The sequence below is a fragment of the Ranitomeya imitator genome, chromosome 1 (assembly GCF_032444005.1).
Source record: "Ranitomeya imitator isolate aRanImi1 chromosome 1, aRanImi1.pri, whole genome shotgun sequence".
NCBI classification, from domain to species: domain Eukaryota; kingdom Metazoa; phylum Chordata; class Amphibia; order Anura; family Dendrobatidae; genus Ranitomeya; species Ranitomeya imitator.
In genome coordinates this window covers 645,623,027-645,695,115 of record NC_091282.1, presented here as the reverse complement: position 1 = coordinate 645,695,115, position 72,089 = coordinate 645,623,027, and the positions used below count along the sequence as shown (strand labels likewise).

General features: G+C 46.5%; 2 protein-coding genes across 3 annotated transcripts in view; both read left to right on the top strand.

Annotated features, from left to right (window-relative positions):
- Window positions 1–36,022: 36,022 nt before the first annotated feature.
- Window positions 36,023–56,898, top strand: HDGF (heparin binding growth factor). The gene is made up of 7 exons (XM_069728110.1): window positions 36,023–36,416; window positions 51,810–51,883; window positions 51,963–52,101; window positions 52,191–52,250; window positions 53,605–53,808; window positions 53,963–54,162; window positions 55,856–56,898. The coding sequence occupies exons 1-7, from the start codon at window positions 36,330–36,332 to the stop codon at window positions 55,857–55,859; spliced, it is 768 nt and encodes a 255-aa protein (XP_069584211.1). The 5' UTR covers window positions 36,023–36,329; the 3' UTR covers window positions 55,860–56,898.
- An 11,595-nt stretch (window positions 56,899–68,493) lies between these two features.
- MRPL24 (mitochondrial ribosomal protein L24) overlaps window positions 68,494–72,089 on the top strand; it is a 7,340-nt gene continuing 3,744 nt past the window's right edge. The window contains exon 1 of one of the 2 annotated variants that reach the window (XM_069728090.1): window positions 68,494–68,628. The gene's annotated coding sequence lies outside the window, so the exon portion shown is untranslated. Of the gene's footprint in view, window positions 68,698–72,089 lie in introns of both variants that reach the window. The other variant, XM_069728098.1, reaches the window with a different exon arrangement.

Below are 72,089 nucleotides of genomic sequence, written 5' to 3'. Positions count from 1 at the left end.
CCAAGAAGCTTACGGCAGGTAACACATTTGTAGATGACACTACTGATGAGTCTTTTTGCACCGATAATCCACACGCCAGCAGATCTGATGGCTCCTTCTGTAAATAGTCTTCCTTGGTGCTTGACCAGATTGTGGTAATGTTGTACGATTAGGTAGGCAACATGACATTTTCCGGGAAGTATAAGAGGGAATTTCTCCACAAACTCCATCTCAGCTTCTTTGAGTCGGCCTCCTACTCTCAGTAGGCCGCTGTTGTCGGTGAATGGGTCGAGTTTTCTCAATACGCTGCTCGCTGGTATTGGAGCTTTGTTAATAAGACATTGGATTTCTGCAAAGTAGGTTTCTCTTTGAACAGTGAGGATGATGTGATTTCTAGAGAACTCTAAGTCAGAGGTAACGTAGGTATTTTTACAAAGATGCCAACCTTTACATTTTTCTGTGCCACAAGTTCTGGCAGCCATGAATGAGCGAGCTATATGTGTCAGGCAGGTAATGGCTCGAGTAAGTGACTTCCAACTTGAGAATCTGTCGAACCTGCAAGATCCAAGCTGGATAACAGAGGTCATTGTATGTAGTGTAGACACCTGAGGGCGGATTTCAGCATCTGAGTCCTCTCCTACAAGTTCGAAGGTGTCTGGAAAATATTCCTCAATGTACAATAGTTTTGGTCCAGAGAGCCACGTTGTGCTTCCTAGTCGACTTGCGTCAACTGCTCTAGTTGCATGATCTGCGGGATTCTGGTCTGTGGGTATGTAATGCCACTGCTGTGGGTGAACTGATCTCCTGATTCGTAGCACTCTGTTATTGACATAAACGTAGAATCGCCTGGTTTCGTTGTGGATATATCCCAGGACTACTTTGCTGTCTGAGTAGAACTTGGCCTGTGTCAGGTCGATATCCATTTCGGATGCGATGAACTCCGCTAACTCAACGGCTAAGACTGCGGCACAAAGCTCTAACCTGGGTATAGTGTGCTCTGGTTGTGGTGCGAGTTTGGCCTTTCCCATGACGAAACCAATGTGGCACTGACATTTAGAGTCTACAGTTTTGAGGTAGGCAACAGCGGCAATTGCTTTGACAGAAGCATCTGCAAATACGTACAGTCTTTGGCTCTGTATCTCAGTAGATGGCACAGGGGTGTATGGTCTTGGCACATGCAGGTTGGAGAGTGCCGCTAATGAGTTCTTCCACTCTTCCCACTGGATCCTCTTATCAGGTGACAGAGGTGCATCCCAGTCCGTGTGCGGTTCCACCATTACTCCAAAGCAACATGCCCGCTGCCTTGGGGTCATCCTTGATTCTGACCTTTCATTCACCCCCTACATCCGATCACTGGCTCGCTCTTCTTACCTGCATCTCAAAAACATTTCTAGAATTCGCCCTTTTCTTAATTTCGACTCTGCAAAAACTCTGACTGTTTCACTTATTCATTCTCGTCTGGACTATTGTAACTCTCTACTAATCGGTCTCCCTCTTGCAAAACTCTCCCCGCTCCAATCTGTCCTGAATGCTGCAGCAAGGATCATATTCCTCACCAACCGTTACACCGATGCCTCTACCCTGTGCCAGTCATTACACTGGCTACCCATCCACTCCAGAATCCAGTACAAAACTACTACCCTCATCCACAAAGCACTCCATGGCTCAGCACCACCCTACATCTCCTCCCTGGTATCAGTCTACCACCCTACCCGTGCCCTCCGCTCTGCTAATGACCTCAGGTTAGCATCCTCAATAATCAGAACCTCCCACTCCCGTCTCCAAGACTTTACACGTGCTGCGCCGATTCTTTGGAATGCACTACCTAGGTTAATACGATTAATCCCCAAAGTTTTAAGCGTGCCCTAAAAACTCATTTGTTCAGACTGGCCTACCGCCTCAATGCATTAACCTAACGATCCCTGTGTGGCCTATTTATAATAAAAAAAAAAAAAAAAGGTTCCTCGCATCATGTTCTCATACACTTTATGCAGTATTAGCCCTCTGTGTCTGTACTGCTACATACTTAGGCAGGTAACTGGTTCATGCAGCTTTACATGAACACCTGAGCCTTACACTATAGCTGGTCCGAATAACTAAAGCAATTGTTACCATCCACCTCTCGTGTCTCCCCTTTTCCCCATAGTTTGTAAGCTTGCGAGCAGGGCCCTCACTCCTCCTGGTATCTGTTTTGAACTGTATTTCTGTTATGCTGTAATGTCTATTGTCTGTACAAGTCCCCTCTATAATTTGTAAAGCGCTGCGGAATATGTTGGCGCTATATAAATAAAATTATTATTATTATTATTATTATCCCAGTCAGATGTTTCCCTAGTTAAGGCTCTTAGTAGGGCCTTGCCTTGTATAGTAACAGGAGCTGCGAAACCCAAGGGATCGTACAGACTGTTGATGGTAGACAGGACGCCTCTACGTGTGAAAGGCCTTTCTTCCTGACTGACCTGAAAGGTGAAAGTGTCTGACTGTAGATTCCAGAGAAGCCCGAGGCTGCGTTGCATCGGTGCGGGGTCTGACCCCAGGTCCAGGTCTCTGAGACCATTACATAGGTCCTGAGAAGGGAACGCTTCCATGAGTTCTTGGCTGTTTGAGGCTATTTTATGAAGCCTAAGGTTCGAGCAGGCAAGCATGTCCTGAGCTCTCCTGAGAAGACTGATGGCAGTCTCATTTGAAGGCATGGCTTTTAGACAGTCGTCGACATAAAAGTCCTTTTCTATGAATTGTCTGACATCTGCTCCGTATTCTGCTTCTCCTTCCTAAGCCGACCTTTTGAGTCCGTAAATGGCGACTGCAGGTGAAGGACTGTTGCCAAAGATGTGCACTCTCATGCGATACTCTGTGACTTCTTTAGTAGGATCATTGTCTCTGTGCCAGAAGAATCTTAGGAAGTTCCTGTCTCTCTCTCTCACAAGGAAACAATGGAACATTTGCTGGATGTCAGCGATGAAGGCAATGGAATCCTTACAGAAGCGCATAAGTACACCCAGTAGTTTGTTATTGAGGTCTGGTCCTGTCAGCAGAACGTCATTCAGGGAGACATCATTAAATTTAGCAGTGGAATCAAACACGACTCTGATCTGGCCTGGTTTCTTAGGGTGGTATACTCCGAACATGGGTAGGAACCAGCATTCTTCAGAGTCTTTGAGAGTGGGAGCTAGTTCTGCGTGACGGTTTTCAAAAATCTTTGACATGAAGGAGAAAAAGTGATCTTTCATCTCTGGTTTCTTTTGCAGATTACGAATGAGAGAGGAGAAACGTTGTAATGCCTGATTTCTGTTGTTCGGTAGACGTGGTCTGTGGGTTTTGAAGGGAAGAGGTGCGACCCAGCTGTTAGTTTCATCTTTAACGAGTCCCTTGTCCATTACCTCTAAGAACAACTTGTCCTCTACCGACATTGCCACTTGGTTGTGTCGGGGTCGTCACGACAATACCCTTCATCCACCAGTCATTCCAAATCAGATTAGGAGCATGTTGGTACCGGATAAGAATGAGTCAGACACAATGCTGGTTCAAACTCATTGCACGCTCGTGTGTAACGTCACAGCAACTGAACTGTTTATTTCATATACATAACATTATATAGTCCATTGGGGGAAGGTATGCAGAGGGCGGGGTTAGGCGGGGTTTAAGCAATGTATCTAGTATTCAGTCCCTCTGATTGGCTATGACATCATCTGATGAATCTTCCTTTGTCCACATCTTGTTAAGTTTCCATTTCTCCAGAAACAATACTTTAGCTTCAGAAACGAAAGTAGATTCTTGGCAAGTACAAAAACTAAGGCAAAAGTGAATACTGGCAGCCATCTTAAATACAGTTAAATTTGCATTTAGCAAGCAAAGGGGAAAAACTTATTGTTTCACAGCATAAGAATATATAAAAGTACAAAAGAGTATAAAAACGTATATTTTTACCTTGACAGTTGTCCTGCTTAGTTCTCTGGAAGACTGTGCACCCTAACTGATCCTCATAGCTTCCCGACACTATACTGCTGTCGTGAGTAAAGTCTATTAAATGGTTGGGCAGTTGGATGCTGTGTGGCAGTTCCCTGACATGGAACTCATTGTTACAAGGTTGAAACAGAGATGGACGTCCTTTCTCCAATGTATTTGTCAGCATGCTTGTCACAGAAGATGGGGTGTGCATGCGTCCCAAGCATACGTTGCCAATTATGACCCATCCTAGGTCTAGCCTTTGGGCATAGGGAGCATTGTGGAGTCCATTGATATGACGTCTCACTTTATGAACCTGCAGGATATCTCTCCCCAACAGCAGAATTATCTGGGCCTGATGGTCGAGTTCTGGTATAAGGTGTGCTATTCGTTTTAAGTGAGCGTGATGGATTGCTACATCTGGTGTAGGGATTTCAGATCTATTGTCTGGGATCTGGTTACATTCGATGATCGTAGGTAGTGGTAGGCAGAATTGTCCGTCTAAAGACTCGATCTGGTAGTCAGTAGCTTTCCTGCCTGCTGTTGTCACAGTACCTGCACACGTCTTTAAGGAGTAGGGAGTGCTTGGCCTTTTGATGTTGAATAGGTCAAAGAACGTTGATCTAGCCAAGGATCGATTACTTTGATCATCCAAGATAGCATACAGTCTTACAGCTTGGTCTCTATGGCCCTTCGGGTATACTTTGACGAGGCATATTTTTGAACAGGACCTACTGTCTATTGTCCCTTTGCAGACCTCGGTGCATTGTGAAGTGATCTCTGGCGTAGCTATATCAGTGTTCCTTTCCTCCCCGCCATGCTCACTGTCAGCAGGCGTGTTTTGTGTACTCTATGGAGCTGGGCCAGGGTGTAGAGCGGTGTTATGATCTGTGGTGCCACATTCTGTGCATTTTACACTGACCTTGCAATCCTTGGCGAGATGAGCTGTGGATGAGCAGCACTTGTAGCAGATACCGTTTTCTTTCAGGAAGCTCCTGCGATCTGGCATAGATTTTCCTCTGAAGGCTCTGCATTTCAGGAGAGGATGAGGCTTCTGATGAAGTGGGCACTGCTTGTCAGGGTCCTGCACCTTTGTCTCTGATTGGGAGCAGCCAGCAGACCTGTAATTAGAACCTGAAGAAGAAACATAAGTCTTGTGTACTGCCACAGATGTTCTGCGTGGATTTGCAGGTGGTGACGGTGTGGCATATGGTATTGCAAAGTCAAAGCTGGGATCGTTTCTAATTCTCGCTTGTTGGTGTATGAAGTCTACAAAAACGGAGAAGGGAGGGAATGGAACGCTGTGTTTGTATTTGTACGTGGAACCATGTGTGAGCCACCTCTCCTGTAGATTGTAGGGCAACTTCTGGACTATAGGGTTAACACCTCTGGCTGTGTCGAGAAATGCAAGTCCCTGTAGGTTGTCCTCGTATTTGGCAACTTGGACTTCCTTTAGCAAGTCGCTTAGCTCTCTAAGTTTCTGGAGACCTTTGTTAGATATTTTAGGAAAGTCATCGATTCTTTTGAACAAGGCTCTTTCTATTACTTCTGCTGAGCCGTAACACTCATCCAGCCTTTTCCAGATCTCTTTGAGGCTAGTCTCAGGGCGGTTTATATTAATGTCTCTGATCCTTACTGCGTGTTTGACTGACTCTTCTCCCAGGTATTTGACTAACAGGTCTATCTCTTCCCTGTGTTGCAGCCCCAAGTCTCTAATGACATTTTGGAAGGAAGCTTTCCAAGCTCTGTAACCTTCAGCTGGGTCAGTGAATTTCATGAGTCCCTTGGCAACCAGTTCACATCGTGTGAAGAACTTGGCAAATTCTGTCGTGAACCGGTTGTCAGCAGAGTATACTGGTGATGGGTCGCCCTGATAGTGATGTGAGGTGCGTTCGTACCTGTTAGTGTCCTCATGGTGGCGCCAGCCGGTGTCGTATTGCTTCGGCCTGATGTACGGTGCGTCAGCAGGGTGATCCACGTTGGTTACCTGATGAGGGGCAAGGTAGTCATTAGCAGAGTTGTTTTGCCTCACATTTTCGAGTTTGTTTCTGTCCTGAGCCTCGTGACGACTCTCGCTCACTTCGCTGGAGGTGTCGTATTCTGGTTTTGGTACTGGTTCAGGGTTATAGTTTGGATCAGGAAGGTCATTAACATACTGAGATGTGCGTTGTGATGAGTCTTGCAGTGGAAACTCCAGACTCGACGTACTGCTTTGGCTATGCAGCTTGGGATTTTGCGCGGCTTCTAGTGATTCTGCTTCAGCGAGGGCTGCGGCAGCTTCCCTTTTTGCTGCTAGGCTTTCTAAGGCGGCATCCACACGTGCCTTCTCTAACTGCGACCTTCTCTCTTGATCGGCTCTCTCATCATCTATGCGTGCTTTTACTAACTGCAACCTTCTCTCTTGATTGGCTCTCTCTAAGCGCGACCTTCTCTCTTCATCATCTAGGCGTGCTTTTTCTAATTTAAGTTGCATCTCTTGGTCAGCAAAGCTCGCTCGTATTTTGGCAGCTTCAGCATTTGCGCGGGCAATGGCGACAGCGCTGCTGATGGATGTTGTCTTTGAGGAGACGGAAGTAACAGATCTTGTCCTATGCGATTTGTGAGACATGGTGTCTTGGGAAAGTGCTTGGCTGTGCAGAGATTGCTGTAGCTGTATTTAGTCTCTGAGTAGCCGGTGACTTGAATCCCACTAGTTGGATGGCTGCCGTTTCACTGTTCTGTCCTCACTAGCTGAGGCAGGCTCATACGTAGCTATACAGTCAGCTAAACCGCTATACCGGGGTCCAATAAGGAGACTGTGGTTGAGTCTGTGCTTTATTAAACGTAGTGGTATATTGATGCGGTGAAACTGTGAACAATTATATACATAGAATCAGTGCATGGCATAGAACAGATACATAATACACATGATATACATTATGCATAACATTTAGAAAGCTAGTGACTAAACTGGGAGTACAACTGGCTAGGCTAGGCTAATATGGAGCAGAAATATCTATAGGAAGAATAAAGACATACCGGCAATGCAATCGCAAGGGGGATGAAGTGAAGTGTCTTTCCTTGAAGGCAGACTGAGGAAAGTGAAAGGAAAAAATGGAGGGAAATGGAGGCTGAGCTACCATAATGCATTGCAAAGGAGGAGGAGAATCAGACATGGATAATACAAAAACAAGATTGAACTGTCAACATAACTCTGACCGCTAGAGGGAGCCAAAGCACTAAAAACAAATAAAGATATGAACATTCATAGTGAGAAACCTGCAATTACGCAAACAGATAATCAGGGTAACAATATTAGATGGCGGAGACAGAACAGGTGATCTATTCCTGGGAACCTGGTCACAAGTGTCTCAAGAGGAAAATAATATATATTCATTAGTAGAGCGGCCGTGGCCAATCAACAAGCCAGCAATTATGATATTAACCTGAGGGGCCGGTCTAGAAACCTGACCTCAGACCAAAGTTATAAATTTAGGCTACAGACAGAGAATTGTGTTCACATGTGAGGGCAGCCTAATAAGCTGATGTGTTCCACCAACTCCATTCACCCCCCCTCCCCCCACCCTCAGGGAGCAGAAAGCAAACTACCAGTTAGATTATTTCTGTAAGTTTTTCTCCTGTTTATTTTGACACTGTTTTGCATAAGTTGTATGTCTTTTTATTATCATATTTTTATTATTATTATTATTATTATTATACATTTTTATAGCGCCATTTATTCCATGGCGCTTTACATGTGAATACGGGGCAAATATAGACAATTACATTAAACATGAGCAGATAACAAGGCACACGAGTACATAAGGAGGGAGGACCCTGCCCGCGAGGGCTCACAGTCTGCAGGGGGTGGGTGAGGATACACTAGGAGAGGGAAGAGCTGGCTGTGCGGCTGTTCAGTAGGTTGAGGATCACTGCAGGCTGTAGGCTTGTCGGAAGAGATGAGTCTTCAGGTTCTTTTTGAAGGTTTCTATGGTAGGCGCAAGTCTGATGTGTTGGGGTAGAGAGTTCCAGAGTATGGGGGAAGCACGGGAGAAGTCTTGGATGCGGTTATGGGAAGAAGAGATGAGAGGGGAGTAGAGAAGGAGGTCTTGCGAGGATCGGAGGTCGCGTGTAGGTAGGTACCGGGAGACCATGTCACAGATGTATGGAGGAGACAGGTTGTGGATGGCTTTGTATGTCACTGTGAGGGTTTTGAACTGGAGTCTCTGGGCGATAGGAAGCCAGTGAAGGGCTTGACACAGGGGAGAGGCTGGGGAATAGCGGGGGGACAGGTGGATTAGTCGGGCAGCAGAGTGTAGGATGGATTGGAGTGGTGCCAGAGTGCTAGAGGGGAGTCCAGAGAGTAGGAGGTTGCAGTAGTCGAGGCGGGAGATGATAAGGGCATGCACTAGCGTTTTTGCAGTGTTGCGGTCAAGGAAAGCACGGATCCGGGAAATATTTTTGAGTTTGAGACGACAGGAGGAGGCAAGGGCTTGGATATGTGGCTTGAAAGAGAGGGCAGAGTCGAGGATCACCCCGAGGCACCGGGCGTGTGGGACTGGGGATAGTGAGCAGCCATTGACATTGATGGATAGATGTGGTGGAGGGGTAGAGTGAGATGGGGGAAAGATGATGAATTCTGTTTTGTCCATGTTCAGTTGTAGAAAGCGAGCAGAAAAGAAGGCTGAAATGGCAGACAGACAGTGCGGGATTTTGGTAAGCAAGGAGGAGAGGTCAGGTCCGGAGAGGTAGATCTGCGTGTCGTCGGCGTAGAGATGGTACTGCATACCGTGGGATTCTATGAGCTGTCCCAGGCCGAAAGTGTAGATGGAGAAGAGTAGGGGTCCTAGAACAGAGCCTTGAGGAACACCGACTGACAAGGGGCGAAGTGAGGAGGTGGTGTGGGGGAGGGAGACACTGAATGTTCGGTCTGTCAGATATGACGAGATCCAGGAAAGGGCCAAGTCTGTGATGCCAAGGGATGAGAGGATTTGTAGCAAAAGGGAGTGGTCAACAGTGTCAAAGGCAGAAGACAAGTCCAGGAGAAGGAGGACAGAGTAGTGTCGCTTGCTCCTGGCAGTTAGTAGGTCATTGGTGACTTTAGTTAGGGCAGTTTCAGTTGAGTGATGGGAACGGAAGCCTGATTGTAACCGATCAAAGAGGGAGCAGGAGGAGAAGTGGGAGGACAGTTCAAGATGGACGTGTTGCTCCAGCAATTTGGAGGCATAAGGGAGAAGAGATATTGGGCGATAGCTAGACACAGAGGATGGGTCGAGGGAGGGCTTTTTGAGGATGGGTGTGATCTTGGCATGCTTGAAGGATGAGGGAAGGACACCTGTTGTGAGTGAGAGGTTGAAGAGGTGCGTTAGGGTTGGGATGAAGACCGTGGAAAGGTTAGGGATGAGGTGGGATGGGAGCGGGTCAAGCCTGCAGGTGGTGAGGTGTGATCTTGACAGGAGGGTGGAGAGCTGATCTTCTGTCATGGTGGAGAAGCTGGTTTTGGAGGAGCAGGGTTGAGCAGCCAAGAGGGGCAGTGGGCGCTGTGGGCCAAAGCTTTCTCTGATCGTATTGATCTTCTGTTTAAAGAAAGAGGCGAAGTCATCAGCAGAAATGAGGGGGGAGGGAGGAGGTGCGGGGGGACGGAGTAGAGAATTGAAAGTGTTGAAAAGCTGTTTAGAGTTGTGAGACAGGGAGGATATGAGGGATGAGAAGTAAGTTTGTTTTGCGGCAATGAGCGCAGACTTGAAGCTGGCGAGGGACTGCTTGTATGCAGTGAAGTGGTCGGCAGAGTGGGATCGCTTCCATCTCCGCTCAGCAATCCTGGAAGCCCATCTCAATTCTTTGGTCAGGCTGGTCAGCCAGGGCTGCCTGTTAATTGTACGAGTTTTACTATGCATGAGTGGGGCGGCCGAATCGAGTGTTGTTGTTATTGTGGTGTTATAAAAAGTGGCAGCAGCATCTGTGTCATGAAGGGAGGCTATGTCTGTGAGAGGGAGAAGGGACTCAGAGAGTGATTGTAAGTTGAGATGTTTGAGATTTCTGCGAGGGTGAGTGAGTTTGTGGAGTGGGGGTTGCACACTAGGAGAGGAGAGGGACGAGAATGTCAGTAGGTTGTGGTCAGACAGGGGGAGGGGTGTGTTAGTGAGATTAGTAAGGGAGCAGAGGCGGGTAAAGATGAGGTCCAGCGTGTGGCCATCTTTGTGAGTGGCCTCAGAGGACCATTGAGTGAGGCCAAAGGAGGCAGTCAGTGATAAAAGTTTAGAGGTAGCTGAGGTGAAAGTGTCAATGGGGACATTGAAATCACTCATGATGATAGTGGGGATGTCAACAGAGAGGAAATGAAGTAGCCAGGTGGTGAAGTGGTCGAGAAAGGTGGAGATGGCTAGTTCTGGGGGGCGGTAGATGACAGCCAGCTGGAGGTTGGAGGGGGAATAGATGCGGACAGAGTGCACCTCAAACGAGGGAAGATTAGCGGAGGGTGGTAACGGGATTGGAGTGAAGGAGCAGGTGTCGGACAGGAGCAAGCCAACTCCTCCACCGCGTTTGTTGCTGGGGCGAGGGGTGTGAGAGAGGTGGAATCCACCATAGGAGAGCGCAGCTGGAGAGGCCGAGTCAGAGGGGGTGAGCCAGGTTTCAGTGAGGCCGAGGAAGGAGAGTTTGTTGGTGATGACGAGGTCATGGATAAATGTCAGTTTGTTGCAGATGGAGCGTGCGTTCCATAGTGCTCCAAGTAGAGGGAGCTGGGGAGTGGGGGCTGGATGAATGGGTATGAGGTTGTCGTGGTTGGGAAAACATGCGGAGGATCGTGGCAGGGGGTTAGAAACGAGTGTGGGGATGAATTGAGGAGGGCCGGGATTTGGGGATATGTCACCAGCAATGAGGAGTAACAGACAGATCATTAGAAGGTGGGAGCAGGATAGGACATGATGCGGCTGTGTGTGTCTGGAGAAAAAGGATTGTATGTGGAGGAACAGTTCTGAGGAGAAGGTGAGATGGCTGGGGAGTATGGAGGAAGAAATGACTAGTTCCTTACTAGGAGGAGGGATTGCAGGAGATTGTAAGAAGGAAAGTAGTATGGGGGTGAAAGAGAAAAGAAACCGAAACATTGTAGTGGTTAGTAGTCTGTTACCTTCCAGTCAATTCCAGTCCAATTCAGTCTAATTCAGAATCATAATTAAAAAGATGTAATTTAAAAGATGGAAGTTAAAAGAAGATTTGCAGCAGACTGAGTCTATAGCAGACTCCTGCATGTGAATATATCCCCAGTTAAGGGCAATCAGGTGTGAATGAGGGGGTGGCTGGGTATGGGAGACCAGATGTAGAGAGTTAAGCAAAGGTCATAAAGTGAGGGAGGGGTAAGACTGACCACTCAAAGAGATGCCAGGATCACACAATGGGATACATGAAAACAGGTCATGGAAACAAGCTCATAGGTGAGAAAGCATACTAAAAGGATTATATGTGCTGCACCAAGACACTCAGATCCAGGGGAAGCATAGAAAAGCCAGTGCAGTATACAGAGACATTCAGAAGCCAGGGAGAGCTGGGTAAAGTCAGTGCATACCATGGAAAATCAATGCAGTATACAGAGACATTCAGAAGCCAGGGAGAGCTGGGTAAAGTCAGTGCATACCATGGAAAATCAATGCAGTATACAGAGACATTCAGAAGCCAGGGAGAGCTGGGTAAAGTCAGTGCATACCATGGAAAATCAATGCAGTATACAGAGACATTCAGAAGCCAGGGAGAGCTGGGTAAAGTCAGTGCATACCATGGAAAATCAATGCAGTATACAGAGACATTCAGAAGCCAGGGAGAGCTGGGTAAAGTCAGTGCATACCATGGAAAATTAATGCAGTATACAGAGACATTCAGAAGCCAGGGAGAGCTGGGTAAAGTCAGTGCATACCATGGAAAATCAATGCAGTATACAGAGACATTCAGAAGCCAGGGAGAGCTGGGTAAAGTCAGTGCATACCATGGAAAATCAATGCAGTATACAGAGACATTCAGAAGCCAGGGAGAGCTGGGTAAAGTCAGTGCATACCATGGAAAATCAATGCAGTATACAGAGACATTCAGAAGCCAGGGAGAGCTGGGTAAAGTCAGTGCATACCATGGAAAATCAATGCAGTATACAGAGACATTCAGAAGCCAGGGAGAGCTGGGTAAAGTCAGTGCATACCATGGAAAATCAATGCAGTATACAGAGACATTCAGAAGCCAGGGAGAGCTGGGTAAAGTCAGTGCATACCATGGAAAATCAATGCAGTATACAGAGATATTCAGAAGCCAGGGAGAGCTGGGTAAAGTCAGTGCATACCATGGAAAATCAATGCAGTATACAGAGACATTCAGAAGCCAGGGAGAGCTGGGTAAAGTCAGTGCATACCATGGAAAATCAATGCAGTATACAGAGACATTCAGAAGCCAGGGAGAGCTGGGTAAAGTCAGTGCATACCTGTGGGAAGAGGAGAACAGCTCGATTAGATGGTGCAGATGATGATAATATTGTAGTAGTGATGAGTAGCCAAATGCATTCTAGAATTCAGTCTAATTCAGAATCATAATTAAAAAGATGTAATTTAAAAGATGGAAGTTAAAAGAAGATTTGCAGCAGACTGAGTCTATAGCAGACTCCTGTAAGCATTGAACCTTTTGTTATTAAAGTATAAAACTTTAACAAGTTGAACCTTGAATGTTCTAAAAGAATCCATAGCCTAAGGTGTGTGAGCCTTATGAGTGATACACATATTTTTATTAGTATTATTATTAGTCCGGGACTCACCGCCCGTGTATTCGGTGAGTGGTGGCAGCGCGTTTGAGCGGGTGTGTGGCCTGGGTCGGGGTGTGATTTATGCTCCCATTACAGCATAGGACAGAAGTTGAATGCTGGACTGAGAGTGGGGAGATAGATTAACCCTTGCAGGCACAACCCCAAGTCACGTGTGAGAGCAGGAATGTGACGAATTAGTGACACCACGGAGTAGGGATCCGTGACAACTGGTGGCAGAGCGGTGGGATAGAATTATTTCTATTAGAGCATTAGTGCATGGTTTAAGCAATTATTTCCTGTACTAAAGAATTGGTATCGAGGAATGCACCAGTTCTTCAGGGTTCAACTCAGTGCTTACTTAGACATATTTGCAAACAGTTTCCCCTTCCCAGTTTTTCTTTTCTTTCTTTTATTTGGCAAAGGCTGTTCATCGATATGGCAGTCCGGTACCAGAAGCTGAGCAAAGAGGCTCTGACCGGCCTCTGTGAGCAGAGAGGAATAGAGACAGCCGACAGATCCAGGGAGCTGCTGGTACGCGCCCTTGTCGAGCAGGACATAGAGCAAAGTGCTGGAACATCTGGGCAAGGAGAGAGCCCACCTCAAAGAGACCCAGCAATGCCAGCTCTTACACCGAAGATGCCTGATGGAAGTATCAGCAATGCCAGTGCTGAAGAGCCTATGGACTGTACTTTGCAAATGGACTTACAACGGCTGGGAGCAAGTGATCCCAATCTGCGCATGCAGCTGACTCTACAGTACCGACAGGCTGAGAGAGAGGCTGCAGAACGCCAGGCTGCTGCTGCAGAACGCCGGGACCGGGCTGAGAGAGAGGCTGCAGAATGCCGGGACCGACAGGTTGAGAGAGAGGCTGCAGAAACCCGGGAGGACAGAGCGTTCCTGTTATGAAAGGCAATTCAGTACTACAATGGACATAGCGGTCAGAGCACATACAGTGATCTGACAATAACCCAAAATCATAGAACGAGCTCTGAGACGTGGGAACTCTGCAGACCGCAATCCCTAATCCTCTCCAAACAACACTAGAGGCAGCCGTGGATTGCGCCTAACTCTGCCTATGCAACTCGGCACAACCTGAGAAACTAACTAGCCTGAAGACAGAAAATAAGCCTACCTTGCCTCAGAGAAATACCCCAAAGGAAAAGGCAGCCCCCCACATATAATGACTGTGAGTTAAGATGAAAAGACAAACGTAGAGATGAAATAGATTCAGCAAAGTGAGGCCCGACTTTCTTAACAGATCGAGGATAGAAAAGGTAACTTTGCGGTCTACACAAAACCCTAAAGAAAACCACGCAAAGGGGGCAAAAAGACCCTCCGTACCGAACTAACGGCACGGAGGTACACCCTTTGCGTCCCAGAGCTTCCAGCAACAAATTAGACAAGCTGGACAGAAAAAATAGCAAACAAATAGCAAAGAAGAACTTAGCTATGCAGAGCAGCAGGCCACAGGAATGATCCAGGGAAAAGCAAGTCCAACACTGGAACATTGACAGGAAGCCAGGATCAAAGCATTAGGTGGAGTTAAGTAGAGAAGCACCTAACGACCTCACCAGATCACCTGAGGGAGGAAACTCAGAAGCCACAGTACCACTTCCCTCCACCAACAGAAGCTCACAGAGAGAATCAGCCGAAGTACCACTTGTGACCACAGGAGGGAGCTCTGCCACAGAATTCACAACAGTTCCAGCTTCAGATGGCTCAAATAGAGCGGGGTATCAGTCCTCAGATAACCCCCTCCCAGGACATAAATCCAAGGAGCCCACGTCTTGAAAACTTCCCTGTGATGGAGAAGGATACGGACTTAGACACTTTCCTGCGGGGATTTGAAAAAACCTGCAGACAGTACCATCTACCCCATGAGCAGTGGGCACAGTATCTAACCCCAGGGTTGAGAGGCAAAGCCCTGGAAGTTTTTGCTGGCCTCCCACCAGAGATAGATGCGAACTATGAGGCCATAAAAGAGGCCCTGATCAGGAAATACAACCTGACACCAGAAGTGTATCATAGAAAGTTCCGGAACCTACAACGTGGATCAACTGACAGCTATGCGGATGTTGTGAGCACCTTGAGGACCACGTTCCACCAATGGATTAGGGGACTTTCTGTTAACAGTTTTGAAGACTTAACGGATCTTATGGTCAAGGATCAATTTCTTCACATGTGCCCCACGGATGTACGACAATTTGTGTGTGATCGGGAGCCACAAACTGCGGATCAGGCTGCAAGGATTGCGGACTGCTATGTGGCTAACAGGATGCCTGAGGTGCGGAAGCCATCGAGATTCAGCTGGAGGGGAGGTAAGTCAAACAGGGACCCTTCTCCCTCTGCCGGCCGATCACCAGTGCTGTCCAAGCCCACCTTCTATGGGGCCCCGGGGAATAGACATTCTCTAGGCGATGCACGCCGGTGCTTCTCCTGCAACAAAGTGGGACATGTTAGCGCTGTGTGCCCTGATAGGGAGAAACACCCAACTACCACCACAAAACCGTCTGTGTCCCCACCGTCTGTCCTCTTTGTAGCCGGCTCTGATGCGAGGGCACCATTGGTCTCAGAGACACTGGGGTAGAGGTGACCCTGGTGCGTCCAGCCATGATAACCCCTGCTGATTGATATCATACCAGGAAAGACTATGTCTATAACCGGGATTGGAGGGGTCAGCCCTGCCGTGCCCATGGCCCGTGTGTACCTGGACTGGGGAGCAGGGAAGGGACTGAGGGAAGTGGGAGTTTCAGAGGCTATTGCCACCAATGTGTTGCTAGGCACGGACCTGGGGAGGATGGTGTCCCACTATGTTCCTCCCTTGCAAGTAAATGATGCAGAGAAGGTGGAAGAAAGAGACCCACCTGAGATCCCGTGCGAGGAGGGAAAATGTCCCAATGCACAGGACTGTAATTATGTGGCAGCTGTGACCCGGAGTCAGGCTGCGGCTCAGACTCAGGCCCAGAGATTAGAGGATGAGTCTCAGACAGAACTGCCAGGACAGGAGGCCCATACTGTGGTCCCGGAGCCTCCATACATGGCAGACCCACCAAGGTCCCTGATAACAGACACTGAAAACTCAGCTTCAGACCAGGGCCTGGCAGTCATACTAGGCCAGGGCCTGCAGGCTGACCATCAGAGCTTCCAGGAGGCCCTGCAGACAGATGTCAGTCTGGAGGAGCTCAGATGTCTTGCAGACCGACCCCTGCTGCTTCTGACAAAGAGAGAGTATACTGGGACCAGGGCAGACTGTATACAGAGACTATCCCCACGGATACTACAGAATCTTGGGACTATGAATGGCGGCTGATCGTCCCTTATCCATTTATGGAACAATTATTGAGAATTGCCCATGAAATTTCTTTGGCTGGACACCTTGGAATACAAAAGACTAAAGCTCGCCTGACACATACCTTCTATTGGCCCAAGATGGGGACAGATATTGCCAATTACTGCCGATCATGTGTAGTTTGTCAGAAAGTTGGGAAGTCTGGGAATATACAGAAAGCTCCATTGATACCACTGCCTGTGATCGATGAACCTTTCCAGCGAGTGGCTGTGGATATCATAGGGCCACTTGCAATCCCTAGCAGCTCTGGCAAAAAGTACATCCTCACAGTGGTGGACTATGCTATACGATACCCGGAAGCTGTGGCACTGTCCTCCATCCGAGCAGACAAAGTGGCGGATGCTTTACTGACTGTGTTCTCTCATGTGGGTTTCCCCAGGGAAATGTTGACCAATCAGGGAACCCAGTTCATGTCTGATCTGATGGAAAGCCTCTGTGAAAGAATACAAGTACAGCATTTTGTGGCCAGCGCCTATCATCCCCAAACCAACGGACTCTGTGAGCGTTTTAATGGAACATTAAAGCAAATGCTCAAAATCCTGGTGGAGATTGAAGGGAGAGACTGGGAGCGGTACCTCCCCCATCTGTTTGCCTACAGAGAGGTACCCCAGGCGTCTACTGGAATCTCCCCCTTTGAACTGGTTTATGGGAGGAGGGTCAGGGGGCCACTTGATTTGATTAAGGACTGTTGGGAGGATGCCGCAGAACTACTGGAGTCTCAGTGGTCGAATATGTACTGCGGCTCAGAGAGAGAATGCAAAAACTGAGCAACCTGGCCCATGAGAACGTGACCCAGGCCCAAATCAACCAGAAGGTCTGGTACGACCGTAATGCCAGATTGAGGGCCTACGAGGAAGGGCAGAAGGTTTGGGTGTTGGTCCCTATGTTACAGAATAAATTGCAGGCCGCATGGGAGGGACCATATACTGTACATAAGCGGCTGAATGATGTTAATTATGTGGTGACACTAGATGAGCATGCAAAGCGTCAGTAAGTGTTTCATGTAAATATGTTGAAGGCACATCATGCCAGGGAGGCCTGTGTCTTACCTGTCTGTAGCCTGCCTGAAGAGGGGGAGGCTGATCTGTTACTGGATGTGGGGGCCGGGACTCAGTATGTGGAGTCCCTGGAGTCAGCAGAATTTAACCCTGAACTATCCCACAGTCAGAGGTCTGAGCTGATGGGGGCGCTCAGCGAGTTCACCGAATTCTTCACAGGGGAACCTGGGAGGAAACACTTAGCAGTTCACCATGTGGACACTGGTACTAATCCCACAGTACGGCAGTCTGCATACCATGTGTCAGCAGAGGTGAAGGCACACATGAGAGAACAGGTAGAGGAGATGCTGAAACTCAAGGTGATACAAAAATCCCAGAGTGCCTGGGCCTCGCCTGTGGTTCTTGTCCCAAAAAAGGACCGTACTACCCGGTTCTGTGTAGACTACAGAAAATTAAATGTACTGACTACATGTGAGGTCTACCCCATGCCAAGGATAGATGAGATGTTAGAGCAGCTAGCTAAAGCATCGTACCTTACCATCATAGACCTGAGTAGGGGATACTGGCAGATACCCCTGACCAGAGAAGCTCAGGAGACGTCTGCCTTTATAACGCCATTCGGGCTGTTTGAGTTTCTGGTGATGCCCTTTGGTATGAAGAATGCCCCTGCGACCTTCCAGAGGTTGGTCAATCACTTATTGGAAGGGTGTGATGGTTTTGCCGTCGCTTATGTTGATGATATAGCCATCTTTAGTGATTCTTGGGAGGAACACCTCGTACATCTTTCGCAGGTGTTGCAAAAGCTTCAAGGGAACCTGTCACCCCGTTTTTTGAGATTGAGCTATAAATACTGTTAAATAGGGCCTGCGCTGTGCGTTACTATAGTGTATGTACTGTACCCTGATTCCCCATGTATGCTGAGAAATACATTACCAAAGTCGCCGTTTGCTCGGCTTTGGGAAAATGGCCACCGCGATCTCTAATGCGCACGCGCGGCATCCCGCGGCCATTTTCCTGAAGCCCCGTGCAGCAGAGCACTCCATCTGCGCACGCGCGGCCCCAGGAAGATGGCCGCCCCCACCGATGCAAGGGATTACAGCGCAGATCGCGCGCTGTGTCTTCACGTGGGCGCAGGGAAGTCGGAACTCTGGACATGCGCACACCACTACGCCACCAACGGAAAGCTGGGGAAGAAAAGAGCGCTGTGAACACGCCCACCTGACCAGACCAGCCTGATTGACAGGCGAAAACGGCGACTTTGGTAATGTATTTCTCAGCATACATGGGGAATCGGGGTACACTACATACACTATAGTAACGCACAGCGCAGGCCCTATTTAACAGTATTTATAGCTCAATCTCAAAAAACGGGGTGACAGGTTCCCTTTAAAACTGCAGGTCTTACTGTTAAGCCAGGGAAGTGTCAGGTAGTCATGCGGGAAGTACAATACCTGGGACACCGGGTGGGGGGAGGACTGCTAAAAGCTGAGCCAGGGAAGGTAGAAGCCATTACAGCCTGGGCCACCCCATGAACCAAGAAGCAGGTACTGTCCTTCCTGGGTACGGCTGGCTACTATAGGAGATTTGTACCAAACTACAGTGCTCTGGCCAAACCGTTAACTGATCTGACCAGGAAGAGACTTCCTAAAATTGTCTCCTGGAGTCCTCAGTGTGAGTAATAATTTTCTGCCCTAAAGTCGGCATTGGTTAGTTCACCCGTCCTGCAGGCCCCAGATTTCACTCGCCGGTTTGTAGTGCAGACAGATGCCAGCACCTATGGGCTACGTGCAGTTCTCAGCCAGGTGAACCAACAAGGACAGGGACACCCAATTCTGTACCTAAGCAGGAAACTCCTGCCCAGAGAAGTGGCTTATGCCACCATTGAAAAAGAATGTTTGGCAATCGTGTGGGCTCTGCAGAAACTGCAACCATACCTCTATGGGCGCAACTTCACCGTATTCACAGATCATAACCCATTGAGTTGGCTTAACAGAGTAGTTGGGGACAATGGGAAATTTCTTGGAGTTTGATACTTCAGCAATATGATTTCACAATTAAGCATAAGAAGGGAGTTGATCATGGCAATGCGGATGGCCTGTCTCGCCAAGATGGTGCAGAACCAGATACAGTATGTGCTCAGGAGCTGACCTGTATGTCAACCGCCATGCACATTCGTAAGGAGGGAGGTGTGGAGAAATATGTGTATATATACATCTATATGTGTGTAGTGACATATGTCTAGGGTTTTATGTATGACTAGTGATAATGTAGCACCTGTCCTGAAGGCAAGTCGCACCTAGGTGTTAATAGGTACTTCCTTGGGACTAGTAGAAATTGTCTCTCCATATCACACCAGGAGGTCTAGCTAGAGCCAAGAAGAAGGTAACATTTGGCACCTCTGAGGTCTTGGAGGGGAGATGCTAAATTGTGGCCTGAGGTGATCTATTCCTGGGAACCTGGTCACAAGTGTCTCAAGAGGAAAATAATATATATTCATTAGTAGAGCGGCCGTGGCCAATCAACAAGCCAGCAATTATGATATTGACCTGAGGGGCCGGTCTAGAAACCTGACCTCAGACCAAAGTTATAAATTTAGGCTGCAGACAGAGAATTGTGTTCACATGTGAGGGCAGCCTGAGAAGCTGATGTGTTCCACCAACTCCATTCACCCCCCCTCAGGGAGCAGAAAGCAAACTACCAGTTAGATTATTTCTGTAAGTTTTTCTCCTGTTTATTTTGACACATAAGTTGTATGTCTTTTTATTATCAGATTTTTATACCTTTTTCTTATTGTAAGCATTGAACCTTTTGTTATTAAAGTATAAAACTTTAACAAGTTGAACCTTGAATGTTCTAAAATAATCCATAGCCTGAGGTATGTGAGCTTTATGAGTGATAGACATATTTTTATTAATATTATTATTAGTCCGGGACTCACCGCCCGTGTATTCGGTGAGTGGTGGCAGCGCGTATGAGCGGGTGTGTGGCCTGGGTCGGGGTGTGATTTATGCTCCCATTACAGCATAGGATAGAGGTTGAATGCTGGGCTGAGAGTGGGGAGATAGATTACTTTTACAGGCACAACCCCAAGTCACGTGTGAGAGCAGGAATGTGACGAATTAGTGACACCACGGAGTAGGGATCCGTGACAACACCCATAACCCTAATCTCAACCCTAACTGTAACTCCAACCCTAATCCTAAATTTAGCCCTAAATAAATATATTTTTTTTATTTTATTATTTTTCCCTAAGGGGCTGATAAATGGGGGTTTTATTTACTTTTTTTAAATTTTGATCACTGTGATAGGGTCTATCACAGTGAGCAAAATGAACCAATGGGAAAAATTTCCTATTATTGCCGGGTGGTGGCCGGCAGATCTCAGTGGGCGGACTGCACATGCGACCGCCATTTTCTCCAGGAAGAAGATGCCGGTGGCTCGGGGTACTTCATGGGGGTATTCCTGGGCATGAGAGGTATCAGGGGGGTGATTGTTGGGACCGAGGGACCCTATTTCTCTTTCCTCTAATGTACGATCACATCAGAGGAGAGATTAAAGGGACTCTGTCACCTGAATTTGGAGGGAACAATCTTCAGCCATAGGGGCGGGGTTTTCGGGTGTTTGATTCACCCTTTCCTTACCCGCTGGCTGCATGCTGGCTACAATATTGGATTGAAGTTCATTCTCTGTCCTCCGTAGTACATGCCTGCACAAGGCAATTAAATCACAGAGATATGTCACACAAAATACTTAATAAGTAACATTTCCCACATGTCTACTTTACATCAGCACAATTTTGGAACCCAAATTTTTTTTTGTTAGGGAGTTATAAGGGTTAAAAGTTGACCAGCAATTTCTCATTTTTCCAACACCATTTTATTTTAGGGACCACATCTCATTTGAAGTCATTTTGAGGGGTCTATATGATAGAAAATACCCAAGTGTGACACCATTCTAAAAACTGCACCCCTCAAGGTGCTCAAAACCACATTCAAGAAGTTTATTAACCCTTTAGGTGTTTTACAGGAATTTTTGGAATGTTTAACTAAAAATTAACATTTAACTTTTTTTCACAAAAAATTTACTTCAGCTCCAATTTGTTTTATTTTACCAAGGGTAACAGGAGAAAATGGACCCCAAACGTTGTTGTACAATTTGTCCTACGTTCGCAGATACCCCATATGTGGAACTAAACCACTGTTTGGGCGCATGACAGAGCTCGGAAGCGAAGCAATGCAAAATTGACAGGAATTGAGATGAGACGCCATGTTGCGTTTGGAGAGCCACTGATGTGCCAAAACATTGAAACCCCCCACAAGTGACACCATTTTGGAAAATAGATCCCCTAAGGAACTTATCTAGAGGTGTGGTGAGCACTTTGACCCACCAAGTGCTCCACAGAAGTTTATAATGCAGAACCGTAAAAATAAAAAAATCATTTTTTTTTCACAAAAATTATCTTTTCGCCCCCAATTTTTTATTTTCCCAATGGTAAGAGAAGAATTTGGACCACAAAAGTTGTTGTACAATTTGTCCTGAGTATGCTGATACCCCATATGTGGGAGTAAACAACTGTTTGGGTGCATGGGAGGGCTCGGAAGGGAAGGAGCGCCATTTGGAATGGAGACTTAGATGGAATGGTCTGCAGGCGTCACATTGCGTTTGCAGAGCCCCTAATGTACCTAAACAGTAGAAACCCCCACAAGTGACCCCATATTGGAAACTAGACCCCCCAAGGAACTTATCTAGATGTGTTGTGAGAACTTTGAGCCCCCAAGTGTTTCACTACAGTTTATAACGCAGAGCCGTGAAAATAAAATAAAAAATTTCCCCCCAAAATTATTTTTTAGCCCCCAGTTTTGTATTTTCCTGAGGGTAACAGGAGAAATTGGACCCCAAAAATTGTTTTCCAATTTGTCCTGAGTGCGCTGATATCCCATATGTGGGGGGAAACCACCGTTTGGGCGCATGGGAGGGCTCGGAAGGGATGGAGCTCCATTTGGAATGCAGACTTAGATGGAATGGTCTGCAGGCGTCACATTGCGTTTGCAGAGCCCCTAATGTACCTAAGCAGTAGAAACCCCCCACAAGTGACCCCATATTGGAAACTAGACCCCCTAAGGAACTTATCTAGATGTGTTGTGAGAACTTTGAGCCCCCAAGTGTTTCACTACAGTTTATAACGCAGAGCCGTGAAAATAAAAAATCCTTTTTTTCCCCACAAAAATTATATTTTAGACCCCAGTTTTGTATTTTCCCAAGGGGTAACAGGAGAAATTGGACCCCAAAAGTTGTTGTCCAATTTGTCCTGAGTACGCTCGGAAGGGAAGGAGCACTGTTTTACTTTTTCAACGCAGAATTGGCTGGAATTGAGATCGGACGCCATGTCGCGTTTGGAGAGCCCCTGATGTGCCTAAACAGTGGAAACCCCCCAATTATAACTGAAACCCGAATCCAAGCACACTCCTAACCCTAATCCCAATGGTAACCCTAACCACACCTCTGACCCAGACACACCCCTAACCATAATCCCAACCCTATTCCCAACCGTAAATGTAATCCAAACCCTAACCCTAACTTTAGCCCCAACCCTAACTGTAGCCTTAACCCTAGCCCCAACCCTAACCCTAGCCCTAACCCTAACCCTAGCCCTAACCCTAACCCTAGCCCTAACCCTAGCCCTAACCCTAGCCCTAACCCTAGCCCTAATCCTAGCCCTAACCCTAATGGGAAAATGGAAATAAATACATTGTTTTAATTTTTTTATTTTTCCCTAACTAAGAGGGTGATGAACGGGGGTTTGATTTAATTTTATAGCGGGTTTTTTAGTGGATTTTTATGATTGGCAGCCGTCACACACTGAAAGACGCTTTTTATTGCAAAAAATATTTTTTGCGTTACCACATTTTGAGAGCTATAATTTTTCCATATTTGAGTCCACAGTGTCATGTGAGGTTTTGTTTTTTGTGGGACGAGTTGACGTTTTTATTAGTAACATTTTCGGGCATGTGACATTTTTTGATCGCTTTTTATTCCGATTTTTGTGAGGCAGAATGACCAAAAATCAGCTATTCATGAATTTCTTTTGGGGGAGGCGTTTATACCGTTCCGCGTTTGGTAAAATTGATAAAGCAGTTTTATTCTTCGGGTCAGTACGATTACAGCGACACCTCATTTATATAATTTTTTTATGTTTTGGCGCTTTTATATGATAAAAACTATTTTATAGAAAAAATAATTATTTTTGCATCGCTTTATTCTGAGCACAATAACTTTTTTTTTTTTTGCTGATGATGCTGTGTAGTGGCTCGTTTTTTTGCGGGAAAAGATGACGCTTTCAGCGGTACCATGGTTATTTATATCTGTCTTTTTCATCGCGTGTTATTCCACTTTTTGTTCGGCGGTATGATAAAGAGTTGTTTTTTGCCGCGTTTTTTTTTTTTTATTTCTTACGGTGTTTACTGAAGGGGTTAACTAGTAGGACAGTTTTATAGGTTGGGTCGTTACGGACGCGGCGATACTAAATATGTGTACTTTTATTGTTTTTTTTTAATTTAGATAAAGAAATGTATTTATGGGAATAATTTTTTTTTTCATTATTTAGGATATATTTTTTTTTTTTTTTACACATGTGCAAATTTTTTTTAAACTTTTTTACTTTGTCCCAGGGGGGGACATCACAGATCACTGACCTCACAGTTTGCACAGCACTCTGTCAGATCAGCAATCTGACTTACAGCAGTGCAGGCTTACCAAGCGCCTGCTCTGAGCAGGCACTTGGTAAGCCACCTCCCTCCCTGCAGGACCCAGATGCTGCGGCCATCTTGGATCCGGGCCTGCTGCAGGGAGGGAGGTAAAGAAACCCTCGCAGCAACGCGATAACATCGCGTTGCTGCGGGGGTCTCAGGGAAACCCGCAGGGAGCCCCCTCCCTGCCCAATGCTTCCCTGTACTGCCGGCACACCGCGATCATGTTTGATCGCGGTGTGCCGGGGGTTAATGTGCCGGGGGTGGTCCGTGACCGCTCCTGGCACATAGTGCCGGATGTCAGCTGCGATAGGCAGCTGACACCCGGCCGCGATCGGCCACGCTCCCCCCGTGAGCGCGGCCGATCGCCTTGGACGTACTATTCCGTCCTTGGGAATTTAGGCCCACCCCACATGGACGGAATAGTACGTCCAATGACAGAAAGGGGTTAATTTATACATACAGAACTTTGAGTAAATAGGCTATAATATGTTTATACATAGAGCCTTATAGGCACTTACTGTACCCACTTTAGGGTCTATCTAAATAGAAACATTGTTTAAAGGATATTTGCTCTGGTATTGATTCTCAGTCCTAACCAAATATTTGGAGTAATCATCCCTGTGTTGTTAGGTCCATTTTTGTGTATTCACCCACTGAATGCAATTTATGTTCTTAAAAATTGTTTAATTAAATTGTTATTTTTAAACTATTTGGCAGATGCTTCCGTCTGTTTATAGGTTCAGTATAATGTATGGAGGACTATGTAAGGCCCACTATTCTGTATGGAGGACTATGGGGTGCCATTATACTGTATGGAGGACTATGTGGGACCCATTATTCTGTATGGGGGATTACAGGTGCTTCTCTCAAAATTAGAATATCATCAAAAAGTTAATTTATTTCAGTTCTTCAATACAAAAAGTGAAACTCATATATTATATAGAGTCATTACAAACAGAGTGATCTGCACTCCCTGACAGAAGTTATGTCGCTTATCCATGTTATGTAAATAAAAGCTTATAACCTAACGTTAAATTCATCCATTGGTTGTATAAATTATTCTTTTGAAAGCTGAAACCCTCCGAAATGTGGTTTAGGTTAACAAAATAAGTTGGCATCAATGCAGAAATATGGATCAGTTAATGGACACAGAATGGTCAGATTTTGACAAGACAAAAGTTTTGTTGCCTGGTCATATAATGCACCCAATCCTAGTTTACATCCTCACCTGTGCTCAGTAAATGATCGGTTAATTAGTGTCTGTGCATAAAAAGAAACCCAGCACCCCAGACCTTCACTTGAACTGCAACTTGAGCTCTGACAACATGCCAAAAATCTACCCTGCAGCCAAAACCTGGATTATCAAGAGGATGAAGACCAGATCCACTGCAGGTGTGGCTGGCACCTTTAATGTGTCTCAGCGTCAAGTACAAAGAATTAAAAAAAGATTTAAAGAGACTGGAGTTGTGTTTCACAAGCCCAGGTCCGGCAGACCCCGCAAGACAACTGCTTAGGAGGAATGTTTGTTGGTTAGAAAATCCAAAGCAAGCCCCTCTTCCACTGCAGCATAGCTCCAACAGGCCTGGTCACCTCAAGTCCCTGTGTCAACTAGAACAGTTTGTAGGATTCTGTCTCGAAATGGCCTCCATGGTCGAATCAGTGCCCAGAAGCCAGCACTAAACAAAAGGCAAATAAAAAACTGTGTGGCATTTGCAAAGTCCCACAGCCTGCTAAACAGATGGATGCTGGAAAAGTGGCAGAAGGTGGATTTCTCTGGTGAATCTTCAGTAGAATTACATCACAGCCGCCGCAAATACTGCAGGAGACCTACTGGAACCCATATGGATGCAAATTACACCCAGGAAACAGTTACATTTGGTGGTGGAAAGATCATGGTCTGGGGTTACATTCAGTATGGGGGTTTGCAAAACATTTGCAAGGTGGAAGGCAATATCAATAACCTAAAATATCAAGAAGTATTAGCTACCTCTTATATTCCAAGTCATAAAAGGGGTCAAATTCTGAAGCAGAATGGTGCTCCATCTCATACATCCATCTCTACAACAAAGTTCCTCCAGGCAAAAAAGATCAAGGTGCTCATAGACTGGCCAGCCCAGCCACCAGACATGAACATCATTGAGCATGTTTGGGGTAGGATGAAAGAAGAAGCTTGGAAGACGAAACCAAAGAATCAAAATGAACTCTGGGAGGCATGTAAGACTGCATTCTTTGCTATTCCTGATGACTTCATTAATAAATTGTATGCATCATTGTTGAACCGCATGGATGCAGTCTTTCAAGCTCATGGAAGTCACACAAAATATTAACCCCTTCCCGACCTTTGACGCCACGTAGGCGTCATGAAAGTCGGTGCCAATCCGACCCATGACGCCTATGTGGCGTCATGGAAAGATCGCGTCCCTGCAGATCGGGTGAAAGGGTTAATTCCCATTTCACCTGATCTGCAGGGACAGGGGGAGTGGTAGTTTAGCCCAGGGGGGGTGGCTTCACCCCCCCCCCGTGGCTACGATCACTCTGATTGGCTGTTGAAAGTGAAACTGCCGATCAGAGCGATTTGTAATATTTCACCTATTATAACTGGTGAAATATTACAATCCAGCCATGGCCGATGCTGCAATATCATCGGCCATGGCTGGAAACACTAATGTGCCCCCACCCCACCGATCGCCCCCCCAGCCCTCCGATCTGTCCGGTACACTGCTCCGGCTCCCCTCCGTCCTGTGCTCCGCTCCCCCCGTGCTCGTGTCTGCTCCCCCCGTGCTCCAATCACCCTCCCTGTGCTCCAATCACCCCCCCTGCACTCCGATCCACCCCCCCGTGCTCCGTTCCACCCCCCCGTGCTCCGTTCCACCCCCCCGTGCTCCGTTCCACCCCCCGTGCTCCGTTCCACCCCTCCCGTGCTCCGATTCACCCCCCCATGCTCCGATCCCCCCCCCGTGCTCCCCCCCACCCCATCATACTTACCGATCCTGCCGGGGTCCATCCGTCTTCTCCCCGGGCGCCGCCATCTTCCAAAATGGCGGGCGCATGCGCAGTGCGCCCGCCGAATCTGCCGGCTAGCAGATTCGTTCCAAAGTGCATTTTGATCACTGAGATAGATTATATCTCAGTGATCAAAATAAAAAAAATAATAAATGACCCCCCCCCCTTTGTCACCCCCATAGGTAGGGACAATAAAAAAATAAAGAATTTTTTTTTTCCACTAATGTTAGAATAGGGTTAGCGTTAGGGGTAGGGTTAGGGGTAGGGTTAGGGCTAGGGTTAGGGTTATGGTTAGGGGTAGGGTTAGGGCTAGGGGTAGGGTTAGGGGTAGGGTTAGGGCTAGGGGTAGGGCTAGGGTTAGGGGTAGGGTTAGGGCTAGGGTTAGGGCTAGGGTTAGGATTAGGGCTAGGGTTAGGGCTAGGGTTAGGGTTTCGGTATGTGCACACGTATTCTGGTCCTCTGCGGATTTTTCCGCTGCGGATTTGATAAATCCGCAGTGCTAAACCGCTGCAGATTTATGGCGGATTTACCGCGTTTTTTCTGCGCATTTCACTGCGGTTTTACAACTGCGATTTTCTATTTGAGCAGTTGTAAAACCGCTGCGGAATCCGCACAAAGAAGTGACATGCTGCGGAATGTAAACCGCTGCGTTTCCGTGCAGTTTTTCCGCAGCATGTGTACAGCGATTATTGTTTCCCATATGTTTACATTGAACTGTAAACTCATGGGAAACTGCTGCGGATCCGCAGCGTTTTCCGCAGCGTGTGCACATATCTTTAGAATTAGGCTATGTGCACACGGTGCGGATTTGGCTGCGGATCCGCAGCAGTGTTCCATCAGGTTTACAGTACCATGTAAACATATGGAAACCAAATCCGCTGTGCCCATGGTGCGGAAAATACCGCGCGGAAACGCTGCGTTGTATTTTCCGCAGCATGTCAATTCCTTGTGCGGATTCCGCACCGTTTTACACCTGTTCCTCAATAGGAATCCGCAGGTGAAATCCGCACAAAAAACACTGGAAATCCGCGGAAAATCTGCAGGTAAAACGCAGTGCCTTTTACCCGCGGATTTTTCAAAAATGATGCTGAAAAATCTCACACGAATCTGCAACGTGGGCACATAGCCTTAGGGTTAGGGTTGGAATTAGGGTTGTGGTTAGGGTTAGGGGTGTGTTGGGGTTAGGGTTGTGATTAGGGTTATCGCTACAGTTGGGATTAGAGTTAGGGGTGTGTTGGGGTTAGTGTTGGAGGTAGAATTGAGGGGTTACCACTGTTTAGGCACATCAGGGGTCTCCAAACGCAACATGGCGCCACCATTGATTCCAGCCAATCTTGTATTCAAAAAGTCAAATGGTGCTCCCTCACTTCCGAGCCCCGACGTGTGCCCAAACAGTGGTTTACTCCCACATATGGGGTACCAGCATACTCAGGACAAACTGCGCAACAATTACTGGGGTCCAATTTCTCCTGTTACCCTTGTGAAAATAAAAAAATGCTTGCTAAAACATCATTTTTGAGGAAAGAAAAATGATTTTTTATTTTCACGGCTCTGCGTTGTAAACGTCTGTGAAGCACTTGGGGGTTCAAAGTGCTCACCACATATCTAGATAAGTTCCTTGGGGGGTTTAGTTTCTAAAATGGGGTCACTTGTGGGGGGTTTCTACTGTGTAGGCACACCAGGGGCTCTGCAAACGCAACGTGATGCCCGCAGACCATTCCATCAAAGTCTGCATTTCAAAAGTCACTACTTCCCTTCTGAGCCCCGACGTGTGCCCAAACAGTGGTTTACCCCCACACATGGGGTATCAGCGTACTCAGGACAAACTGGACAACAACTTTTGGGGTCCAATTTCTCCTGTAACCCTTGGGAAAATAAAAAATTCTGGGCTAAATAATTATTTTTGAGGAAAGAAAACGTATTTATTATTTTCACGGCTCTGCATTATAAACTTCTATGAAGCACTTGGGGGTTCAAAGTGCTCACCACACATCTAGATAAGTTCCTTTTGGGGTCTAGTTTCCAAAATGGGGTCACTTGTGGGGGGTTTCTACTGTTTAGCCACATCAGGGGCTCTGCAAACGCAACGTGACGCCCGCAGAGCATTCCATCAAAGGCTGCATTTCAAAAGGTCACTACTTCAATTCCGAGTCCCGGCATGTGCCCAAACAGTAGTTTACCCCCACATATGGGGTATCACCGTACTGAGGAGAAACTGGACAACAAATATTGGGGTCAAATTTCTCCTGTTACCCTTGGGAAAATTAAAAAATTCTGGGCTAAATAATTATTTTTGAGGAAAGAAAACGTATTTATTATTTTCACGGCTCTGCATTATAAACTTCTGTGAAGCACTTGGGGGTTCAAAGTGCTCACCACACATCTAGATAAGTTCCTTTCGGGGTCTAGTTTCCAAAATGGGGTCACTTGTGGGGGGTTTCTACTGTTAAGCCACATCAGGGGCTCTGCAAACACAACGTGACGCCCACAGAGCATTCCATCAAAGTCTGCATTTCAAAACGTCACTACTTCACTTCCGAGCCCAAACAGTGGTTTACCCCCACATATGGGGTATCAGCGTACTCAGGAGAAACTGGACAACAACTTTTGGGGTCAAATTTCACCTGATACCCTTGGGAAAATAAAAAATTGCAGGCTAAAAGATCATTTTTGAGAAAATAATTTTTTTTTTTTTTTTCATGGCTCTGCGTTATAAACTTCTGTGAAGCACTTGGGGGTTCAAAGTCCTCACCACACATCTAGATTAGTTCCTTTGGTGGACTAGTTTCCAAAATGGGGTCATTTCTGGGGGATCTCCAATGTTTAGGCACACAGGGGCTCTCCAAACGTGACATGGTGTCCGCTAATGATTGGAGCTAATTTTCCATTTAAAAAGCCAAATGGCGTGCCTTCCCTTCCGAGCCCTGCTGTGCGCCCAAACAGTGGTTTACCCCCACATATGGGGTATCAGCGTACTCAGGACAAACAGGACAACAACATTTGGGGTCCAATTTCTCCTATTACCCTTGGCAAAATAGGAAATTCCAGGCTAAAAAATCATTTTTGAGGAAAGAAAAATTATTTTTTATTTTCATGGCTCTGCGTTATAAACTTCTGTGAAGCACCTGGGGGTTTAAAGTGCTCAATATGCATCTAGATAAGTTCCTTGGGGGGTCTAGTTTCCAAAATAGGGTCACTTGTGGGGGAGCTCCAATGTTTAGGCACACAGGGGCTCTCCAAACGCGACATGGTGTCCGCTAACAATTGGAGCTCATTTTCCATTCAAAAAGTCAAATGGCGCGCCTTCCCTTCCGAGCCCTGCCGAGTGCCCAAACAGTGGTTTACCCCCACATATGAGGTATCGGCGTACTCGGGAGAAATTGCCCAACAAATTTTATGATCCATTTTATCCTATTGCCCATGTGAAAATGAAAAAATTGAGGCGAAAAGAATTTTTTTGTGAAAAAAAAAGTACTTTTTCATTTTTACAGATCAATTTGTGAAGCACCTGAGGGTTTAAAGTGCTCACTAGGCATCTAAATAAGTTCCTTGGGGGGTCTAGTTTCCAAAATGGAGTCACTTGTGGGGGAGCGCCAATGTGTAGGCACACAGGAGCTCTCCAAACGCGACATGGTGTCCGCTAACGATGGAAATAATTTTTCATTCAAAAAGTCAAAATGGCGCTCCTTCCCTTCCGAGCCTTACCATGTGCCCAAACAGTGGTTTACCCCCACATATGAGGTATCAGTGTACTTAGGAGAAATTGCCCAACAAATTTTAGGATCCATTTTATCCTGTTGCCCATGTGAAAATGAAAAAATTGAGGCTAAAAGAATTTTTTTGTGAAAAAAAAGTACTTTTTCATTTTTACGGATCAATTTGTGAAGCACCTGGGGGTTCAAAGTGCTCACTATGCATCTAGATTAGTTCCTTGGGGTGTCTAGTTTCCAAAATGGGGTCACTTGTGGGGGAGCTCCAATTTTTAGGCACACGGGGGCTCTCCAAACGTGGCATGGTGTCCGCTAAAGAGTGGAGCCAATTTTTGATTCAAAAAGTCAAATGGCGCTCCTTCCCTTCCAAGCCCTGCCGTGCACCCAAACAGTGGTTTACCCCCACATATGAGGTATCAGCGTACTCAGGACAAATTGGACAACAACTTTCGTGGTTCAGTTTCTCCTTTTACCATTGGGAAAATAAAAAAATTGTTGCTAAAAGATCATTTTTGTGACTAAAAAGTTAAATGTTCATTTTTTCCTTCCATGTTGCTTCTGCTGCTGTGAAGCACCTGAAGGGTTAATAAACTTCTTGAATGTGGTTTTGAGTACCTTGAGGGGTGCAGTTTTTAGAATGGTGTCACTTTTGGGTATTTTCAGCCATATAGACCCCTCAAACTGACTTCAAATGTGAGGTGGTCCCTAAAAAAAATGGTTTTGTAAATTTTGTTGTAAAAATGAGAAATCGCTGGTCAAATTTTAACCCTTATAACTTCCTAGCAAAAAAATTTTTTGTTTCCAAAATTGTGCTGATGTAAAGTAAACATGTGGGAAATGTTATTTATTAACTATTTTGTGTCACATAACTCTCTGGTTTAACAGAATAAAAATTCAAAATGTGAAAATTGCGAAATTTTCAAAATTTTCGCCAAATTTCCGTTTTTATGACAAATAAACGCAGAATTTATTGACCTAAATTTACCACTATCATGAAGCCCAATATGTCACGAAAAAACAGTCTCAGAACCGCTAGGATCCGTTGAAGCGTTCCTGAGTTATTACCTCATAAAGGGACACTGGTCAGAATTGCAAAAAACGGCAAGGTCTTTAAGGTCAAAATAGGCTCGGTCATGAAGGGGTTAAATATGACTCTCAGGCTATGTGCACACTTTGCAGATTCCACTGCGGATTTTTCCGCAGCGGAATTGCAAGATCCGTAGTGAAAACCCATCGCGGTTTTTACTGCGGATTTATCGCGGTTTTTACTGCGTTTTTTTCTGCGGATTTACAACTGCAGTTTTCTATTGGAGCAGCTGAAAATCCGCAGAAAAGAAGTGACATGCTGCGAAATGTAATCCGCAGCGTTTCCGCGCGGATTTTTCTGCAGCATGTGCACAGCGTTTTTTGTTTCCCATAGGTTTACATTGAAATGTAAACTCATGGGAAACTGCTGCGGATCCGCAGCGGTCAAATCCGCTGCGGATCCGCAGCAAAATCCGCAAAGTGTGAATATAGCCTCAGAGCACCACAACTTCATTCACCAATGTTACGCAACATAGATTTGCATTTTAAGTTAATTATTTGTTTGAATATCACATTACTTTCTGTGGGCGAAAAAACTTTTGTCTTGCCAAAATCTGACCATTCTGTGTCCATTTACTGATCAATATTTCTGCATTGATGCCAATTAATTTCCTTAACCTAAACCACATTTTGGAGGGTTTCAGCTTTCAAAAGAATAATTTATACAACCAATGGATGAATTTAACGTCAGGTTATATAAGCTGTTATTTACATAACATGGATAAGCGACATAACTTCTGTCAGGGAGTGTATTTCAAATGTATATTTCTGTTAACGTTGATGATTATGGCTTACAGCCAATATAACCCAAAAGTCATTATTTCAGTATATTAGAATGCTTTCTAACACCAGCTTGAAAAATTATTTAAAAATCCGAAATGTTGGCCTACTGAAATGTATGTTCAGTAGATGCGCTCAATACTTGGTCGGGGCTCCTTTTGCATCAATTACTGCATCAATGCAGCATGGCATGGAGGCGATCAGCCTGTGGCACTGCTGAGATGTTATGGAAGCCCAGGTTGCTTTGATAGCAGCCTTCAGCTTGTCTGCATTGTTGGGTCTGGTGTCTCTCATCTTCCTCTTTACAATATCCCATATATTATCTGTGGGGTGAAGGTCAGGCGAGTTTGCTGGCCAATCAAGCACAGTGATACTGTTATTTTTAAACTGGGTATTGGTACTTTTGGCAGTGTGGACAGGGGCCAAGTCCTGCTGTAAAAGTCATGAGTAAGACTACCTTGTGCAGTAGAAACGCGTCGACTGGGTCATGTCGACCATGTAAATTTTTCTTTTGTATGCACTATATTTTCTTTTGAAAAATGAAAAGAAAAGGAAAATCCAGTCCTGTTGAGCGGGACTCCAATTCTTTCTATTTTTTTTCTATATTATTTTAATTTTTACAGTAATAAATGGGAAAATGAGGGTAGGGTGTGTTTATATGAAATAAAGGCATCTGTGTCTTTCTTTCAATTATACGACTTTATTCTGTGTATTTTTTTTACATTTGAGTTATGGAGTTAGTAATTGGGGTGTACGATAGACGCCTCTCCATTACTAACCCCTGGGCTTGATGTCAGCTGCCATAAAAAAGCATGATGAGAGCTGAGACAATGACAATGATGACAATGATGAGAGCTGACTTCAGCAGCGTGTGTCAGGGATCAGCGAGAACTGTACTGCTTTTCTCAGGCATAAGCAGGTATGGACTGGGGGCTGAAATTCAGCCCTGGCATATGAAATCACACAGGCCCATGTTGTCGCCATCCCCATGAACCAGATGAGATATATTACTAATATTATCCTGGATGGAGGAAAGGAAGATTTTCTACAAGACCAATATTTCTAATGATACCTGTGGCTTGCTGGGGTAAGTGACTGAGTAAGCAACTTTGTGCTCCATCACAAATGTTAACAGTATGTGTGTCTTGAGAACAGGGTGGCACGGTGGCGCAGTGGTTAGCACAGCAGCCTTGCAGCGCTGGAGTCCTGGGTTCAAACCCCACCAAGGACAACATCAGCAAAGAGTTTGTATGTTCTCTCCGTGTTTGCGTGGGTTTCCTCCCACATTCCAAAGATGGGGCTCACAATCGAAATTCCCTATCGGGGACAGCGATGATAATGTGTGTAAAGCGCTGCGGAATATGTTAGCGCTATATAAAGATTATTATTATTTAACTAGATGGTGGCCCAATTCTAACGCATCGGTTATTCTAGAATATGCATGTCCACGTAGTATATTGCGCAGCCTCGTAGTATATTGCCCAGCAACGTAGTATATTGCCCAACCACGTAGCATATTGCCCAGCCACGTAGCATATTGCCGTCACATAGTATATTGCCCAGCAACGTAGTATATTGCCCAGCAACGTAGTATATTGCCCAGCAACGTAGTATATTGCCCAACCACGTAGTATATTGCCAAGCCACGTAGTATATTGCCCAGTCACGTAGTATATTGCCCAGTCACGTAGTATATTGCCCAGCCACATAGTATATTGCCCAGCCACGTAGTATATTGCCCAGTTACGTAGTATATTGCTTAGCCACGTAGTATATTGCCCAGTGACTAAGTATACAGCACAGAGCCACGTAGTATATTGCACAGCGACATAGTATACAGCACAGAGCCACGTAGTATATTGCCCAGTGACGTAGTATACAGCACAGAGCCACGTAGTATATTGCACAGCGTAGTATACAGCACAGAGCCACGTAGTATATTGGCCAGTCACGTAGTATATTGCACAGCTACGTAGTATATTGCCCAGCCAGGTTTGTCACAGGTTAAAAAATAAACATATACTCACCTTTCCGAGTGCCCCTTTAGTCCACGGCAGCTTCCGGTCCCAGGGTTGGTATGAGCGCAGGACCTGTGATGACGTCGCGGTCACATGACCGTGACGTCATGGCAGGTCTTTCTAGCACAGGCGCGCAGGGCCTGTGATGACGTCGTGGTCACATGACCATGACGTCATGGCAGGTCCTTCTCGCGCAGGCCCTGTGATGACCTCGCGGTCACATGACCGTGACGTCATGGCAGGTCCTTCTCGCATACCATCTTTGCCACCGGAACCTGCAACGGAAGATGGCGGCTGGCGCGAGCGACTACGGAGGGTGAGTATAGCAGTTTTTTTTTTATTATTATTTTTAACATTACATTTTTTTACTATTGATGCCGCATAGGCAGCGTCAATGGTAAAAAGTTGGGGACACACAGGGTTAATAGCGGCGGTAACGGAGTGCGTTACCCGCGGCATAACGCGGTCCGTTACCGCCGGCATTAACTCTGTGTTAGCGGTGACCGGAGGGGAGTATGCGGGCGACAGGCACTGACTGCGGGGAGTAAGGAGCAGCCATTTTCTTTTGGACTGTGCCCGTCGCTGATTGGTCGCGGCAGCCATGACAGGTAGCTGGCGAGACCAATCAGTGAATGAATAACCGTGACAGACAGAAGGACAGACAGAAGGACAGACGGAAGTGACCCTTAGACAATTATATAGTAGACAACGTAGCAGACAAGGCAGCCCATGATCAGACAGGCCCTTCTGGCATTTGCCAGAATTGCCAGTCCGGCCCTGGGCGCAAGTACGTGTCACCCTGATCACACACGGATGTCATCTGTATGCATGTGTGCGGGAAGTTTTGCGGGCCGGGATGCTGATAAAAAAACAGACACGTCAGCGGGTTTTGCCCAAGAACACGCAGTCTGTGGAAATACACAGACATGTCCACAGACTCCTTCATTGCAGTGGGTGTACGTGTGTGTCTCCTGCAAGTGTATGAACTGTCACCAACAGTACCTGAGACACTGACGTGTGGAGGGGCCTCGCATGGGGCCGATAGCACTAGAGATGTAAGCAATAGAGAAAATGGAAGAGAAAAACACAAAAACTTTTCTTTGCAAAAATGAAAAATTGCTTTTATTTTGTGTTGAAAATAGTAAAAATAGGGCATTTGTTTTGCATATTTTGCCCTTTTTTAATTTAGGGCTTTTTTTGAGCATTTTTTGAAAACATTTTTTTGTAGAATTCAATTGTGCCTTTTTGGATCTGAAGTGGTGTGGATTTTTTGGTCAGTTTCTGTGGATTTAGGTCTTATTTTTTGTCATAGTTTTGTGGAAAAAATACCTTAGTACTCCTACAAAAACTGAGTGAATTTACCACACGGGTGAGAGGTTTTGTATTAGTTCTGGCTTGTCACACTTGTCCGACAAGGCGAAAAAATAGTTTTATGGCCATGTGGAAAGGCAATTATTTGGTGAACTACAATCCCTAGCAAGGCTGTGACTGCTGGGCTCTTATGATGTTTCCTGTCAGGAACCACATGAGACAGAAGCACCATTAGAAAAGATTATTTTCCCGCCTTTTTGTTTCCATGGCGACAATCCATGCCTCGGAGCTCTCGTGGACGCCTGCGGAGTATTTAAAGACGGGCAGACGAGAGCAATCGATTCGCAGACGGGAGGAGGAGAGAGAGGGGAGGAGAGCGGAGGAGGGAGCAAATCATCGCCAGAGAGGAGAGATTCAAACACAAACAACTGGATGGGCAGCGACCCATCAGCGCCGGACACCGACTCCTCGCCCTCCCGACCGCCCCGCACCACAGCCAGGCCGCAGCGGCCTCCAGTGCGCACCGCAGCCGCCCTCCACGCCTCCTCCTCCGGCCTGCCCTGAGCTCCGGCCCGCCTCACCCCTGGGTGGCTCCCGCGTTTCCCGCTCTTTCCTCTGACTATTCGCTGAGGCCTCAACCCCCGCCATGTCCCGCTCCAACAGACAGAAGGAATACAAGTGCGGGGACCTGGTGTTCGCCAAGATGAAGGGTTACCCGCACTGGCCGGCCCGGGTAAGTGCTCCGGTGGGGGAGGGGAGGACGGCCGTGTGCGGCTATACGGCATATGTCATCGTGTGTGCACGTGAGACTGTATACAGCAATGTGACTGTACAGCTACAGTGTGTGTGAGATGGTGCACAGCTACAGTGTGTGTGAGATGGTGCACAGCTACAGTGTGTGAGAGATGGTGCACAGCTACAGTGTGTGTGTGTGAGATGGTGCACAGCTACAGTGTGTGTGTGAGAGATGGTGCACAGCTACAGTGTGTGTGAGAGATGGTGCACAGCTACAGTGTGTGTGTGAGATGGTGCACAGCTACAGTGTGTGTGTGTGAGATGGTGCACAGCTACAGTGTGTGTGAGAGATGGTGCACAGCTACAGTGTGTGTGTGTGAGATGGTGCACAGCTACAGTGTGTGTGTGTGAGATGGTGCACAGCTACAGTGTGTGTGTGAGAGATGGTGCACAGCTACAGTGTGTGTGTGAGAGATGGTGCACAGCTACAGTGTGTGTGTGTGAGATGGTGCACAGCTACAGTGTGTGTGTGAGAGATGGTGCACAGCTACAGTGTGTGTGTGTGAGATGGTGCACAGCTACAGTGTGTGTGTGTGAGATGGTGCACAGCTACAGTGTGTGTGTGTGAGATGGTGCACAGCTACAGTGTGTGTGTGTGAGATGGTGCACAGCTACAGTGTGTGTGTGTGAGATGGTGCACAGCTACAGTGTGTGTGTGAGAGATGGTGCACAGCTACAGTGTGTGTGTGAGAGATGGTGCACAGCTACAGTGTGTGTGTGTGAGATGGTGCACAGCTACAGTGTGTGTGTGAGAGATGGTGCACAGCTACAGTGTGTGTGTGTGAGATGGTGCACAGCTACAGTGTGTGTGTGTGAGATGGTGCACAGCTACAGTGTGTGTGTGTGAGATGGTGCACAGCTACAGTGTGTGTGTGTGTGAGATGGTGCACAGCTACAGTGTGTGTGTGTGTGAGATGGTGCACAGCTACAGTGTGTGTGTGTGAGAGATGGTGCACAGCTACAGTGTGTGTGTGTGTGAGAGATGGTGCACAGCTACAGTGTGTGTGTGTGAGAGATGGTGCACAGCTACAGTGTGTGTGTGTGTGTGTGTGAGATGGTGCACAGCTACAGTGTGTGTGTGAGAGATGGTGCACAGCTACAGTGTGTGTGTGAGAGATGGTGCACAGCTACAGTGTGTGTGTGAGAGATGGTGCACAGCTACAGTGTGTGTGTGTGAGAGATGGTGCACAGCTACAGTGTGTGTGTGTGAGAGATGGTGCACAGCTACAGTGTGTGTGTGAGAGATGGCGCACAGCTACAGTGTGTGTGTGTGTGAGAGATGGTGCACAGCTACAGTGTGTGTGTGTGTGAGAGATGGCGCACAGCTACAGCGTGTGTGTGTGAGAGAGATGGCGCACAGCTACAGCGTGTGTGTGTGTGAGAGATGGCGCACAGCTACAGCGTGTGTGTGTGTGAGAGATGGCGCACAGCTACAGCGTGTGTGTGTGTGAGAGATGGCGCACAGCTACAGCGTGTGTGTGTGTGAGAGATGGCGCACAGCTACAGCGTGTGTGTGTGAGATATGGCGCGCAGCTACAGCGTGCGTGTGATATGGCGTGCAGCGGGGTACAGCTATAGTGTGTGACTGTGTGATGGTGTACAGCAGGGCTGTCAAACTGCATTCCTCGAGGGCTGCAAACAGGTCATGTTTTTAGGATTTCCTTGTACTGCACAGGTGATAATTTAATCTACACAAATAATGAGTTGGTGATTAAATTATCACCTGTGCAGTACAAGGAAATCCTGAAAACATGACCTGTTTGCAGCCCTCGAGGAATGCAGTTTGACACCCCTGGTGTACAGCTATAGAGTGACTATGTGATGGTGTGACTGCGATGGTGTGACTGCGATGGTGTGACTGCGATGGTGTGACTGCGATGGTGTGACTGCGATGGTGTGACTGCGATGGTGTGACTGCGATGGTGTGACTGCGATGGTGTGACTGCGATGGTGTGACTGCGATGGTGTGACTGCGATGGTGTGACTGCGATGGTGTGACTGCGATGGTGTGACTGCGATGGTGTGACTGCGATGGTGTGACTGCGATGGTGTGACTGCGATGGTGTACAGCTATAGTGACTGATGGTGTGACTGTGCGATGCTGTACAGCGATGGTGTACAGCTATAGTGTGACTGCGATGGTGTACAGCTATAGTGTGACTGCGATGGTGTACAGCTATAGTGTGACTATGTGGTGTACAGCTATAGTGTGACTATGTGGTGTACAGCTATAGTGTGACTATGTGATGGTGTACAGCTATAGTGTGACTATGTGATGGTGTACAGCTATAGTGTGACTATGTGATGGTGTACAGCTATAGTGTGACTGTGATGGTGTACAGCTATGTGTGACTGTGATGGTGTACAGCTATAGTGCGTGACTGGTGTTCAGCTATAGTGTGTGGTGTATCGCTATAGTGTGTGACTGTGAGATGGTGTACAGCTATAGTGTGTGACTGTCGTGTACAGCTATACTGTGTGGTGTGCAACTATAGTGTGTGACTTTGTGGTGTACTGCTATAGTGTGTGACTGGTTTAAAGCTATAGTGTGTGACTGATGGTATACAGCTATAGTGTGACTGGTGTGCAGCTATAGTACGTGACTTTGATGGTGTACAGTTAGTGTGTGACTGGTGTACAGCTATAGTGTGTGACTGGTGTACAGTGATGGTGTACAGCTATAGTGTGACTGATGTACAACTATAGTGTGACTGGTGTGCAGCTATAGTGTGTGTGTGTGATGGTGTATGTCACGGTTCACTGGGAGGATACCTTTATCATCCCCACCACTCACACCAATTTGTCATGAGTCGGGGTTGTTTGGTTGCCCCTGGTTCTTTCTGAAGGGATTTATCTATTTCCCAGTTCCAGTTTGGAACTTGCAGCTCTCTGGTGCCCCCTTACCCTCAGGGCAGACAGGGTACTGCACCTAGGATAACTAGTCGCCAGAAAGGCTGCCTTACTTTGTACTGGCTAATGGGCGCACTGCAGCGAGGGCCATATAACTACTCCCACTCAGGCGGGAACAATAATTATCAACGCCGCCAGTCGCTACAAGGCCTTCCAAACGCACAGGACGAAACCGCAGCCACCAGCTCTGATTTCTTAATTGTTAACGGCTCCGGGACCAACCCAAATTAGAAGCGTAATTCACTTCAGAGAACGTGACAGTTCGTTATAGAGCAAGGAGGGACAAAGCTAGTAATTTTATATATTTTACTCTAAAAAAAAAAAAAAAGTAAGCAGTGTTTACGGAAGTATAAAAAGGTATTATAAAGATAACAAGTAGCGTATGTACAGTACAATTACAAATAAAAGGGGATTAAAGTTGAGAAAAAAAACACTTAAGTCCAAAAATGAAAGAGACACACATCCGCACTGCTCATGTCGAACCCAGCGACCGTATTGCACTATCGGTCTGGCACCAAAGAAAGTGGTACCGGCTGTATATATCCTCCACACCTTAATCAACGGGGTGCTGCTGCCAGAAAAATGTATATAGAGTCCAATATCCAAATAGAAAAAAGTAGGCGCGCACTTACCCTGTTGCGGTGAATATCACTTAAAAAACACTTAACTTTCGTTCATATTATTTCATCTCATGGCTGACCATCTGCTGTGGGGGATGGGCAACCATATATCCAGATGCATTACAGATCTGTCTCGCAGCTAGACCCAGGACAAAGACACTGAAGACTGCTGTCTCACTCACTTATCTCTCAGCCTAAAACCAAGGCACTCCCCCTGTGGTGACCTAACTCAGAGGCTGAATCCTCCCTTTTCTTAGTTATGACAAACCATTTCTATACATACCTCGCTGTATGTACCTCGTATGAGAACGACACTATGATCAGGATGTTCACATCAGGGGGGTTCTTTTAAGTATGAACATGGCATAGATACATGACCCGCCTACGGAGAAATCCGCTCCTTGCAACTCGTTGGGTTTAGCTCCTTGCGATTTCAGTGAGCTATAGATCTCTCGATGGACATCCGGAATATATAATCCTTATCTCTAGCCCGGTTCGGTGCCAGTATACATAACTTTACAAGAACAAGAGAGTCCCATGCAGTTTCTCTACCAGTTTTGGCTGGTATCAGGTGTGGAGGGGGAATGAGGAGTTGGGGACAGGCTGGTTTTCCCAGCTCCGAGCCATAAAAACTCTTCAGAGATTCCAGTGAGTGTTGCTGGCACACTGGGCTCACTATACACTATATAGCAGGGGGGGAGGGAGTTGCTTGCAGGCAAAAAGAGAAGAACTTAATAGGCAGAGTGATGGGGGGAGGGGGGGGGGAGTTGGAAAAGCCATGGACCTTTTGGGGATATACTCAAAATATGGCATATTCATATTATCGTGACAGTGTACATCTATAGTGTGTGACTGTGTGTGTGATGGTATACAACTATAGTGTGTGACACTGTGATGATGTGCAGCTATAGTGTGTGACACTACAGGTGTAGGGCATGTGCGACACTACAGGTGTAGGGCGTGTGGTGCCCCCTTCCTTATTTCCTATTCTTTTGCATGTTTGTCACACTAAAATGTTTCAGATCCTCACAACAAATGTAAATATTAGAGGAAGATAACGCAAGTAATCACAAAATGCAGTTTTTAAATGAAGGCCTTTATTATTAAGGGAAAAAGAAATCCAAACCTACAGGGCTTTGTGTGAAAGTGATTGCCCCCCTCCCCCTTAAAACATAAATTAACTGTGTTTTATCACATCATTGGGACTCTGCGTTTCCATTCCCTAGCCACACCCAGGCCTGATTACTGCCATAACTGTTCTCAATCAAGAAATTGCTTAAATAGGACCTGCCTGACAAAGTGAAATAGCCCAAAAGTTACTGAAAAGCTAGACATCATGTCGCGATCCAAAGAAATTCTACAAATGAGTAATTGAGATTTATTAGTCTCGTAAAGGTTCTAAAGCCATTTCTTAAGCTTTGGGACTCCAGCAAACCACAGCGAGAGCCAATATCCACAAATGGCAACAGTAGGGAACCTTCCCAAGAGTGGCCGGCCAACCAAAATTACCCAAAGATCGCAGCAACGAATCATCCAAGAGGTCACAAAAGACCCCTCGACATCCAAAGAACTGTAGGCCTCACTTTCCTCAATTAGGGTCAGTGTTCATGACTCCACCATAAGGCTATGTGCACACGTTGTAGAATTGCCACGGAAATTTCAGTGGCAATTCTGCAACTCCCTGCCGCCGGAAATTGGCATGCGTATTCCCGCTAAACACTAGCATTTAGCAAGCGTAATTAGCTTGCGGAATGCTAGCGTGTTCCAAGCGATCTGTAGCATCGCTTGGAAAACTGACAGGTTGGTCACACTTGTCAAACATGGTGTTTGACAAGTGTGACCAACTTTTTACTATTGATGCTGCCTATGCAGCATCAATAGTAAAAAGATATAATGTTAAAAAAAATTTAAAATTAAAAAATCATTATATTCTCACCTTCTGGTGGCCCCCCGCAGCCTTCCTGCTCCCTGAGATGCTCCCATTCCAAGTGATGCCTCGCTACAATGACCCCAGATGAAGTAGCATCACGCGAGACCGCTACGTCATCACAGGTCATTGTTGTGAGGCATCACTGGGAACGGGAGGAGCGGGAAGGCTGCAGGGGCTGCCGGAAGGTGAGAATAAAACTATTTTTTATTTTAATTTTTTTTTTTTATACAGGTATATGGTTGCCAGGGCCTGGAGGAGAGTCTCCTCTCCTCCACCCTGGGTACCATCCGCAGATGATCCGCTTACTTCCCGCATGGTGGGCATAGCCCCATGCGGGAAGTAAGCGGATCAGTGCATTCCTATGTGTGCGGAATTGCCGCGATTCCGCACAAAGAATGAGCATGCTGCATATTTTTCTGCGATGCGATTCTGCCGTGGAAAAATACACAGCATTAGCACAGCATTGCGGAATCCCATTGAATTAAATAGGCTGTGTTGTGTATGCGTTTTCGTGGCAAAAACGCATACAATCCGCAAGGTGTTCACATTGAGTGCTGGTTGTTTTTTTTGTTTTTTTTCTTATTTATTCACTGGATGCAGGCTGCCTCCTGGCTTATCTTGCACTCCTCCCATTGACCTCTCAGGTGGCTGTAATCAGCTCTACCTGCCCATAAATTGTAGGCTAAAGCCCCCGTCGCACACAGCGAGATCGCTGCTGAGTCACAAGTTTTGTGACGCAACAGCGATCTCAGTAGCGATCTCGCTATGTGTGACATGTAGCAGCGATCAGGCCCCTGCTGTGAGATCGCTGGTCGTGTCGGAATGGCCTGGGCCATTTTTTGATCGTTGAGGTCCCGCTGGGTAGCACACATCGCTGTGTTTGACACCTTACCAACGACCTCGCTGACAGGACGTCCCATTGAATCATCATGAAATAGCATCGTTCTACAGATCGCTACAGGTCGCTACAGTTCGCCGCATCGCTGCTGCGTCGTTGGGGAGATCGCACTGTGTGACATCTCACCAGCGACCACATAGCGACGCTTGAGCGATCCCTGACAGGTCGTATTGTTGCCAGAATCGCTCAAGCGTCACTATGTGTGACGGGGCCTTTAGCCTTAAGGTACCGTCTCACAGTGGCACTTTGGTCGCTACGACGGCACGATCCGTGACGCTCCAGCATCGCTCCAATATCGCTCCAGCGTCGTAGACTGCGGTCACACTTTGCAATGCACGACGCTGGAGCGATAACTTCACGACGTATTTGCAATGTAGAAGCTGTTGGTTACTATGCGCACATCGTATACAATATCGTGCACACCTTTTTTACATGATGCGATCATGCCGCCACAGCGGGACACTAGACGACGAAAGAAAGTTTCAAATGATCTGCTACGACGTACGATTCTCAGCGGGGTCCCTGATCGCAAGAGCGTGCCAGACACTGCGAGATCGTAAGTATATCGCTGGAACGTCACGAATCGTGCCGTCGTAGCGATCAAAATGCCACTGTGTGACGGTACCCTTAGTGACATGTCTTGTCCATAGTTGTAGGCTGGTGGGAGAGGGAGGTCACCTTGCTGTGGTTGATGGGCACACATGAATTAGCCAATTTATGCGCTAAGAACCTTCATTTCATCTATTACTGTAAGTTTTCTGAAATTTTTTTTGGGAAATTTGTGAAAAAATATTTTTGAGAAGTATAATCTACGGTATATCGAATATGTCTGTTTTTTTCACATGGCCTAGATTCATGCACATATATATTATATATTATAATTGGCTGATTGGTCTCGGCAGCTGCCTGTCATGGCTGCCGTGACCAATCAGCGACGCGCACAGTCCGGAAGAAAATGGCCGCTCCTTACTCCCCGCACTGACTGCCCGACGCCCGCATACACCCCTCCGCTCACTACTCACACAGGGTTATTGCCCGTGGTAACGGACCGCGTTATGCTGCGAGTAACGCACTCCATTACCGCTGCTATTAACGCTGTGTGACCAAGTTTTTTACTATTGACGCGGCCTATGCAGCGCCAATAGCAAAAACATCTAATGTTAAAAATAATTTAAAAAAAAAAACGATTACGTACTCGCCTACGCCGCCTTTCCCACTCCTCGCGATACAACCACCACGTTCCGTTTGCACAGATCGTCTGGCAGAAGGACCTGCCGTGACGTCACGGTCATGTGACCACGACATCATCACAGGCCCTGCGCAACCAGGACCTGACGTGACGTCACGGTCATGTGACCGTGACGTCGTCATAGGCCCTGCGCACCTGCGTGAGCAGGCTGGGACCAGAAGCTGCCGCCTGTACCTCACAGGCGACAGAACTACAAGGGGCCCTCGGATCGGAAGGCGAGTGTGTTTATTGTTTGTTTTTTAAATGGTGACCTACGTGGCTGGGCAATATACTACGTGGCTTGGCGGACATGCATATTCTAGAACGGGTCCCCAACTCCAGTCCTCAAGGCCCACCAACAGGTCATGTTTTCAGGATTACCTTTGCATTGCACAGGTGATGCAATTATTACCTGGGCAAGACTAAGGAAATCCTGAAAACATGACATGTTGGTGGGCCTTGAGGACTGGAGTTGGGGACCCCTGTTCTAGAAAACAAACTAACAATGACAGACTGATACAAAGGGGCGAGGACCCTGCCCTTGCGGGCTTACATTCTACAGGATGGTGGGGATGGAGACAGTAGATTGAGGGTTGCAGGAGCTCCGATGGTGTTGAGGAGGCAGCGAGGTCATTACAGGTTGTAAGCGTTTTTTGGGTTTTTTTTTGGGTGAGGTGGGTTTTCAGGTTCCATCTAAAGGATCCAAATGTGGTGGATAACTGGACATGTTGGGGCACAGAATTCCACAAGATGGGGGATATGTATACAATATAGTGTGTATATCTATCTGGTGTGGGAGGGTAATGTATGAATGTGTATAGTGTAATGTTTGTATTGTGTATATACTATGTAGATGCTTTGTGTACTGTGTATATTGCACATACAGTAATTTTTATAATGTGGAATGGAGGTGTAACACATGACCCTGTGTCTACAGCTGAAGTGTAAGGATGTGTACTGTGTATATGCACAGTTTATTTGTATCTGTAGTGCACACTGTATGAGGTATTGGATGGTTGTCTATAGCTAGTGTATATGTATGTAATTAGTGAGGTGTTATAGTATACTGTGTATAGATTATCATGTACTGTGTATAAATGTGGAGGAGTTATATATTCTCTATGTTCACACTACATACTCACAAAAACATGCTGTAGATGTATACCCAGGTCTGTAGGGTGTATAAGTGGGTGATGGATGAACCTGTATATATCTAAAGTGTATGACGGGGTGTGATGTCTACTCACTCTCTCTCGCTGGCTTGTATAGTCCTTTGGATGTTTCCCCTCTGATACGATGACCTGACATCAACACCAGTAGTCCATGACCATCAGACAGGAGCCCTGCGAGCCTCCACCCTGCTGACGTCTCCCAATTTGTGGCCTAATCACTCATTAGTAATGATGGTTTGTAGTTGGCTTGTGGTGCTTGTAGTTCACTCTTCTCATGCTGTATCACCAGCTGTCCCATCAGTGGGTCCCCTGGGTCAGTTTCAGTCCTTTAGTCCCTTTCCAGTTTGACTCCCATCGTGCCCTGACATCCACCAGTGTAGTAATCTCACAATCCACTGGCGGATTGTGGGTGCAATTACTCGGTTGAACCCAGTCACCAGTAAGCGTTTTTTCTTTTGGCTGCATATTGTTTCATTGTGGTGATCATCTTATTAAAGGGGTAGCTGCTAACTTGTGCTTCATGGGAAGGTTGCATGCAGTGGTGCATGCTGGGTAATCCACTACGACTGCGCTGATGGTTCTCGTAAGGCCGCCTGTTTACCCAGGTCTCTGCCAAGTGTACTCTGCCCTATATTTCCACCTGCTTCATATACTGCACTGCAGCACTTACCTCGTGTTGGAAGTGTCCCAGCATGTCCTAGTGCGGACCGATAATGTTAGGTTTATAGGTGCAGGTGGATCATTCCTACGTTTACTAGCCAGGGCTGTTACTGGTGGCCTTCATGGTGGTGATCCAGTGCCCCAGTGTTTGCCACGACCCTGTACATGTCTCCACATTTTGCCACCATTTCAGACTTTTAGAGGGGTGGTCTCTCAAAAAAAAAAAAAACCTTTCGATGTACATACAAATCTAATGTGCAATGAAGTATCCACACTTTCGTGCCTTGCACTGTAGCTTCCCATACATAATTGTCTCTTTTTTTTTTTTTTTATTCAGTTACTTTATCACTTTACTTTGACTATAGGTTCTGGAACATGCATTTGTGGCTCATCTGCTTTGTCAGCACTGTGGGCTCTGTAATGTGCCGTTGATCGGCATCATGACAACTGTAGATTCTGCAACTTGATGTTGTGCTTCATCATTGTTCTGTCTGAATTATAGGTTCTGGAACTGGCTTTCATCAGCATTCTGCCAGCACTATAGGTGCCTAAACTTTCTCTTGGTTCACTATCTGCTGCCCTGAACTCTTTTTTGCCTATAAGTGATTTAGATTTTCAGACCAAGGATTTTTGTATATTATAGTGAAAATGGGGCTTGGGGTAAGTATTACATTTAGTAAATATTGTGGTCTATAGGCAGCTTACATTTTCATCCTTGTTAAAAAGCCTTTATTGTCTGGTCCTAACAGGGACCCCTGTCTGGTTTTGGCCCAGTGATGATCAATTATAGTGCTTAGAGGGATCAGAGCTGCCATTCAGGGTCCGAGCTTTCTTCTTCTTAACTTGCTAATTCCTCCTTGACTGTCTTCTCTCTGCCTTGACTTTTTTTTTCTGCTTGGATTTGGTCTGGTTTGGTCTTCCCAGTGTTCGCAAGATTGAGATCTGAGGGCTGTCTCCCTGTCTGTCCTCATGGAGGAGGCCATATTGGTGGAGCAGCAGAGTACTGTGAATTTAGTATTAAGGCTTGGCTCAGGTCATCAGTGCATCATCCGCTTATTCCTCTCCTGTAATCGTGTTACTGACAGACTGTGATGTCGAGGTCCTGTTCCTGGCCCAGCGGGGTTATAGTTTGAATGTAAAGACCTTACAGGAGTCCCAGGAATGCGCAGTGGAGCAGAACCCGGAGCTGTGACCCCTGATGTGCAGCCAGGCTGACAGAGCCCTATGGTGTATGTGCAGTGTGTCAGAATAACATGGATTGAGCGCAGTCATCCCGGATTATCTGCCACTGGCTGCCGTTCTTATCTCTATGGGTCTGTCATATATTGGCTGTGCGCCCGAGCTCTGGGGAAGCAGACACTTCTTATCCGCATGTAATATGCTGCTGCCAGGTCTTTGGCGAACGCCAAAATGCTGGTCCTCTGCTTCCTGATTGCACATGATATAGTGATGGCGAACCTTTTAGAGACAGTGTGCCCAAACTGCAATCTAAAACCCACTTATTTATTGCAAAGTGCCAACACGGCAATTTAACCGGAATACTGAGGTTTTAGATTAGAAAAACAACTCCTACATTAGCGTCTATAGCAAAGAGCTTGTAAGCGCTGCAGTCCAAGCTTAAGATACTAGCCACCGATTGCAGTGGAGGTCTGTTCTTGAGAATTAAGGGGGAATTTTTATTCAGAAGTAAAATTGCCAAGTTATTTGTTTTTACAACATCTTTGCAATCGTAACCCTTTATCGTAATGAGAATAACCCTTTAATCATGGGATGTCAAACTAAATACACAGAGGGGCAAAATTAAAAGCTTTAACAAAGTGAAAGATATTAAAAACAAATCTACAATTGAGGAAGTTTTTCCTTATCAAATAAAACAATTAACTTTTGGAATTATAGTGGAATAATATGTTATGTAACAGCAGTAAAAACCATATGACCCAATGGTCGGATGTAAATATGTAAAGGATACATAAACACAGTATTCCTCCATACACAGTATGATGACCTTACTTTATCCTCTTCCCTCAATTCCCCCAACAAAGAATGACCCATCACAGTGTGATTTTTTTCCAAAGGTAATCCCCACACAGCTCTCCATACGATATAATGGGCTTAAAAGGCGCTCCATTACAGTACAATGGACCCCACATAGTCCTCCATACAGTATGTGCACAAAATGTCCTCCATATAGTACAATGGTTCCACATAGCGCTGCATACAGTGTAATGGGCCCCACGTATTCTGCCATAAAGTGTAATGGGCTCCACATAGTGCTCTATACAGTATAACGGGGCCCTGCATTGTCTTCCATACAGTATTATGGCCCACATGATGCTCCATACTGTATAATGGCCCCACATGATGCTCCATACTGTATAATGGCCCCACATGATGCTCCATACTGTATAATGGCCCCACATGATGCTCCATACTGTATAATGGCCCCATATACTGCTCCATACTGTATAATGGCCACACATTAAAAAAAAAAAAAATGCTCACCTCTGCCCGTTCCAACGCTTATCTCTTCAGTTCCACCTCTGGGCACACTCGCCATCTCGGTGAGATCCCCATGCGTGGGCTTTGTGTCCCCTTGTGCCAGCCATAGTTTTACTACCACTGTTATAGGGGGTCATATGCTAAAACATCCAGGGGTGCCATCACCATATGGGTCCATTAGGAGGTGGGTTCTACAGGTGCAGAGTCGCCAGGGTGACTACATGGCCCTGTGAGTAGGTGACCTGTAAGAATTGAATCAGGTGCAGCAGTTGGTTACTTCCCTTTCCTGGACTGTTCCTCTTCCTGCATGTAGTTTATATTGCTGCCTTGTGTATGTTTGTGTGTGTGTATATATTATATTCAATCACACACACACAATGGTGGCCCGATTCTAACGCATCGAGTATTCTAGAATATGCATGTTCACGCAGTATGTTGCCCAGCCCACGTAGTATACAGCAGTGTGGGCACCATATCCCTGTTAAAAAAAATAATTAAAATAAAAAATAGTTATATACTCACCCCTGGGATCCAACGAAGCTCCGCCGAGCTGCTCGTGCCTGCCACCATTTTCCGTTCCCAGGATGCAATGCGAAATTACCCAGATGACGTAGCGGTTTCGCCATTACATTTTTTTACTATTGATGCCGCATAGGCAGCATCAATAGTAAAAAGTTGGGGACACACAGGGTTAATAGCGGCGGTAACGGAGTGTGTGTGTATATATATATATATATATATATATATATATATATATATATATATATATATATATATATATATATATATATATATATATATATATATTCAATTTTTTTTTCCAACATCATATATGGGGTGGCCACTTAGTGCTAGTCCTGCTCCCCTCACTTTTGCAGATATCAGCGAGACGTGATGTTGCTTGCCACGCTCTCCTCTATACGCACCTTTAGGGTAAGTTCACGCAGGGTGTTTTTGCTGCGTTTTTTTTTAATGCTATTTTTCAGCTGCTTTTTACAGTACCAGCAAAGCCTATGAGATTTCAGAAACCTCATGCACACACATTGGTTTTTTGTGTGATCAGTATTTTGTCCTTTGGTGCGTTTTTCGGACATAGAGCTTGTCACTTCTTTCAGCGTTTTTTTCACCCATTGACCTGAATGGGTGTTGATACCTGTGTTTTTGCTGCGTTTTTTTTCATTTGCTGCTGAAAATCCAAGGACATTAGCATGGACAGAGAAAAAAAAACGCACCTAAACCTGCGTTTGTGATGCAGCTTCTTTCCTGCCAAGAAGATCAGGTTTTGTTGCAGAAAAAAAGCAGCAAAAACGCCCTGTGAGAACGTGCCCTAAAAGGGATCTGTACATTGTAAATTATCCATAGAACTAGTGACAACTTTGATTGCCTGGAGCCCTCACTGATGATCAACATCTGCTCCCTTCAGAGTGGTGTTCTCAGGATCAATGGGGTCCAGATGATCTTTGAGTTAGCCGCCGTCCTTTGGAGCCCTTTGAGAATATCTGCACGGGCCCCTCAGCGGCAGCTCTGTTGTGCCCAGCTTAGGGGACTACACTGGAGAAGTGGGTAGTGCAATTTTTAACGAGGCCTTTTTTTTTCCACAAATGTCCTTAGGCAGATACTACCGTGATCTGTATCCACCCCTGACAGAATGGGCTGAACCTTTTTTAGTTCTGCTCTGTTCAATTTTTATATCTTGGCTTTGTAGAATAAAACATGCCACAGCAAGAAAATTTGTTGCCACTTGAACTCGGTGCTTGGTTGTCTTCATAGTCCTCTCCCTCCAAGTTTGACTGCTTGATAAATTGTGTCACATGCACTGTGTATTATAGAGTACAGTAAAAAAAAAAATGACCTTTTGCAAACTTGGCACTTAAGCTGCACCCAAACTTTAATTTATGGGGGCTTGCAGTAGGTTGTTGCCCCAAGTTGATTTTCTGTGGAGTCTGAGCTTTGATCTCCTTCTGGCTCCTGGACATCATCCGGTTGTCTCTCCACATCAAGTGCCGGCCTAAGGGCTGTTTGCATCACTGCTTGCCAGGTAGCTAAGAACAGCGAGCAGCTGAAGGGGCTGGCACACGCCCGAGCTCCCATATTACCAGATGAGATTGCATTATTAAAAGCTACATGGTGAATGCAAGCAAATGTAGAGTTGCGCCCCCCCCCCATGGTGATTCCAGCTTGGCACACTGAGTGTTGTACACTTTGTGGCATTTGCTATGACTACCCAGGAGAGGGCATGGGTCAGGATCTGTTTCCCTGTGCTCAATTCAGGGCACTTGCTTTTACAAATTGACCCCCGAGTGTAGGCCTTATTGCATGGGTGCATAATTCGCACCAGTCAGCAATGCGACATATCAGTCGGCACGCAAAATTTTCTTCACTCTGTTTGCAAAAAGTATATGTACAGATCCTGCTGGCTCAACAAAACTCCCACATCTTCCGTTCCACACTTTCTCAATGAACCCCTCTTCCTCCCAACCACACTGGCCCGACTATTGTCCCCATACACTTCGCATTATGGGCAGCACCGCCTGTGTCTAGCTGGATTACTTTTATGGCCACGTGACACTGCTGTTTGCCGGTCATTTTTACGCTGGCTGTAGTCAGGAGCGAGCAGTTATGCTGTATGTAATGAGTCAGGCTGGGGTGTGACGGACAACTAGAACAATAGGGTTTACACCCAGCGCAGAGCTGCCCACATAATTACAGCCCGGTGATAATGTGGCATTTACTTTCATGTGAGACTTACTGTGACGGCTCACTGGTATCGCCCAGGACCGGTCACTCCTGATTTAACTAGTGACCAACATGAAGGAGACTCCATCATACTCAATGTACTGCAAGACCCATGGTCAGAACTGTCTGCACCTCCCTGGTGCCAGCTGCACGACGCTGCCTGCAGTCTGTGTGAGCAAGTATGTGAATCTCTGGGGGCAGGGGAGGCTATAGGAGGCGGGCTATAGTGATGGGAGCCTTGTCTTGCACCCAGGAGCTTTTCTTTGGCCTTGTAGCCGAGCCTGTATTTATAGCCTAGGTGGATCTATAAATGTGCTTCCACCCCTCCATACAGCCGTGGCACAGACCTGTAAAGCAGCCAGCATGACTCCGCACTACGGCCTTTCATCTGCTGGTCTGCCAGGACGCAGGGGCTCATGCAGCAAGGGAAACCATGGCGTGATGCCAACAGATCGTCTCTTCCCTGCATATTAATATGTAATTCTGTGGGTGGTTAGCGGCACATGTGGCCTCAGTGACATGCGCCCACGTGCCTAACAATATGCTTTGTGTTCTACTGGCCCTTGTACCATTTACTAGTCTTCTTATTCATGTTCCTGTGCTGCAGTTGTCGGCTTCTGCATTTTCTGAGGTCTTGACATTTTCTTAGTCCTAACACTTGCTATTAATTCCTTCCAGATTGACGAAGTCCCTGAACCCACATCAAAGTCGGCGAATAAGTACCAAGTCTTCTTTTTCGGGACTCATGAAACGTGAGTATCAGAGGAAATGAGCCATATTGAGGTCCTGTGTCTACTCCAGGTATTAATGGTGAATTCCTTCTCTTATCAGAGCCCACTTGGGTCCTAAAGACATCTTCCCGTACGAAGAGACCAAGGAGAAGTTCGGGAAAGCCAACAAGAGGAAAGGATTCAGTGACGGGCTGTGGGAGATCGAGAATAATCCCACCGTACAAGCGTCAGATTATCAGGTCTGCTTCCATACAGGCTTTAAGTAAATTGGTCAAATGTGTTTTTATTACATTTTTAATATCATACATTCATGTTAATTTTTCCTCAGCCTTCCCGGAAGAGAGGGTCAAAAGCAGCAGGCCGAGGTGGTGATAAAGATGGAGAGAAGGTAAAAAGCTCCAACTCTTAGAGATTTGTGAGCCCACTTTTTAGATTTTGTCAAATAGACAAACTGCTTAGAAGCCACAATTGCTATTGAAAGCATCATTCATGGGGGATTAACCCCTTAGTGACTGCTAATACATTTTTTTACTGACCTGAGATATGAGAAGTCTCCCCATACAGGTGAGTCCAGCAGCTGTCAGCTGTACGCTATAGCTGACAACTTGCTGCATCGGCCACGATGAGTGTTGTCATCATCCATATCTGTTTAACCCCTTAGATGCTGCTGTCTGTAGTGACTACATCATATAAATGTTTAACAGAGTGTGGGGGCTTCCTCTTTATCCCCATTGGCACCCTGAGATCTTGATTGTATGGTCCTAATGTTTGCCATGGCAATTCACGGCCAAATAGCGGCCGTAGTCTGCTGGTGATAGTGGTCTGTTCAGAAGTTACTGACATTTAGGGGATAAAAATACTTTTATTCTTGTCATGTTACTTTGCATGAATTCCTGAAAATCACCTGAAGGGCTAATAACCTACCTGACAGCAGTTTTCAATATGGTGGGAGTACTGTTTTTAAAATGGTAACACTTATTGTTTTTTTCCCCCCAATATATGACCCCTAAAGTCACTTCAACCTTCATAGGTCCATCAAAAAATTTAAATTTTGTAAATTTCCTTGAAAAATTGCTGCTACATTTCTAAACCTCCTAAAGGGCTAACAAAATAAAATATCATTTTACAAATGGTGCCGATGTAAGGTAGACATGAGAGAAATTCTATTAATGTTTTTCTATGGTATGACTATCTGGATTAAAGGGATAATCATTAAAAGTTTGAAAATTACTAATTTTTTTTTTTACATTTTTGTAAAATTTCTGATATTTTTTTTTTAGAAATAAATGCAGAATATATCCACCTAAATTTACCATTATCCTAAATTATAATGTGCCACGAAAAAATAGTCTCAAAATCAACAGGATATGTTGAAGCATTTTTGAGTTAATACTACATAAAGTGACATTGGTCAGATCTTAAAAATTTAGCTTGGTCACTAAGGGGTTAACTACCATGATGGGCTAATTCCGATTGAGCTGATAGTATAACCCAGTGGTATCGGCCATGTATAGACTCGGTGACATCTGCCATATGTACCCAACTGATGTGTGCAAGGAGAGTACACCGCTCAGGAGCAAAGGGGCTAAAGGGAAGCAGTCATGTAAAGAAGCCATTAACCTCAGATGTGGGAATTATAGCATAAAGCGGTCCTGCCATACATGACAAGCTTGGCTGTAATGCAGCAATTCTCCATAGGAGGGCATCACTGGATCTTAGGTTTGTCTTTTTTTCTTTTGTAGGCAACCCCAAAGAAAAGCTCAGAAGCTGACGCTGAAGAGGAGGAGGAGGAGGATGATGATGAGGAAGAAAAGCCTGAAGGGGATGGAGAGAAAAAGGGCAATGATGGCAGCAGTGACGAGGAAGGGAAGCTGGTGATTGATGAGCAATCCAAGGAGAAAGGTGACAAGGCCGCTGCCAAGAGGAAAGCGGAGGATGCTGCAGAGGTGTGTTATAGGAGAGCCCCTGCATGGAAGGGTTAATATGCATCTCGTACATTGCAGGAAGTTGTGGCTTACGACCAGGGTTAAATCTTTGTAATCTGGCATAGTAGAGGCTGTCAGGACATGATTCAGAACACATCTGACTTTCCCTCCTCAGAGCTCTCCCAAAAGATCGAAGGCAGATGAAGAGCAGGATGACAAGTCTGAGAACAAGGAACCTGCGAAAAAAGAGGCCAAGCAGACGCCGGAGGCCAGAAAAGATGACAACAGCGAACCCGCTGCATCGGAGGATCTAGAGGTGGAGGAAAAGGCAGAAGAGAAATCAGTCATAGAAGAAACCAGTAACAAAGAGACCAGGTGAGCAACTCCCCCGGACCTGATGTCATAGGGGTCTTCTGGCCTGATTCAGTGGTGGTCCAACACCTATCAGCTTAGTTTCTGTACCCCAGTAGGAGCTGGGCTGTCAGCAGGATGCACTGGAATTCCAGCATCTGGTTGTCTGCAGCGGTCACATTCCAATCAGTGGCCCCAAGAGGAATGTGGGGGGAGTCCTGGGCAGCAATGTGAAGGTCTGGGAGCCAATCTAAAATGTATATGCTCCTCCCAGACAGGCACACTAACCCCTTCCCGCCGCGGCCCTTTTTCGTTTTTGCGTCTTCGTTTTTCGCTCCCCTCCTTCCCAGAGCCATAACTTTATTTTTCCGTCAATATGGCCATGTGAGGGCTTATTTTTTGTGGGACGAGTTGTACTTTTGAACGACACCATTGGTTTTACCATGTTTTGTACTAGAAAACGGGAAAAAATTCCAAGTGTGGTGAAATTGCAAAAAAATGTGCAATCCCACACTTGTTTGTTGTTTGGCTTTTTTGCTAGGTTTACGAAATGCTAAAACTGACCTGCCATTGTGATTCTCCTCGTCATTACGAGTTCATAGACACCAAACATGTCTAGGTTATTTTTTTTATCTAAGTGGTGAAAAAAAATCCAAACTTTGCTACAAAAAAAAAAAGAAAAAGAAAATTGCAATTCTGAACACGGCGATACCAAATGTGTAGGTTTGATTTTTGTTTTATTTTGAATGTGGCGAAAGGGGGGTGATTTAGATTTAAACTTTTATATTTTTTTTTCTTCATATTTTAGCCTCATCAGATTGCTCCTATGTAGCTGAATTACAGGCTTGCTATGAGCGCCGACCACAGGGTGGTGCTCACAGCAAGCCGGCATCAACAACCATAGAGGTCTCAAGGAGACCTCAGTTTGTCATGCCGACGCATCGCTGACCCCCAATCATGTAACGGGGGTTGGCGATGCGCGCATTTCCGGCCCGAAGGCGGTAGTTAAATGCCGCTGTCAACGATTGTAATTAATAGCGGCGGGTTGATCGCGATTCCACCTGCCGCTATTGCACGCACATGTCAGCTGTACAAAACAGCTGACATGTCGCGACTTTGATGTGGGCTCAGCGCCGAAGCGGGGGAGGCACGACATGCACTGTACTAGTATGGCGCATGTCGTGAAGGAGTTAAGGGTAAGTTCACACAGGATGTTTTTTGCTGCTTTTTTTTATGCTAATTTTCAGCTGCTGTTTACAATACCAGCAAAGCCTATGAGATTTCATAAATCTCGTGCACACACATTGGTTTTTTTGTTTGATCAGTATTTTGTGCTTTGCTGGGTTTTTTGGACATAGAGCATGTCACTTCTTTTAGCGTTTTTGCTGCGTCTTTTCACCCATTGACTTGAATGGGTGTTGAAAAAATGCAGCAAAAACGCAGGTATCATTATCTGCTGCGTTTTTAGCTGCTGAAAATCCAAGGACATTGGACAGAGAGAAAAAAAACCCCGCAACAAATACGCAACAAAAAAACGCACCTAAACTTGCGTTTTTGACGCAGCTTTTTTCCTACCAAGATGATCAGGTTTTGCTGCAGGAAAAAAAAGCAACAAACGTCCTGTATGAACTTACCTTTACAACTCAGCACGTAATATGGGATTGGTCCTGTATCGAGTGACTCTTTATAATTATTAAAAAATGTTTTTGTTTTTCAGCTAAACGGAGTTTCCCTTTCCTGACTGGGCAGAACCTGACTACCTTTTCCTATACAGGGGAGACGTGGGGGCTTTAAAAAAAAAAAAAAAACTTCAAAAAGACAAACATTGAACATCTTCATCAGTCTGCAACCTGATCATGAAAATCAGTTTCTAATCCACATACTAGAGAAGGAATGGTAGTATGGAGCGTCATCCTTCGGCGTGTTCTGGCAGTCAATCAGTTGCATGGTGGCAGGTGCATCCTCCTCCATCACTTCTGCTGAGCCTCCCGCCTAATCTAACGCTTTATATCGTGTCTTGTATTGTGCTGGGGTGTTTCGGGTTTTTTTTTTAACCGTTTTAACTTTCTCAACTGTTAAGAAATGATCATGTCTCCGGGGGAATTGTCACAAGCGTCTTAAAAAAAAAAAAAATATATATATATTCTCCTGTTTAGAGAGATCAGATGATCAGCATTGTGATCCTGTCATAAACTGTCCTGAGCTTCAGGATATCAGGACAGCAACTCTCAGCACCTAAAATTAGGCTATTAGCATGGACCTTGTAGAGCCCCTCTCACAGTTAACCCTGCTTAGTTGAGGGGTCAGCTGCCATTTCTATACCCCTTTCCTCACAATGGTCTCCATTGGGGTTTTTTTTTTTTGTGCTCACTTCAACTGGCTGCACCAAAGACTTCTCTCCCCTTCAGCGTTGGCTTGTAAAGTGCTATAACTCCGATATAAATAGTTTATATACATGGCGGGTGGACCTTGCCACTATTGTACACAACCACCCTATTTTTCCAGTTCAAGCCTATAGATCTGCCCTTGTCACTGTTTCAAACTACAACTCCCATATAACTATAATGTGGGTTTTTTTATTGTTAAAACTGGATATTTCTTTCTGCTTTTGTTGTTTTAGATCAGCTTCACAAATATATAAATCTTCATTTCCAGCTTCAGGAAAACTGAGCAGAAAGTGAAAATGTGCATTTAGCATCATGTGTAATGTCTGCCCAATATATAAAGGAGAAGTCTGGCTGTAATAAACACTAAATGTAGCCCGTGCCCTCCCCAGAGGTTGTCTGTACACAGTGGTGGCTCTGATAGGTGGCCTCATACCACCAGGGCCTTATTGCCCCTCCAGCTGATTACTGCTCTACAGTAACTACTACTCCTAGTTTGCTCAATAAAAGCTATGGGCTGGCTGCAAGGAAGTCTCTGGGACGAGAGGTTAAATGATCCAGTGACGCTTCCCCTGTCATGAGGTGGCTGCCTCCCACCACGTAGCCCCCATTACTGCTGCCTGTGTTTCTATATAATTTTTTGTATCTGCGCATTTGTTGCCTTATTCTCCAGTCTGCTTGGTGGGAGATTTACGCATATCTTGAGTTTTTACAGCAATAATGACTTTATGGGTTAAGGCTATGTGCACACGTTGCGGTTTTTACCGCAGAACCGCAGCGATTTTTGATGCTGTGGGTCCGCAGCAGTTTCCATTGCGTTTTCAGTAAATATGTAAACCTATGGGAAACCGCAAACCGCTGTGCACATGCTGCAGGAAAAACTGCAGAAACGCAGCGGTTTACAACCCGCAGCATGTCACTTTTGTGCTGAATCGCAGCAATTCTGCACTCATAGAAATGCGTTGGTCCACTTACTTCCCGCATGGGGCTATGCCCACCATGCGGGAAGTAAGCGGATAATGTGCGGTTGCTACCTGGGGTGGAGGAGAGGAGACTCCTCCAGGCCCTGGGAACCATATTTGTGAAAAAAAAAAAAAAAAAAGAATTAAAATAAAAAATGATATACTCATCTCTCAGCGCTGCACGCGGCCGTCCGGTCTCAGGGTTGCTATGCGAGCAGGACCTGCGGTGACGTCGCGTCACATGACCATGACATCACGAAGGTCCTTCTCGCACAGCATCTTTGGAACCGGACTCCCGCGTGCAGCCCCGAGGAGATCGGGACGTCAGAGGGTGAGTATAACCATTTTTTTAAAAATTATTTTTAACATTACTATTGATGCTGCATATGCAGCATCAATAGTTAAACAAGTGCAGGAGTAAAACCCACAGCGGAAACCGCGATAAATCTGCAGGGATAACCGCAGCGGTTTTGCCCTGCAGATTTATCAAATCCGCTGCGGGAGAACCCGCAGAGGACCCTGCCTACATGTGCACATAGCCTAATAGTTCAGATCTGTGGTATACCTAGTCCATGCATGGACACTCAAGGGGCCCTGTGCTGCGCGTGGGGGGTGGTGGCTTGCTCCCTGGCAACGTGTGGGGGGTGGTGGCTTGCTCCCTGGCAACGTGTGGGGGGTGGTGGCTTGCTCCCTGGCGGCACGTGGGGAGTGGTCGCTTGCTCGCATTCTCCTTCCTATAGTCAACAACATCTTCATCAAATGGTCAGGGTTGCAGATGACCCAACTCACATCATGGAATTAAAGTTAATTTTTTTAACTAATATTTTTAATAAAATTGAAAATTTGCAAAAAAAAATAAATATATATATATATATATATATATATATATATATATATATATATATATATATATATATATATATATATATATACAAATTTCCAAATTACAACTTTCCCATAAGTGGTTTGTAGCTGGTTTTCTATAGGTAGTTTTGTATTTCCCCCAGTCCCCCTCTTGCCCACGTCAGCGCCCCGTCCCCGCTCATCTTGCTATGTGATGTATAATCATTTGTACCATATGCAGAGAACGATTCCCCTCTTTATTTTTTATTTCCCGGTTTTGCGGTTGTGATGAAAGCGATTGTTGCGATTTTAGCTTTTGGTATAGTTCTGTAGACTGCACATCTTTTGGACAAACAGATTATTATTAAAATAATAAAAAAAAAAATGTGGGTTTGTTTTTACTTTTGTGGAATTCTTGTGTCAGACTAACACCATGTGGGTCTCTACCCTCCAACCGGCCGAGACTGAGAAGGCCACAGCAAATGGATGTCTCTGGACCCCTGACGAATTTAAGATGGACTCCCCACTTTTCCATCCAAGACCTATCTCACCGCCTCTGACCATCCAAGACTTCTTTTCTTAGTTTCCCCATCTCTGACATTCATGATCAATCTCTCGCCTCGATCCTGACCCATCTAGAGCAAGAAATAGGAACCAATGGCCACAGCATAACTAGTGCTTCTCTTTAGACATAGTAATTACACCCTACAGAGCGGAGTTACATAGTAACATAGTAAGGCCGAAAAAAGACATTTGTCCATCCAGATCAGCCTATATTCCATCATAATAAATCCCCAGATCTACGTCCTTCTACAGAACCTAATTGTATGATACAATATTGTTCTGCTCCAGGAAGACATCCACGTCTCTCTTGAACCCCTCGACTGAGTTCGCCATCACCACCTCCTCAGGCAAGCAATTCCAGATTCTCACTGCCCTAACAGTAAAGAATCCTCTTCTATGTTGGTGGAAAAACCTTCTCTCCTCCAGACGCAAAGAATGCCCCCTTGTGCCCGTCACCTTCCTTGGTATAAACAGATCCTCAGCGAGATATTTGTATTGTCCCCTTATATACTTATACATGGTTATTAGATCGCCCCTCAGTCGTCTTTTTTCTAGACTAAATAATCCTAATTTCGCTAATCTATCTGGGTATTGTAGTTTCCCATCCCCTTTATTAATTTTGTTGCCCTCCTTTGTACTCTCTCTAGTTCCATTATATCCTTCCTGAGCACCAGTGCCCAAAACTGGACACAGTACTCCATGTGCGGTCTAACTAGGGATTTGTACAGAGGCAGTATAATGCTCTCATCATGTGTATCCAGACCTCTTTTAATGCACCCCATGATCCTGTTTGCCTTGGCAGCTGCTGCCTGGCACTGGCTGCTCCAGGTAAGTTTATCATTAACTAGGATCCCCAAGTCCTTCTCCCTGTCAGATTTACCCAGTGGTTTCCCGTTCAGTGTGTAATGGTGATATTGATTCCTTCTTCCCATGTGTATAACCTTACATTTATCATTGTTAAACCTCATCTGCCACCTTTCAGCCCAAGTTTCCAACTTATCCAGATCCATCTGTAGCAGAATACTATCTTCTCTTGTATTAACTGCTTTACATAGTTTTGTATCATCTGCAAATATCGATATTTTACTGTGTAAACCTTCTACCAGATCATTAATGAATATGTTGAAGAGAACAGGTCCCAATACCGACCCCTGCGGTACCCCACTGGTCACAGCGACCCAGTTAGAGACTATACCATTTATAACCACCCTCTGCTTTCTATCACTAAGCCAGTTACTAACCCATTTACACACATTTTCCCCCAGACCAAGCATTCTCATTTTGTGTACCAACCTCTTGTGCGGCACGGTATCAAACGCTTTGGAAAAATAGAGATATACCACGTCCAATGACTCACCGTGATCCAGCCTATAGCTTACCTCTTCATAAAAACTGATTAGATTGGTTTGACAGGAGCGATTTCTCATAAACCCATGCTGACATGGAGTTAAACAGTTATTCTCATTGAGATAATCCAGAATAACATCCCTCAGAAACCCTTCAAATATTTTACCAACAATAGAGGTTAGACTTACTGGCCTATAATTTCCAGGTTCACTTTTAGAGCCCTTTTTGAATATTGGCACCACATTTGCTATGCGCCAATCCTGCGGAACAGACCCTGTCGCTATAGAGTCCCTAAAAATAAGAAATAATGGTTTATCTATTACATTACTTAGTTCTCTTAGTACACGTGGGTGTATGCCATCCGGACCCGGAGATTTTTATCTATTTTAATCTTATTTAGCCGGTTTCACATCGTGAAAGGAGACTTATAGGCCATGCATGCGAACTTTGCTTCAGGAAAATGGCCACCACAATCTCCATCTGCGCACGCGCGGCATCCCGCAGCCATTTTCCTGAAGCCCCAGGAAGCAGGACACTCCATCTGTGCACGCGCGGCCTCAGGAAGATGGCCGCGCCCACCAAGAAACTGCTGAATAGCGCAGAGCGCGCTCTTTTTCTACAGCTGCACAGTGCATTCGGCACTTGCGCATGCGAGAAGCACTACGCCACCAACTGGAACATAAGCAAGACGTGGAGGAGAAACAGCGCTGTGACCATGCCCTTTTGACCAGACCAGCCTGATTGACAGGCGAAAACGGAAACTTTTGTAAGGTATTTCGGCAGCATAGGTGGGGAATCGGGGGACAAAAAATACCCTATTGTAAAGCACAGCTCAGGCCCTATTTAACGGTATTTTTATCTCATTCTGAAAAAACGGGGTGACAGGTTCCCTTTAAGCTAGTTTACTACTACGCAAGAAGAAAAATTCTGCCTTAAAACCCAAGTTAGGCTACTTTCACACTGCCGTTTTTTTGAATCCATCACAATGCGTCGGCGCGGTGTATCGACGGATGCGTCAAAAATAGTGACAAACAGATGCAACGCATCCAGTATTTCGACGGAAAACTGGATCCGTTGCATCTGTTTTTACCATCAGTTTCATCCGTTTTTTTTGTTTTTTGACGGATCTGTTTTCCATGCCTAAAAATGGGAGTTTCCCAAATGTAATTGGCTACTGGAAAATAGGGAAACCAATATATTGACTGTCTGGCTGTCTTCAGGCTGGCAGGAGTCTTGCTGGCACATTTGGGGGTGATGCCCCAGGCGAGGTTTATATAGATTTGGGGCCTGTCTGGCCAATTGGCTACAAATTCTTGATTCTGAGCATGCTCAGTGTAAAAAAAACGGATTCCAGCGCTGGATTCCATCATACGACGTGTCACGACGGATTCTGCGCCCATAGGCTTCCATTCTAGTCAACGACGTATGCCGCAGAATCCGTCGCGACACGTTTTCCCGACGCAGAGAAAAAAATGTTACATTGAATGTTTTTTCCAGACGGTCTGCCAAAACACCACGGATGAGACGTGTGGCCAGCCGTCGCTAATGCAAGTCTATGGGAAAAAAACGGATCCTGCGGGCACATTTGCAGGATCCGTTTTTTTCCCAAAACGACGCATTGCAACGGATCTGAAAAGACGGAAGTGTGAAATAGGCCTAAGAAACCTATTAGCCAAATCAGAATTCCATATTTACACTTAGGAGGGGCAAAGACTCCAAAAGACAGGTCTGCAAAGTTTCTGTAATGTCAAGGCTTAAGAGTCATCCAATAGGTGGCGCTAGACTGTAAGATTTCCTCTCTTTTTACATGGGTTTATGGTGACCATCAACTGAGGGTTTTTGAAAATCCTGCCCCCTCTCTTTGCCCCTTGTCTCCACATGTTCTCTATGAAGTAGAGGGCGCTATGTCATATGTGAGTTTTTTTTATTGCACTTGCAGTAGGTACTGTGGTACATGTGCCTGCTCAGGCATAGCACCGGTGTGGACTCCTGTGTAGCTGGAGCCTGCAGTACGCGAAGAGGAGGCATTGTGTGGCCACGTCAGGATGTCCTGGCTTCCTATCGGTGTCTGCGGCAGTGATAATAACAGAGGCGACCACCTGTAATGGAGAAGGTTATCACATGGTGAACATCAAATCCCTGCCAGGAGGAGGTGGTGGTGTTAACCCAGAGCTCTGCTGCAGTTTTACTTCCAGAATGCCCCAGCTGTTGCATCATCTCCACTCCCAAAATGCCCTTACTGTGGCAAAACAACAGCTCCTAGAATCCCTCAGACATTCTATTGCAAAATTTCAGCTCCCAGAATGCCTCAGTGGTTGCATAACTACAGTTCTCAGAATGCTCCAGCAGCAGAAAAACTACAGCTTCCCAAATGCTCCAGTGGTGGCAAAACTACCGCTGTCAGAAAGTCTTTACCTATTGCCAAATTACAATCTCCAGAAGGAGAATACTGGATTAACTAATATCTGGTAGTCATTTGACAAGGCTCATTAAAGTGCTGGTGGACATTGAATTATTGGCACTAGAGCAACCACATTATTGATTTGCATATTTTTCTCAGGGATCCTTGCCTGGCCTAGAAGTCTGCCTTAGGCCGGAGTCACACATGCGAGAAACACGTCCGTGTCTCGCATGTGAAAAGCAAGCTCTGGCGCATGTGTTGCTATGCAGCCGCACGCTCTGCTCTGGAGTGCCGGCGCCAGAGATTGCTTTTCACATGCGAGACACGGACGTGTTTCTCGCATGTGTGACTCCGGCCTTACTAGTGGTCTCAATAGAAAATAATGTGATGTTAGATATACCAACCTGTGAGGCCAGCTCCACATCGGTGAGCAAGCACTCTCCTCTTGGGAGGACAACCTTTTTCAGGGGGCTTTTTCTGGAGTTCTTTGCTTTCTTGCACTTGGATGGGTGACACCTCCATGTTGTGTCTCTTGTGCTCGCCATATAATTCCTCTGTCTGCATCTTCCTGACCACTTGCTGGCACTGATGCTCCTGACTTCTTGCTCCTTTGTGGACTCGGCTCCATTATGACATCACTATACACGTTCTTAGACTGGTCGGACAGTTTTATTAGCATGGCCAAAATTACCCAGGCTAGAGAAATGAGCCATCTAGTAAATGGGACAGGAGTATTGTCTCTCATTATGGAGATGCAGCTGTTATAGGGAATCCTGGGAAAAAGTATGTAAATTGGCTCTCCACACATAAGAAAGAAAACTCTCTGGTGCCACCTGTAGGTGAATTTAAAAAGCATTAAATCATATCTGTGCCAGAGATTCCCCTATAAAAGAGACATGATCTATAGCCAGCTTTTTCGTTCTGGCAGAGAGCTAATTTTATAAGCTGGAGATGGGTAAAGTGTGGTGGAAATAACTGGTCACGCCGCCACGGTCGATGTTGGTTTTCGGGAAAAGAACACACCACAAATCACTTAGAAGCATTTTTATTAATGATCCAGCCTACAGTCTCTGCTGCATCGATCCCAGTGAAGACGTTCGTTGACTGGTGTTCCTCTTCCGCTTCTTTATTACCAAGATGGTCTATGTTCCTTGGGTTGGACCTCCGCAGCAGAATCTTTCCATTTATCCTCTCATTCTGTAATGGTAGTAGTAGCAGCGCACATGCCCCCCTGAGGAGAGAATATTCATTCTGTCATTTATAATAATAATTAAAAGGTTTCTCCATCCCTGTTTAGTGGAAGGCGAGTGGCATCTATGGTGCTGAGCTGCCCAGGGCAGCAGGTATTGAACATGCGTCCTGGCAGGCCCCAATGGCCTGAGCGCTGCCGGAGAACCCCTTTAATAAAATTACCAAGAGTTGAAGGAAACCTGTGAATGGCCCAGATTGAGCATGACAGTCCCAAATTTTGGCCTGCCACATATTTCAATTGACAGCAGGGAAACCAGTTCACTAAACTGCACCACCTCAATGTCGCTCTCCTCCCTGGCAACCAGCACTGGCACCTTCCTTCCACGCGTCCCGCTTTATGAGCTCAAGGAGATGATCAGACTATATAGAAGACAATAACGATCCAGATCCTCATGGGCGGGAACTCCTTGTGTATGGGAGGAGAGTAAACATTTGCTACACTTTCTTTTTATAAAGAAGCCATAGCAGAGGATGATGGGAGGCCTTTCCTAAACCCGATATAGCATATAACCAATTGATGGGTGTAACAAATAATAATCAGCGTTACTCTGGTGTCTGGCCTTGGTTCTCTTGTAGGCAATGAGCCTCTTCTTTTGGTGTGGCTGTTTTCTTATTCTACAGGAGTGGCGCCTCCTGTAAGGCATGATGGTATATTTCACTCAGTTCGGTCCCGGAGATCACTGACAAATGTAATGGCGGTTACTCTATAGGAGTGTATGGAGAGCGAGGCCGAGGCGTATCGATTTGGACTGGACAATCCCAATAAAAATATCTGAGGCAGCACATTGGCTCAGTGGTTAGCACTGTTGCTATCAAGCTCAGAGGTCTTGGGTTCAAGTCCTACCAAGGACAACATCTGCAAAGAGCTTGTATGTTCTCTTTGTGCTTGCTTGTCAGGTATCTGTGTATGCTCAGTTGTCAACAATTTTGGAAAATTTTGCCAAATGCAGTACCTCACCTGAAAAGTAGTGCAACGTCAACACTCGTAGACCCCAATTCTGTAACAGGATCCCCCCAAATATTACAAGTCTTTCATAGGATTGGCCTTCCCATACATCCCACCTTTTGGGGCCCCTCAGGGTCCAAAGAACAACCTTAGTCCTTTTTCCCCTCTAGCCTCTGCGCCTCACTGGCCTCCTCTGTCCATGGCTGATCTCACAAAATGGATCCTCTGTCCGCAGAAATTTGACTATGAGGAATTTACAGAGGTCAGTGGCATCATTGCTACACCCTGGATCCAGAACGACAGTGGATCCGGACAACCAGACACCTCACTCCCTCTCCTGCTGTCCCCTCTGACGCACCCTGGCTTGTGAAGAAGGAACAGCGCCGTCATCATGGAGACCGGGCCTGCGTCTAAGGCTAGGTTCACATATAAGGTTGAGTCCGCAGCGTATCGACCGCAAATGCTTGCAAACACATGCGTTTGCGCTTTTTATGCACATGCTTTTGATATTTCCAGGCGGGCGTGTCTCAATGGGCGTGTCTAAATCAGTTCCTGGACATGCGCAGTCCGTAATACGCAAGCGCATCGAATGCATGCGTATGCAAGGACATTCGTACGCATGCGTTCCTATAGACAGTAATGCTTTTTTAACGCACTCATCCGCATGCCTGCGCATATTTGACGGAAATTTGCCTCAAAAATTGCAACATGGTGCTTTAGCCGCGCCCCGCCGCACACCGCGAAAAGACGCATGCGTAAGCAAACGCAGGCGAATGCCTGCACACGCGTCTATAATGTTAAAGATAGGAAATCAAGACGCGTGCGAATGTATGCGTCAGAAACGCTGCGGACACAACCGCAAATGTGAAACCGGACTAAGGCCTGTCCCACACGTCCAGATAATTCTGGTACCGGAGTTATCCGTGTGCTCACGTGGCACATCATTGTGGCACACGTGCGGCAGCCGTGTGCCATCCGTGTGCCGACTGGGTACCACACGCACCGTGCAGGAGACAGCGCTACAGTAAGCGCTGTCCCCTACTTTGGGTGCTGAATCTAGAATTCATTCCTTCTTCCCAGCAGCGTTCGCTGGAACGAAGGAATGAAAAATCATTTTTTAAATTTTTTTGTTGTTAAAATAAACTTACCGGTAATGTCCCCCCTCCCTCCCCCTGTGCGCCCGCCCACTGGCATTAAAATACTTACCCAGCTCCCTCGATGCTTCCTCTCAGCGTCGCAGCTCTTCCTGTATGAGCGGTCACGTGGTGCCGCTTATTACAGTGATGACTATGCGGCTCCACCCCTATGATACTCCTATGTTTCTCTAGATTACAGCTAGAACAGACCCTTATCAGCAGACTAATTTCACCCAGACGCCCTCTACCCATGGGTGCCTCCTGCTTCAGAGTGGATGCGGCCGCACTGCGCATGCACACGCTCCTATTCGTCGGGCCTTGCTCCTGGCCAGGACCGCACATGACACAGCTACACCGCGTGTGCGCCGGGCCCCCTTCCCATTGCGCAAATGCGATGACGAGACACATGCTTCTGCGTGTCAGGCCTCGGTACTGCGCATTGCGCAACTCCGGAAATAAGGTCAGACGCCATGGATTTAAAGCATGGCCGCCACCCCCATACTATGCTGCATCACCAATGGTACGGATATAGCTTCCCCACGTTCCTACAGGAACCGGTAACTACATCATCTATATAGCCTTTGTCTTCGGTATTATTTCACACGTTTATACCAAAATATTCCCTAGCTTCCTTTATAGCCTTTATTGGACTGATTCCTTTTTTCCGCTCTGCACCCCTACCACAAGGTCAGTGTATTACCCTAAAACAGCTTGATCTTTACACCTCGATTGTGTGGTTATTACATGCCACAGGTTAATACACAGGACATTCAAGGGGATTCTCTGGCACGTTCTTGCTTCTCCTTGATCTATAAGGAGTTTTAAATGAGTATGTATGCATATGTACATGTTAATTCTCTTTGCATTGAAAAGTGATTCATACATGTCTTTCCTGCTTCCGTTGTACACATGTTTATTCTAGATAGGTTGAAGGCGACTTTCTTATAGTTCCCTTGCGTCTCCTATACTGGTGAGATATGAATCTCCAGAGACACTATTCAGTATTCTCTTTGTAAGATGCTCTACTATTGTATATAAAGCTGGATATAGTTTTTTGTATAGCCCTTTGTACAGGTTTTGTCTGGGAATTTTTTTTTTATTAGTATGGTTAATCTTATTTGTATATTTGCTCATATAGATTTGTACAGCACATTGATATTATGCATTTATTTTACAGTGAGGTTTTGATAAAGACCGCCCCGGTCGAAACGTTGACCTTATTGTCCGCAACCTGTATATGTCATAAAGCACCTGGTGATGTCTGTATGCACCAATAAAGATATAATACTTTTGGCATAAATCTTCATACTACTGGAGTGCGGCTGGTTTTTCATGAACATTGGGTCTTTTCATTCAGCCAGCACCCGTCCACTTTTGTCTACAGAATGCACATCATTCCCTTCGATTTGGCTGCCATAATCATGGCATGGCGTCCATTTTGGTACCTCGATGTGATGGGTTACCATGGCAGCCATGTCAGGCCCCTATAGCCACCATCTTCTTTGTCCTATGGAGCTTATCCTGTGGCTGAGGTTCATAGGAGATTGTGAGTATAATTTATACTGTGGAAAAAAAAGTAAAAAATTTAACTAAAGAATAATATATATATATATATATATATATATATATATATATATATATATATATATATATATATATATAATAAAAATAAATGAAAAATAAAAAATATATATAAAAGAAAAATAAAGAAAAAATTTAAATATATAAAAATTAAGGAATAATAATCCAAAATTAAAATATATAAAATAAAGCAAAACAATAATAAAAGGAAAAATAATAAAAAATTATTTTCTATATTCAGAAAAGTCTGATCTATTAAAAATCTGAAATACATTATTCCAAATCGGTCAACTCTGTAACGAGAAAAAAAAAAATCTGAATTCCATAATGTTTTTTTTCTGGTTGCCGCTCCCCTCTCCCCCCTACCTTAAAAAAAAAATATGTCCACCAAATTGGTGCCAATTAAAAACATCTGGGCGTCACACAAAAAAAACAGGACCCAGTGAATGAAAAAATAAAATGGTGGCAAGGGCTGAGTTTCAGATTTTTTTTTTACCACATAGAAACCCTATACAAGTTTGGTATGGCCACAATCGTCCTGACCTGGATAATTGCACAGGGCGGCCATTTCTACCTCACAATGAATGTCACAAAACAAAACCTAAAACATAATGGTGTGAATGCGGTTTTTTCACCGTTATTGTGAAATGAACAGTGTCATTCAGAATGACAACTCATCCCTCATAGAAAACCCAGCCCTGGTGCCGAAAAATTCAAAAGTTGGGGCTTTTAGAAGACGGAGAGAAACGCAAAATCGCAAAAATGTCAGTTGTCTGCATAGTACTGATAACACAGCTGCAGCTCAGAGGGAAGAGATACATAATATGTCTGTGTCTATAGGCGGCATACACCCCGCCAAATCTCTACAGGAGACTCTGCCACATTTTGCAAATAAAGTTTATAAAAAAAAAAAAAGAGAGCGAAAGATGCGCAGGCGCCGTGTAAAAACTACAACTCCCATGACGCCTTGCGGCACTGACGGCCTCGGAAAATCTGTTTCCTGGCTCCTCTCCTCAAACTTGCAGGATTTGCTCAGTCAGACGCTGTGCGGAGGGAGGCGGTAGATGAGCGGCAGGTGCGCGCGGTTCTGTGCGGTGTGAGGGGTCGGGGGTCAGACGCTCTCGGGGACACGTTTAGGAAGGAGGTGAGAGGTGTGGGGCAGTGTGGTGAAGGTCACCGCTCCTATACACGTGTACTGCAGGGTCTGTGGCATGAGTACCATCTGTAGTCCTTTATTATGTGGCACTAGGGTACAATTACTGAAGGTCTCACCGCAGGGACCACCACCGATCACGGGAAACGAGGGTCCAAGCTCAGCTGTGCTTTACCTCTTACTCCTGCGTGCTTTATTCAATGTTCTGTGCAGCAGCGCCCCCCAATAAGCTGTCTGTTTTTTTTTGTTGTCAGCGGCTGGTAATGAGCAAGTAATCAAGAAGTTGAAATGAAGTTATCCTTCAAGCTCCAATAGAGCCCGCTAATTGGACCTCGTAGCTGGGGGTGGAGTCTGACCATTGGCCCTCGTAGCTGGAGGTGGGGTCTGACCATTGGACCTCGTAGCTGGGGGTGGGGTCTGACCATTGGACCTCGTAGCTGGGGGTGGGGTCTGACCATTGGACCTCGTAGCTGGAGGTGGAGTCTGACCATTGGACCTCGTAGCTGGGGGTGGAGTCTGACCATTGGCCCTCGTAGCTGGGGGTGGGGTCTGACCATTGGCCCTCGTAGCTGGAGGTGGAGTCTGACCATTGGACCTCGTAGCTGGGGGTGGAGTCTGACCATTGGACCTCGTAGCTGGGGGTGGAGTCTGACCATTGGACCTCGTAGCTGGGGGTGGAGTCTGACCATTGGACCTCGTAGCTGGAGGTGGAGTCTGACCATTGGACCTCGTAGCTTGGGGTGGAGTCTGACCATTGGCCCTCGTAGCTGGAGGTGGGGTCTGACCATTGGACCTCGTAGCTGGGGGTGGAGTCTGACCATTGGCCCTCGTAGCTGGAGGTGGGGTCTGACCATTGGACCTCGTAGCTGGGGGTGGGGTCTGACCATTGGACCTCGTAGCTGGGGGTGGGGTCTGACCATTGGACCTCGTAGCTGGAGGTGGAGTCTGACCATTGGACCTCGTAGCTGGGGGTGGAGTCTGACCATTGGCCCTCGTAGCTGGGGGTGGGGTCTGACCATTGGCCCTCGTAGCTGGAGGTGGAGTCTGACCATTGGACCTCGTAGCTGGGGGTGGAGTCTGACCATTGGACCTCGTAGCTGGGGGTGGAGTCTGACCATTGGACCTCGTAGCTGGGGGTGGAGTCTGACCATTGGACCTCGTAGCTGGGGGTGGAGTCTGACCATTGGACCTCGTAGCTGGAGGTGGAGTCTGACCATTGGACCTCGTAGCTTGGGGTGGAGTCTGACCATTGGCCCTCGTAGCTGGAGGTGGGGTCTGACCATTGGACCTCGTAGCTGGGGGTGGGGTCTGACCATTGGACCTCGTAGCTGGAGGTGGAGTCTGACCATTGGACCTCGTAGCTGGGGGTGGAGTCTGACCATTGGACCTCGTAGCTGGAGGTGGAGTCTGACCATTGGACCTCGTAGCTTGGGGTGGAGTCTGACCATTGGCCCTCGTAGCTGGAGGTGGGGTCTGACCATTGGACCTCGTAGCTGGGGGTGGGGTCTGACCATTGGACCTCGTAGCTGGGGGTGGAGTCTGACCATTGGACCTCGTAGCTGGGGGTGGAGTCTGACCATTGGCCCTCGTAGCTGGAGGTGGGGTCTGACCATTGGACCTCGTAGCTTGGGGTGGAGTCTGACCATTGGCCCTCGTAGCTGGAGGTGGGGTCTGACCATTGGACCTCGTAGCTGGGGGCGGAGTCTGACCATTGGACCTCGTAGCTGGGGGTGGAGTCTGACCATTGGCCCTCGTAGCTGGGGGTGGAGTCTGACCATTGGACCTCGTAGCTGGGGGCGGAGTCTGACCATTGGACCTCGTAGCTGGAGGTGGGGTCTGACCATTGGACCTCGTAGCTGGGGGTGGGGTCTGACCATTGGACCTCGTAGCTGGGGGCGGGGTCTGACCATTGGACCTCGTAGCTGGGGGTGGGGTCTGACCATTGGACCTCGTAGCTGGAGGTGGAGTCTGACCATTGGACCTCGTAGCTGGGGGTGGAGTCTGACCATTGGACCTCGTAGCTGGGGGTGGAGTCTGACCATTGGCCCTCGTAGCTGGAGGTGGGGTCTGACCATTGGACCTCGTAGCTGGGGGCGGAGTCTGACCATTGGACCTCGTAGCTGGGGGTGGAGTCTGACCATTGGCCCTCGTAGCTGGGGGTGGAGTCTGACCATTGGACCTCGTAGCTGGGGGCGGAGTCTGACCATTGGACCTCGTAGCTGGAGGTGGGGTCTGACCATTGGACCTCGTAGCTGGGGGTGGGGTCTGACCATTGGACCTCGTAGCTGGGGGCGGAGTCTGACCATTGGACCTCGTAGCTGGGGGTGGGGTCTGACCATTGGACCTCGTAGCTGGAGGTGGAGTCTGACCATTGGACCTCGTAGCTGGGGGTGGAGTCTGACCATTGGCCCTCGTAGCTGGGGGTGGGGTCTGACCATTGGCCCTCGTAGCTGGAGGTGGAGTCTGACCATTGGACCTCGTAGCTGGGGGTGGAGTCTGACCATTGGACCTCGTAGCTGGGGGTGGAGTCTGACCATTGGACCTCGTAGCTGGGGGTGGAGTCTGACCATTGGACCTCGTAGCTGGAGGTGGAGTCTGACCATTGGACCTCGTAGCTTGGGGTGGAGTCTGACCATTGGCCCTCGTAGCTGGAGGTGGGGTCTGACCATTGGACCTCGTAGCTGGGGGTGGAGTCTGACCATTGGCCCTCGTAGCTGGAGGTGGGGTCTGACCATTGGACCTCGTAGCTGGGGGTGGGGTCTGACCATTGGACCTCGTAGCTGGGGGTGGGGTCTGACCATTGGACCTCGTAGCTGGAGGTGGAGTCTGACCATTGGACCTCGTAGCTGGGGGTGGAGTCTGACCATTGGCCCTCGTAGCTGGGGGTGGGGTCTGACCATTGGCCCTCGTAGCTGGAGGTGGAGTCTGACCATTGGACCTCGTAGCTGGGGGTGGAGTCTGACCATTGGACCTCGTAGCTGGGGGTGGAGTCTGACCATTGGACCTCGTAGCTGGGGGTGGAGTCTGACCATTGGACCTCGTAGCTGGGGGTGGAGTCTGACCATTGGACCTCGTAGCTGGAGGTGGAGTCTGACCATTGGACCTCGTAGCTTGGGGTGGAGTCTGACCATTGGCCCTCGTAGCTGGAGGTGGGGTCTGACCATTGGACCTCGTAGCTGGGGGTGGGGTCTGACCATTGGACCTCGTAGCTGGAGGTGGAGTCTGACCATTGGACCTCGTAGCTGGGGGTGGAGTCTGACCATTGGACCTCGTAGCTGGAGGTGGAGTCTGACCATTGGACCTCGTAGCTTGGGGTGGAGTCTGACCATTGGCCCTCGTAGCTGGAGGTGGGGTCTGACCATTGGACCTCGTAGCTGGGGGTG

What these genes read in the sequence shown, in the direction of transcription:
- HDGF (XM_069728110.1), top strand. Translation starts at nt 36,330, where the DNA reads ATGTCCCGCTCCAACAGACAGAAGGAATACAAGTGCGGGGACCTGGTG. An exon ending in ACCCGCACTGGCCGGCCCGG is followed by an intron (nt 36,417 to 51,809) that starts GTAAGTGCTCCG and finishes AATTCCTTCCAG; the next exon opens with ATTGACGAAGTCCCTGAACC. An exon ending in AAGCGGAGGATGCTGCAGAG is followed by an intron (nt 53,809 to 53,962) that starts GTGTGTTATAGG and finishes TTCCCTCCTCAG; the next exon opens with AGCTCTCCCAAAAGATCGAA.